The 72,089-nt window shown below is 42.9% G+C and overlaps 1 protein-coding gene across 1 annotated transcript; it reads left to right on the forward strand.

Annotated features, from left to right (window-relative positions):
• Positions 1–6,080: 6,080 nt before the first annotated feature.
• HTRA4 (HtrA serine peptidase 4) lies at positions 6,081–59,184 on the forward strand. The gene is made up of 9 exons (XM_029603954.1): positions 6,081–7,010; positions 26,540–26,639; positions 27,295–27,499; positions 38,171–38,365; positions 40,115–40,147; positions 47,668–47,782; positions 47,920–47,977; positions 51,444–51,539; positions 58,785–59,184. Exons 1-9 carry the CDS (start codon positions 6,575–6,577, stop codon positions 58,948–58,950), a joined length of 1,404 nt encoding a protein of 467 aa, XP_029459814.1. The 5' UTR covers positions 6,081–6,574; the 3' UTR covers positions 58,951–59,184.
• The last annotated feature ends 12,905 nt before the right edge of the window (positions 59,185–72,089 follow it).

The following is a 72,089-nucleotide window of genomic DNA, read 5'->3' on the forward strand; positions in this document are numbered from 1 at the left end:
AACTTAAAATAAATAAAATAAATAAATAAAACCATAAGAAGCTTGCTGGGCAGACTGAATGGTCCATTTGGTCCTTTTCTGCCATCATTACTATGTTACTATGCAGAATGTAGTAAACAAATGAGTTAATGGCATGCAAATGCCTTGTGAGTTAAAAAAAAAAAAGCATGCTAAATGGAAAAACTATGGTTTGTTTGTTTTTTACACACAAGCCATTTGCAAGTCATTAAACTGCAAATCTGTGGCCAGCATCCAGAGCCAAAACTCTTAAGACCAAGTCAATGGATATCTCTTTAAAAATTACACATTATTGGGGCACTGCTGCTATTATAAAACTGAAAAATCTGCTTAAACCTTAAAACCTTTTTTAAGCCATCAATACTCTTTCTGTTTCAGTCAAATGTCTATGAGCTATAGAACCTAATAGGACATACTCTGATTGAACTGTTGGTCCTTCTGCTGCTTAATTGGTCTGATGCTGTAGCACAGTGATTTAGATTAGAACTCTGAGCCCTAATAAATTTAGCCATCACTCATTCTACAGTCTGAGCAAACTATTTAATCTGTATCAAAATACAGCCTTCTGTTTTTCAAAGATTTGCTCCCAAAATTCATTTTTCATACTGTTTCCAAAGGGAGAGGCAAGGAAACATTGCTAGAACCTAACTGGATGTGAGGAGCTTGGAGAGGTCCAGTGTTTTATTATGTCATGTGGGCTCAGTAACAGATAATTTCAGGAAGGGACTCAAACTAAAATTCAAAGCAGTACTTTTTTTTTTTTAAACTTTTTATTTAGCAATTGGATGTACAAAAATGCAAAGACAGCAATAATTCACACAAAGGTTAATAATAATACAGAGTCTCCATTAACACACATATATATATATATATATCTTTGTCTCCAGAAACATTTAAGTGAAAATGCCATTTTCCACCCCATAAACCATGCTGTGAAGCGATCAGAAAATATTACAGTATGGGGTAAATTTTAGAGGCTGTGCGCAGGTGCACGCATGTTATAAAATCGGGGGTTGGTGAACACAAGGGGGTGCACACTAATGCATCTTGCACGTGCCGACGCCCGCGGCCTTCACCTGTTCCCTCCCAGGCCGCTCCAATTTAGGAGCGGCCTGGGAGGGAACTTCCCTTCCCCCTACTCTATCCTTCCTACCCCTTCCCCTAACCTTCCCACCCCCCAGCCCTATTCTAACCCCCCCCCCCATTTCTTTAACTTATCGTTTGTCCCTGCCTTGGGGCAGGCGCAGGTTGCGCGCGCCTGCCCCCTGACGGCATGCGATCCCTCGGCACAGCAGCAAATAGCCACTGTGCGGGGACCTCTAGCTCCACCCTGCCCTGCCCCCTCCCCGCTCCTTTCCTGAAGCCCCGGGTCTTAGACGTGTCCCGGGGCTCTACGCGCCTCGCCGGGCCTTTGAAAATCCGAGCCAAGGTGAATATAGTATGCCAAAGATTCCTTTTCAACTCAATGCTCATCTCTAAGGTCTGAAAAGGATTTAAAATGTACTAATCCAGCGAACTCTAGTAGAGATAGGAGGCTGTAACATTACATTCACCAAATCTAGCCCCTCCGCCAGCTGCCTTTCTAACATATACCAGGGAACCTGGGTGCATCCTAGCCGCTCAGTAATAAATTTGCAAATTAGGAAAATCCATTCCCCCATCTCCTTTGCCTGCCAAAGAGTTCTCATCTTAATACACGGTGGTTTATTATGCCAAACAAACTTAGAAAGCATGCTGCTAAGATTAATAAAAAAAACTGGCAAGTATCATAGAACACGCTGAAACATGTAAATCAAGCGAGGTAAGTTATTCATTTTCAGGATAGCAATTCTACCTGCCCATGACACAAAATGAATGTTCCATTACCCCAAATCCCTCTGCAGTTTACTACTACCGGGGCCACATTGGTTTTATACAGATCCTTATCCCCAGGTATGTAATACTATTAATTTCTTTCTTAACTTGAGAAAAACAAGCTGGTATATCCTGCACATTAGCCACTCCTATGGAAAATATTTCTGATTCACTAAGATTAATTTTATACCCAGATATCCCACCATACTCTGAAAATACAGAGAAGGAATGGGCCTGATGACCTAGGATTTGGGAGAAATAAAAGCACATCAGCCACGTACAATGAAATAAAATGATGGCGAAATCCAGCCTTGAACCCCGTAATGGGCAGACATTCTCTGAACTTTTGTACTAAAGTCGAACAACAGTGGCAACAACAGGCATCCCTTTTGTGTGCCTCATAATATAGAGAAAGGTGCGGACCTAGCTGTAGGGCGATAATAAAGAGCCCTAATCTAACTGAGAAAGCTTTCAGGAATTTCAAACTTCTTCAAAACTGAAAATAGAAAGAGCCAAGCTAGCCTGTCAAAGACTTTTTCAGCAGTTACTGCAACCAATAGCCCAGGTACCTTATCTCTCTTGGCCACAGTCATAATATTAAATAGCCAGCGAGTGTTAGTCGTGGAGAGTCGACCCTTAACAAAGCCAGTTTGGTCAGGGTTAATCAAGTACTCCAGGGCAGATTCCAACCTCACCTGAAGCACCTTCGCCAGAATTTTAACATTAATGTTTAGTAAAGAAATGGGCCGGTAAGAACACGGATCTCATTTCTCTTTGCCTTTTTTTTAAATCAATACTATGTCAGCATCTAACAATGAGCTCTCTGTCTTGGGGATCTGCTGCAAGTGACCAAACAATGCCAGTAACCCAGGACCCAGTTCGCCAGTGAACCTTTTGTAAAAATCTATTGCGTAGAAACCATTGTTCTGAGGGGCAGCACATAAGAAACAGTCTATGCGGCTCTATGGAATAAGACATGTAATCCCTACTAGTTGCGTACTAGATTCTCCAAACCTCAATAAGACCCAGATTTAGCATAAGGTGCTGCACACCCAGTGTCTGGCCCCCATCCCTTCTACCACTGGATGTGCTATCCATCACTGGATCCAGACATACGTCCCAATCCATCCCCCCCCACCCCCCAACAATAAAGGGGGTAGAGGAGAGCTCTTCCACTTTCCTGGCCAGTTGTCTAAAATAATCCTATTGTCCATCGTATGGCCCTTAGACATTAACCAAAGCAAAATGCTTATTGAGAGAGCACTCAATAGCTATAAAATGTCCCTCTGAGTCAGACAAAGACTTAGTTTATATGCAGTGGACAACTTTTATGTACAAGAATACATACTCCCCTGTTTTTGGTGTTAAAAGAGGAAAGGAACACTTGTCCTACCCACTCCCTTAGCAACTCGTTATGTTTTAGGTCAGAAAGGTGCATTTCCTGCAATAAGGCAATCATGGCTCCAAGTCTCTTCAGGGAATTTAAAATTCTTTTGCGCTTCATTGGGGTACCAACACTGCGTACATTAAGGGAGACAATATTTAACGGATTACTCATCTATTTCCTGGAAAATCATTAATTTGTCCACCATCCTGCAATGTTGCACTCCCGCGTTTATATTAACAAACAACAAAACTTAAACCATAATTACCCAACTCCCCTCAGCCCAGAACACCCTCCCCTTCCCAGACCAATCCATGAAAACATGCAGCTTCAGAAAGATGGGGTGCAAACCCCCTCCCCAACTTTGACTCCTCAACGCCCCTGCCTCCAAAGCTGCTCCAACCCCCCAGTGCTGTGACGTTGGCAGAGGATTTCCTGAAGCCCATGTGCCTTAGCATCCTGTACAACTAACCCCCCCCCCCAAACCTCCTTTTCACCACTTCCCCCCTCCCTCCTTTCGAGGCCTCCTTCACTCTCACAAATCTCTTCAGCTCCCAATCTCCCCTCCCTTCTGCATCATCCCAGTCCATATTTATTTATTTTTAACTTTTATATACTGATGTTCCTGTATAGTATAAATATCGCACCGGTTTACCGGTTCCATAGCTGACAACATCCCGATCCAAACGCAGATAACTAGCAACTGTTCCTGTTTCCTGTGCCAGTCCATCTCCCATTGTATGTTATTCTCTCAGACAGCTGCATCTACTACCGTTCTTTCGCAAAGCTCGTTGATTCAGTGTGCAAAACGCCATCACAGTAGCGCTCCTTCCCATCCCCTTCCACATGGTCTCTCCCTTTCTCAGCATGGGCAGTCCATCCAAGGTGTTGGGCTCTGCCCATCCAGGGGTGATTCTATCATGAGGCAGGGTGAAGTGGCAGCCTCAGGTGGCAACATTTTAGTCTGGCAAAATGTGCCCCTCAAAATGCACCTGTGGCAGGCGCCTCACTCTGCATCCACATCCACACAGAAAAAAAAAAACGCCATCCGCCCCAAATAATGACGTGCCCATGGGGATCCTGGTCCCCACAGGCAAAAAGTCATTAAACGACAGTGGCATAGGATGATGACGTTCCCGACGATATCACAGGCCCGGGGGCAGGAAGACACCCCCCAAGCCAGCGACACAGAATTATGACGTGCCTGTGAGGATTCCAAGCCCCGCGGACAGGAGGAAAGAGACTCAGTGATTGAGGTGAAAAGGAAGAGGTAGGATATGAGCGGGGGAGGACTGAGTGAGAGAGAATGGCATGGGGGGAGGGGATTCAGTGAATGATATGGGATGGAAGGGAAGTAAAGGAGGCTGAATGAGTGAGAGGGGAAGAAAGGAAAAGTGGGATAAGTGAATGAGGAGGAAAGAGAAAGGTTGAGTGAGGGATAGAAGGGAAGACAGAACAAGAGGGAGCATGTGAATGATTGCATATGTGTGTGAGCATGTGAGAAAGTGTGAGGAAGAATGTGTGTGAGCATGTGAGAAAGTGTGAGGAAGAATGTGTGTGAGCATGTGAAAAAGTTGGAGTGTGTGTGTGTGTGTGTGGTTATGAACATATGAAGCAGTGTGAGCGAGCATGTGATAGTGTGAGTATGTGTATGTGGCTGAGTGCATGTGTATATGTATGCATGTGAGTGTATGTTTTGAAAATAAGCATAAGTTTGTTAGAAAGTGTGTGTCTATGAGAGAGAGTGGACACATTCTTGTGGATAGCTCCCCTTCCTACAGTAATCCAGGAAAATTTGTCCAAACTAGTCATGGATCCCAAAATCTGCTCTCACATCAGCGTCAAATGTTTTTCTCCTGCTCTGATCCAGGAGTTAAATTTCCCACAATAAAACAATTTGTGCTAAACTTTCCTTTAGCGTGCCTCCCTGCATTGTAGGGTAATAGCTAATAAGCTCAATACCTTGTAATTTGCAGGGAGACCTGCGAATCCTAGCACCAGTTTTGTTTTTTCACTGCATGTTTTTTCCACAGCTAAAAACCTATTACAGAAGACTGGGAGTTGTGTTAGCCCTGAAAAATGTCTGCAAAAACAGGAGTTAAAAGGCACCCTGGGGTCAGCCTGGCTGACTACAAGTGCCCCTTTGTATCTTTAAGCGAGCCACTTTACCCTGTCTTGCCTCAGGTGCCAAATTGAATTGTAAGCCCTCTAGGGCAGGGACCTACTTACTGCAGCTGAATTGTAACTCCTCTCCTACAAGGGATTGGAAAGGCAGTAATTACTAATTAAATCCAAAATCCATGTGTGCAGACAGGGGGAGAATATCACCCTGTTGCTTGTTTCCAAAACCTAAAGGTAGGTTTTATTATGTGATACAGCCCAGTACAGAAGATGTTTACCTAAAGAGCCTTGTCAGCAGAGATACAGGACGTTGGACAGAAACAATGATATTTGATTTTGAGAGGCATTTTAGGTGGTGAGAAAGAGGAACATGATAAACTTGCATTAAAAGCCATGAAAATTTGAGCAGGATACCTGAAATAGAATTTCCCTGTTCCTAATGGGGCAGAGATGGTGCACTTCCAGCTGGCCGGACGAGCATCGTGCAGCAGGGATGAGGCTTAGGCAGGCAGTAGTATGGATGCAGAGGTGAGATCTGCGCCTCATCCAGCTGCAGGCCTCCCTTCCTGAAAAGAACTGCTGTGGCTGCAGGCCCCAAAGGGCAGGTGCAGGGTGATGGAGCGGGGGAGGGCAGCGCTGACACTTCCCAAAAAGCAAAACTTGGCTTTGCTATCCCGCCCAGCTCTTTCCAGCAGCACTTTAGGGAAAGTGGGCTGCAGAGAGAGCCACATTTCAGTTTGCTCTTGGAAACTGAGAAATACCAAGATTTATTTATTTTTCCCCCCGTCACTAGAAACTTGAAATCATCCTAGAGCGTGGAGGTGACCGACCCGGTGTAAGGCACCCGTAGTAAACTTTAGAGGGACTTCTTAGCCCTCGCTTCCTTCTGCTGCAGAGGGACAGGATCCGGAGCCTCCCGGGGCTGCAGATTCTTCTCTCCCTTAACTGCTTATTTGTTACCGGGCTCGGCAGCCGGAGCAGACTCGCGGCAGCATGGATTGAAGGAGGAAGCCTTGGAGAGGGAGAGAGGCTCCCGGGATCGGATCGACCGCTCTCCCGGGGTTAGGCACAGGTTTCTCCAGGGGACAGGATCGTTTTGTTTTTTTTCCCCTGGGCTGAGATTTCCCTGTCTTCCTGGGCCCGAGAGAGGATCTCCCACACCCATATCCCCGGAGCCTGGAGGGGGAGCTGCCGGCAATGCCCCTGTGGCGGCTCCTGCTGCCCTGCCTCTGGCTCTCCGGCCTGGGGGAGCCGCAGCTGCTGTGGCGGCGGCAGAGCCTGGGCTGCCCGGAGCGCTGCGAGACCGAGCGCTGCCCCCGCCTGCCGCAGCCCTGCCTGGCCGGGGAGGTGCGAGACCTGTGCGGCTGCTGCCTGCTCTGCGCAGCCGCGGAGGGCGAGGCTTGCGGCGGGGGCCCCCGGGGGTCCCCGCTCTGCGGCGAGGGCCTGCGGTGCTCGGGGGCCGGCGGCCGGGGGAAAGCGCCCGGCACCTGCCTCTGCGCCTCCGCCGAGCCCGTGTGCGGCAGCGACGGCCACTCGTACGCCAACCTGTGCCGGCTGAGAGCCGAGAGCCGCCGGGCACAACGAAGCCAGGGGCCCCCGGTCATCCACATCCAGAATGGGCCCTGCGACTCCGGTAAGAGGCAGCCCCGGGCCCCCCCCCCTGCCCACTTCTCACGCCTGCTCTTCTATTCTCTCTTTCTTCTCGCCCTCTCTTTGTTTCTTCCGTTACTTTTCTCATATTCCAACCCTTCCTACACTCTTCTTATCCTCTTACACCTTTTTCTTCTCTTATTCTTTCAGTCTTCCCTTATTCTATCCATCTTTTTCCCTTCTTCCAGTCGTTTACTCTTTATCTGCTTTGTTCCTTCATTCATTTACTCATTTTTCCTTCTTGCCATCTTTCAGCTTTCTCTTACTTTTGATTCTCTCTCCTTCTCCCCTTTCTTAATCTTCTCTTACTTTTCTTTATTCCTTCTCGCCTTCTTGTAGTCTTCTTACTCCTTCATTCTTCCGTCTCCTTTTTCTTTCTCTCTCTTTAATCTTTATTTTTCTTCTTTCTCCCTTCCTATATTCTTATTTTTTCTCTTCTATAATCTCTTATCTGTTTATTCCTTTTCCCTTCTCTCTTTTCCCTTCTTATATTCCTTTTTCTTATTATTACTACTTCCCTTTATCCCTTCTTCCTTTTCTCCTTTCTCTCTTCTTTTATTTTTACATTCCATTTTTTTTCATTCTTTCCTTACTTTCTTTTCTTTTGGGCCTTTTCATATATTCTTTCTTTTCCTTAGTCTTTTTATAGTTCTAGTATTAATTTAATTCCTTTCTTGGTTCCCTTTCCTCTCCTTCCTTATTTTTCTTTATTTTATTTTTTTATCCTTTCTCCTTCATTTTCCTTGTTCTCAGTATTCCTTCTTTCATTTATTCATTTTCTACTTTCATATCATTTTCTTTTATTTCTTCTTCCACTGGCTTTCTTTTGCTGCTTTGATTTTGCTATTCATTTATATATGTTTTATTCATTCATTTGCAGTTTCTATTTTCTTTCTTACTGCTTTTCATTTTTTTTCTTTGCTATTCTTCATTAGTTCTCTCTCTTTTCATATTTTTCTTCCCCCTTGTGTTTTTCCTTGGTCTCTCTTTTGTTTCCCTGTTTTGTATTTTTTTTTCTCTGTATTTCTCTTTTCGTTCAGTTTTGTCTCTCTCTGTTCATATTTTTTTTTCTGTTTCCCCCTTTATCCTTTCCCTTTTCATTTTTCCTTGATGAAATTTTGAATTTCCGGCTTCTGTTTTCCTGTTACAATGTTTATAGCCGTCACCCTGCTGCTTAATTTAATTTCCCTCAGAACTCTAGCATTGAAACTGTCGCACATTTCAGCTTTATTATTTTGAAGCACTTAAAGCTGAAAATTCATTCCATTTGCATTATTTTAAACCAAAAGGGGATCCACTGTGGTAAATAGTCATTTTGCAATATAAATCACCTTTTGGATGTATTTTATATTTTTAAGGGAGGGGGCTTGGATAGCAGATTATACATAAGAAAGAACTCGAAAAAAAAACTTTTACAGTTACTAGGATGGGTGAATTATCTTCCCTTTCTGCAGCTGATCTCTCCCTTAAGGCCTGCTCCAGTGGAGATGAGGGTCTACCGTATAAGCCTAGTTAAAACCCTTCTTTAGCCTTACCTGTTCAGTTTAATATCCTCCTGTCTCTTTACATGTGATTGAAAGGCATTTCAGCAGCACAGAGTTCTGCAAGAAATAAACTGGTAGTTTATGGTTGTAGGTACTCAGAAAACTCATCCTCTCCTCCCTTCTTGCTTTTGTTTTTATTTTTTAACTTTAAGGTTTCCTAGGGGAGGGACAGCCCCCACCACCAGCTAAGGCTTGTCTTAGTTAAGGCTACATAAAACTAAGCTAATTAAGAAAAATGGGTTTTGTTCCTAGTTTAACAGAAATTAACCAAAGGTTAGAAATATTTGCCAGTCCTGTGTTTGCTTCACATTTAGGGGCCCCTAGTGAGCTCTGTATGCCAAGATCTTTGGATAATTCTGCTGGTTTAATGAAAAGCTGTCTCAACCTGCCAAGACTCCAGTTTTCCCCAGGATCGGTATGGCTGACAGGTTTTGCTGCTAGTTGTGCATCCAGATAAAATATATTTAAGAAGCTCTGTAATGAATTAGACCATATTTTGGATCGGCTAGCGTTACACTAGAGTACAAATAATCATAACCGGCACCTCAGGCAAGGGGTCTGGCTTCCTTTCACACGTATCGGTGTTACCCCCAGAGACCCCTGGTCTCAACACTGTGTGAAGAACGATTGCCTCCAATGAATGAGGAGGCAACCCATCCTGCAAACCTGGGCTGGGTCTGCCTGTGTTCTGTAGCGCTATAAAAATGTTAAATAGTAATAGTAAGCTAAATGTTAAATGTTAAATAGTAATAGTAAGCTAAATGTTAAATAGTAATAGTAAGCTTCTTTTTAACCGTTTACTGCAGATTGTTACTGGTTGCATCGGAGCTAGGATCAAACTTTTTTTTTCAGTAAAAAGGGTCTCTTCTTCTGGTCCAGCTTTTCATGCTTTCCCAGAGACTTGTAATTAAAGTACTGGAATTCCTTTTAGTAGGTCAAGTCAGGAAAATCACTGGAGAGCAATGCTGCTTTGTACGTGCAGGGTAATCTGTTTAGGTACATTTTTGAAACCCCCTTTTTTAAAAAAAGAACCACTATCCTAAAACACATGAATTACCCACCTCATTGAAATTTAAGTAATTATTCAAACTTATAATGCCTTACAGCTGTTTGTCTTTCCCTGACAGATGTGAAATGCAATGTATAAAGGCTGTTCACGCTGTCAGTAGTATATGCATTGCTGTAAACAGTGTCACTGCTTTCCTAGAGACTTGTGCTAAATGCTTTGGTTGGAGGGTGAGCTGTTCCACGTGCAAAAAAACCCGGGAAAGAAAATGACTGGGGCTCCAATCCAAAAACATTCACTGTTTGTATTCTTGACTCGTGATTTAAAAAAAAACAAAAACTTGCATGTTTTTTCAGAATTATTTTTTTTTTTTGCAGGCTAGAAATGTTTCCTCACAGTATTTGAAGACTTTTTGTGTCTCTTAATATAATGCTCAGGCACTTTTCTGTCTACTCACAGACAAGTGGATGCAATAAGGTGCGCTCCAACTTTACTGCTCATGCAGTCAGGTGTCGTGCACACAAAAAATGTGTATCCTCTCATGCAAATCCCATGCTAATGAAGGCATTAGCTCTCAATGCAGAAAGGTGCGCAGGCTGACCTCATGTTTTCTTAGGGGTCAATGCAATAAACTGCATCCATTCTAGCGCACAGGTTGATGAGTGGTTGGACATGTGGTTTGGGCACGCTAGACTAGCATCCGATGCAATAAGGAGATTAGCACATCCAAAATGCATGCTCAGACAAATGCATAGCAGATAGTGCTCATCACATGTAAATTCCATGTAGATAAGGCTATTACCCCAATGCAAACAATCACTGGGCAACCAATGCACACTTTTTTACACAGCAAATTTAACTCCAGCACTGGGGGTAGCATTAAGTCAATCCATGAGTCAAGGGCTCATGAAAAATTTAAAAATAATATCATTGCAACATTGAAATCTACTGGTTGTGGGGTTTAAAAATAAAGGTATAATGTAATTGCTTGATGTAAACAAAATAATTCAGGACTTACACTTTACACACACAATATACACGCAAAATATCAAGGGGTGAAATCAGCCTGAAGTGGGATAAATTGGAAACGCACCCATTGCAATTGTGGGTGTTTGATGCATTTGCACATTAGGGACTCAAAATTGTTCCTTAGCACATGCTTTTATATGCATTCCCTCATTTACATATTGCATCAGGCATCCAGAGGATGTGGCTGTGTGTGTGTTAGGAAAATGGGCGCTCAATATGTGCACTTGTTTTAACACGCATTTTATTGAATTGGACTATTAGTGAACATAAGAACATAAGAAATTGCCATACTGGGTCAGGCCAAGAGTCCATCAAGCCCAGCATCCTGTTTCCAACAGTGGCCAATCCAGCTACAAGTACCTGACAAGTGACAGTAGATGCCATGCTACTGATGTCAGTAATACCAGTGGCTATTCTCTAAGACAACTTGATTAATAGCAGTTAATGGACTTCTCCTCCAAAAACTTTTTTTTTTATTTTTATTTTTTATTTATACATTTAACAAACATTTACAAGAATATTTCTTGACAAGAAAACCAAGGAATTTTCCCAATATCACATCAAACATATTCATTATTATCAAATAATTCCTTAATATAAATTCCTGACTATAGCCCTCTGTGGGGCGGATACAATCCTCAACCTAAGGAAATTATTTTTAACAAAAAGTAATATTGTAGTCATTATAACAGCAGTATATTCAACTTACTTTGAACTACCCATAAGCTTACGACTGTGTAGTGTGAGAAGCAATAGTAACTGGTGTTTTCCCTACTAAGAATTGAGTCAACTGTGGAGGGTCATAAAAAACATAAGAATTTTCTTGATATTTTACCATACACTTGCATGGAAATTTAAGTAAAAATAGATCCCCCCAGTTGTGAACTTGTGTTATCATCATCAGAAATTGTTTTCTTTTCTTCTGAGTACTCACGCAAACATCAGGGAATACTCTCACTTTTTGACTTAAGAACTGTTCATTTCTATGGCCAAAAAACAGTCTCAATAGCCAATCTTTATCTGGCTCAAGAGTTAAGGTTACAACCAATGTAGCTGGGACCGCCACTTCCGAATCTGATGTTTCAAGGAGCGTGGAGACATCAATACTTCTATCCCTGATAGGAACTGATATCTCTGGCCCTTCTCTCTGTACTGGCTCAGAGATTTTTTTTTAACTGAGGTACATAATAAACTTTAGATACTGGCGGTATTGCATTCTCTGGGATTTTAAACACTTCAAGGAGATATCTTTTAAACATTTCTCTTGGTGATATTAAAGGTATCCGAGGGAAATTTATAAATCTTAAATTTCTGTTCCTCACAGCATTCTCCAAGTTTTCAATCCTTGTTGTCAAATTAGTATTTTCCTTCATCTGTGCCTGTTGAATTTGTTGAACAGAGCTCATATGTATCCTCAGTGACATTATTTGCTGTTCCACTTCTTGGGAAGCATTAGTTAAAGTAGATATCCTTTCTTCCATCGCGTTATATTTTACTATTAAAGGAGAAATTTGCTGAGCTATTACAGTTCTCAATTCCACAATCGCCTCCCAAATAATTTCCAGCGTAATAGTTGAAGGTTTCTGCATTGAGACTTGAAATTCAGAAGTAAAATGTTGAGAAAACACAGTACCTTTCTTACTTCTGACACTATCTCCCAGTCTGGCTTCACGGTTCTTTTCCTCTCGGTATGGCCCTTCGCTATAATCTGAGCTCACATCTGCAGCCTCTGTTTCTCTGGTCCCCACTAGGATTAGACTCACAGCTGGTATTTCTGTAGGTATTACCTCCGGTTTCTCAGCGGGCCTCACAATTGCTGGATTCATGGGAGGAGTTCCTTCGGCTGGGCTAAGAGGTGACAAGGAGCCTGGAAGGGAGGGGAGCTCCCCTTCTCCTCCCTCTCCCTCTAACGGCTGTTGCACCAGCAAGGGACTGCTGCGAAACCCAAGTGCGTCCATTGGTCCGGTTAACAGAGGCGTTGGAGAAGCCGCGGGGAAAGGCGCTGACCTCGGCTTCCGTTTCCTTCCCATCAGAAAAGTATTAGCAAGTTAACTAAATTTTTAGGAAACTTGACGGAGAGAACGCCGGCGTTACTGACTACACATCGGCTATCTTGGATCCACCCCCCTTCAAGAACTTATCCAAACCTTTCTTAAACACAAGTGCAGTGGAGGAGTAGCCTAGTGGTTAGAGCAGTGGGCTATGAACCAGGAGACCAGGGTTGAAGTCCCACTGTCACTCCTTGTGACCTTGGGCAAGTCACTTTATCCTCCATTGCCTCAGGTACAAACTTAGGCCTGGATTTATCAAAATGCGATAGCTAAAGGGGTGTATTTTATGCAAATAGACAGTTTATTGCAATTTGCGCTAATACCTATGCGAAGAGCTAAGTTAGTGCAAATTGCAATAACCTTTTCACACTTTGCGATATGTGCCAGACCTGTTGTATTTCCTGCATACAACCACTGGGGGACCATTTTTAATGGGGAGGAAGGAGAAGGGGGGAGAGAGAGAGAAAGAAAAGCCATAATGTCCTCTCCCTAGATAGGTATTTGTATCCCTATGGGAGGCCCACCTAGTAACTCAAGGTCAGGTTTAGGTATTAGTGTAGGGAGTTAGGTACCACTTTGACATTCAACGTGAGATGTACGAACAGAACAGTGGTCTCTTGTGAAGATTTGATGACCTTCGGAGTGAGGAAACTCACCCAAAGATGAGATTTGTGCAGTGTTTTCTCCACCTAGCTTGATGTTACCCAGGTAGAGAGTCCATCAAGCTAGGTGCAGAGAACATTGCACAAATCTCATCTTTGGGTGAGTTTCCTCACTCCGAAGGTCATCAAATCTTCACAAGAGACCACTGTTCTGTTCGTAGGTCTGACGTTGAATGTCAAAGTGGCCTCTAACCCCCTACACTAATACCTAAACCTCACCTCTAGTTACTAGGTGGGCCTCCCATAGGGATAGAAATACCTAGCTAGGGAGAGGGCATTATGGCTAGTCTCTCTCTCTCTCTCTCTCATTCTCTCTCTCTCTCCTTCCTCTTCCTCTTCCTCCCCCTTCCCCCCCATTAAAAATGGTCCCCCAGTGGTTGTATGCAGGAAATACAACAGGTCTGGCACATATCACAAAGTGTGAAAATGTTATTGCAATTTGCACTAGTGTCACATTTTGATAAATACAGGCCTTAGATTGTAAGCTGTCTGGGGATAGGGAAATACTTACAGTACCTGAATGTAATATACTTTAAAGTGCCAAAAGCAGAATATAAATTAGAAAAAAATACAATAACTGCACTAACCACATTCTCTAGCAACAAATTCCAGAGCTTAATTGTGCATTGAGTAAAAAATAATTTTCTCCAATTAGTTTTAAATGTGCTACTTGTTAGCTTCATGGAGTGCCCCCTAGTCCTTCTATTATCCAAAAGAGTAAATAACCAATTCACATCTACCCATTCTAGACCTCTCATGATTTTAAATACCTCTATCATATCTCCCCTCAGCCATCTCTTCTCCAAGCTGGTCAGCCGTAACCTCTTTAGCCTTTCCTCATAGGGGAGCTGTTCCATTCCCTTTATCATTTTGGACGCCCTTCTCTGTACCTTCTCTATTGCAAATATATCTTTTTTGAGATGCAACCACCAGAATTGTATACAGTACTGAAGGTGCGGTCTCACCATTGAGTGATAGAGGCATTATGACATTTTCCATTTATTCACCATTCCCTGCCTAATAATTCCTAACATTTATTTTTTTGACTGCCGCAGCACACTGAGACAACAATTTCACTGTATTATGTACTATGACACATAGATCTTTTTCCTGGGTGGTAGCTCCTAATATGGAGCCTAATATCATGTAACTACAGTATGGATTATTTTTCCCTATATGCATCAACTTGCACTTGTACACATTAAATTTCACCTGCCATTTGGATGCCCAATCTTCAAGCCTCGCAAGGTTCTCCTGCAATTTATCACAATCCACTTGTGATTTAACTACTCCCAATAATTTTGTATCATCTGCAAATTTGATTACCTCACTTGTTCCAGATCATTTAGAAATATATTGATAAGCACCGGTCCAAGTACAGATCCCTGAGGCACTCCACTGTTTACCCTTTTCCACTGAGAAAATTGACCATTTAATCCTACTCTCTGTTTCCTGTCTTTTAACCAGTTTGTAATCCATTAAAGGACACTGCCTCCTATCCTATGACTTTTTAGTTTCTTTAAAAGCCTCTCATGAGGAACTTTGTCAAATGCCTTCTAAAAAATCCAAATACACTACATCTACTGGCTCACCTTTATCCTCATATTTATTAACCCCTTCAAAAAAAATGAAGCAGATTTGTGAGGCAAGACTTGCCTTGGGTAAATCCATGCTGACTGTGTTCCATTAAATCATGTCTTTCTATATGCACTGCGATTTTGATCTTTAGAATAGTTTCCACTATTTTTCCTGGCACTGAAGTCAGGCTCACTGGTCTATAGTTTCCTGGATCGCCCGTGGAGCCCTTTTTAAATATTGGGGTTACATTGGCCACCCTCATCTTCAGATACAATGGATGATTTTAGTGATAGGTTAAACATTTTAACTAATAGATCTGAAATTTCATTTTTCAGTTCCTTCAGAACCCTGGGGTGCATACCATATTGTCCAGGTGATTTGCTACTCTTTAATTTGGCCTACTACATCTTCCAGGTTCACAGTGATTTGGTTCAGTTCATCTGAATCATCAACCTTGAAAACCATCTCTGGAACCACCAGTATCTCTCCAACATCCTCATTAGTAAAAACAGAATCAAATAATTCATTTAGTCTTTCTACAATGGCCTTATCTTCCCTAAGAGCCCTTTTAAACCCTTGGTCATCTAACGGTCCAACTGACTCCCTCACTGGTTTTTTGCTTCGGATATATTTTTTAAAGTTTTTATTATGAGCTTTTGCATTCAAATTCTCTCTTAGCCTGCCTTATCAATGTTTTACATTTAACTTGATAATGCTTATGCTTTTTCCTATTTTCTTCAGATTGATCCTTCTTCCAATTTTTGAAGGATTTCTTTTGGCTAAAATAGCCTCTTTCACCTCACCTTTTAACCAGGACGGTAATCGTTTTGCCTTCCTCCCACCTTTCTTAATGCATGAAATACATCTGGACTGCACTTCTAAGATTGTATTTTTAATAAATATCCACACCTGTTGTATACTTTTAACCTTTGCAGCTGCACCTTTCAGTTTTTTCTATTTTTCTCATTTTATCAAAGTTTCCCTTTTGAAAATTAAGTGTTAGAGCTGTAGATTTACATATTGTCCCTCTTTCAGTCATTAGTTCAAAACTGTCTGATCATATTATGATTACTATTGCCAAGCGGCCCACCACCATTACCTCTCTCACCAATTCCTGCCACTAAGATTTAGATCTAAAATAGCTCCCTCTCTTGTCAGTTCCTGAACGAATTGCTCCATGAAGCTGTCGTTTATTCCATACAGGAATTTTATGTCTCTAGCATGTCCTGATGTTATAATTACCCAATCAATATTGGGGTAATTGAAATTTTCCATTATTACTGCACTGCCAAATTAGTTAGCTTCCCTGATGTCTCTTAGCATTTCATCATCTGTCTGATCATTTTCGCCAGGTGAACGATAGTATACTCCTATCACTATACTCTTACCCAACACACATGGGATTTCTACCCATATAGATTCTACTGAGCATTTAGTTTCTTGTATGATCCGTATCCTGTTGGACTCTATACCCTCCCGGTCATAAAGTGTTACACCCCCACCAAGTTGAATCTCTCTATTATTGCAGTAGAATTTGTACCCTGATATAGCACGGTCCCATTGGTTATCCTCCTTCCACCTGGTCTCTGAGATGCCAATTATATCTCTCTCATCATTCACTGCTTTACATTCTAACTCTCTCATCTTACTTCTTAGACTTCTGGCATTGGTATACAGACATTTCAAAGTGCATTTTTTGTTTGTGTTAAGTACAACCTGCTTTTCAGTTCATAGGAATAATTTGGAATTCTTTTGCTCATGTTATTCTTTACTTATAGGCACATGGGCTACTTTTGCATTTATTGGAACCTCTCTGTTGGGATTCCCTAACGCTCCTGTTTCATTAGTATCCTTCAAAGATACATTCCTCTGAACCGTGCACTGATGAGTGACTGTCGGCTTTCCCCTTGTGCTGGAAACTTAACTCCTTCTCCAAGATGAACTAAAGGTTCCAAGGCTAATGTTAGTCCATGGGTGAAACCTGGAGTTTCGGTGCTGGAAACTATAGACAGGATTTTATGCACAGAAAACATGTTTTGTGCACATTTTTTCTGGTTTGTGCACATTTTTTAACTCTTGATACACTTAACACACAAGTACATTACCTTGTGTGTTAAGAAACTGTGCACTGAATTTCAGTATTATGATTTGTGGGTATGTGGGCCCTTGGCCCAAGATGCAAGTTGTTACTACCTGTGGGAAGGACCCCCACAGGTCTGCATGGTCGGAGAGCTCTGGGTGAGGCAATGGAAAGGTTCCCTGGCACCAGGAAAGGGCCCCCGTGGAGAGTAGACTGGAGGCCATACCTGGGCAGGGACCCCGAGGGTAGGAGTGCCAGACAGGCCGTAGAGCGGGGGATGCGAGGCTTGGCTAATCAGGAGGTACTCAGAGGGCAACCCCAAGGGGAGGAGCTGCACAGCGTAGGATGATGATGTAACGCCGTAGGTCAACCCACAGGACAGGGAAGCCCAAGCTGAGCCTCTGTTGGTGATGTAGCACCGCTCCGAGGAGCAGGAAAATGTTGGCAGTCTCAATATAGTATGTAGGGGCAACCCCAAGGGGCGGGGAAGCGTGTAAAGTCCCAGAGAAGCCGGATGGCGCTACCCTGAGGAGCGGGGAAGCTCTGGTAGTCACTGTAAAATGTAAGTGCAGTCCCGAGGAGCGGGAAACGTGGACAGTCTTGTTCAGATTGTGGGCGCATCCCCCCTGTAGAACTCACAGATAGCTGAGGTGTCCCAGAGGTAGTCCCGAGGAACGGAAGGCCTTGCAGGTTAGAACCCAGGAGACACAGAGCCAGCCTGAGGAGTGGGGTAGGCGAGGGGAGCGAGTCCCCAATGTGTGCTCTGGCCCCCGAGGAGCGGGTACCAGATAGGGTCCAAGTCCAAGCCATGAAGTGAAGTCTCAGGAACAAGTAGGCAGTACTCAAAGACATACGGAACTTGTTGCCAAGTCGGCTAGCTGAGGGCGAAGGTGGAGTTTAAATACACTGGTCTGATGATGTCATCAACCGGAGACGCCCCGAGGTTCCCGCTTCAAAGGAGGGTCCGGTGGCATGCGCACCTATGAATGACCGAAGTCGAGGAAGATGGCGGCAGCGGCCAGGCCGCCATGAGGAGTCCCGGGGAACGCGGCGGTGAAAGCTGGCCCGAGCCACGAGCAGCCCCGGGGAGGGCAGGAGAGCAGTGCAGGAAGTGAGTACATGCGGTTGCAGTCATCTGCGACTGACAGGCATAACATTCAGCACAGTTTTAATGCTCAGCTATTTGCATTGGCCCCAGTATTAGGAATTTAAATATTCTGCCTTCTTTTGATGCACATATTAGAGTTTTTGTTTTGCTTTGTAATTCTGCTGAATTAAAGAGACATTGTTTCGGGGGGGGGGGGGGGGGGGGTGACAAACCCGGAATCTTGAAAATCTCAGACCGAAAAACATGTCAAGGTGTTTCTTGCTACCTAGTGTTTATTTATTTAATTCTGTATTCCACTTTTTTTCAAGCACTTCAAAGTGGATTTAGTGTTCAGTGGTTCCTAACAATTCTGTTGGCCTTCAGGATGTGTTTCTAAATCTTTTAACAAATAAAAATGTGAAGGTCTTAGGGCTATGCCACAATATCTTTACAGTTCTGGTTCAGCAGCTGAGATATACAAATGAAAGCACCAGAGAGTGGGCTGCAGCTCCCCCTGGACTGACAGCAGGGCGCGGCCAATCCTGGGAGGATCTCACTGTTAAGAACATTCTTTTTTTTTTTAAAGAAATAATAAATGTTTTCATGATATTTGGACTTCTCTCTCTGTAATTCTCTCTCCCCCCCCCCCCCTTGTTCCTGCAAAGGTGCAGCTAGGCTAGAGGAATTGTGAAGTTGCGCTTTTACGAGTCTGAGCCTCAACTTTCAACATCTGACCTCACATAGGAGTCAGATATAGTTCCAGCAGGATTCCTGCCAGCTTCCAGTCCTGGAACATGCTTTTATCATCACTGAGTGAAATGTGACTGCTGAAACCTACATTTCCATCATCTTGGAGAGGACATGGCAACTTAAAGAAAAAATACAAGCACAAGTTTACTTCTTAAGTGGCTGCTAAAACTCATTTTAACCAATTAGAATGAAAAAGCAAATTTAGATTTCCCTGTATGAAATTTTTCCCTTATTGGATAATTAGGGATCTGGAAATACAGGTGGAAGAGAAGAAGCCCCAAGAGCAGGGCTGGTGCAGGGCTATCAGGCACCTTAGATCTCTGTTCAATCCCATACCCACTCTTCCCTTTACATCCTTGGATATCAGTCTCAGCTCTGGCACAGCATCCTCCTCTCTCACCCTACTCAGTATCTATCTCTCACCCTCTGCCAAGTCCTTCTCTCTGTTCCCCTGGCCAGCAGCATCCTCATCTTTCTCACTTTCACTCCCTGCTCATCTCAGCAGCATTCCTCCAATCTCTTTGCCCCCTTTTTGCAGTGTCTAGCATCTTCTGTCTCCACCGCCATCAGACCAGAATCCCCCCCCCCCCCTCTATATATATCCACTCCACCTGCCGAGCACACTCTCTCCACAATGCCCCATCCACCCAGTTTCTTCTCTGTCTCCATCCTTCATGTCTACCCGTCATCCATTCCCTTTTCTCTTGTGACTCCATGCTTTATAAATGAGTAGGAAGCAACTAGAGGTTTCTTGAAGCCCCCCTCCAAAATAAGGTTGGCACTTTAGGCAACCATCTAGTTTGCCTATTGGAAGAACCAGCCCTGCCAGAGAAAGCCAAAAATAGACATGAATCAATACCATTTACAGCATATTCAAGCCCATGGCTAGAGTGGATTGGCCTATCGAGGCTTTAGGCATGCCCCCGTGGGCCAGTCGGGCCAATAGCATGATTGCAGCAGCTCTCATGCCTGTGGAGCCACTGTGACCACCACCAGCCCTGCAGCAACTTTTTATTTTTCACGGCAGGATCCTCCCCCAAGGTTCTTACTTACTTTTGCCTAATTGTACCCACAGTGGTAGTAGCAGCTTTATGGACCTGCTTCCTGGCTCAGATCCCCGCCCCCCCCCATCACCACAGTAGCATTGGGGAAACACTTCCTCTGCCTCCCCTTACACTGGGACTGCCCCCTGCTGCCTCACCATGGGCTCAATGCCTCCCAGCTCCCTCTGTTTTCCTGTATCACCAGCTCCCCCATTTTCCATCTATTACAAAAAATAATTTTTAAAAAGTATCGGGACTTTCTAGCCTGTGAATCTTCTCAGACCAAAAGGGCTACCTCCTCATGCAAAAGCCTGCCCAGACCCTGCTCTCCAAGAGTCCAGATTGGATTTACACTGATTACTAATGTAAATACATACAGGTGGAGGGGGAGAAGAGTGAGCATATGTGTGAGCATGAGACTGAGTGCATTGGGGAGCATGTGCATATGTGTGAGTGCATCAGGGAGCATGTGTGTGTGTGTGTGTGCTGGGGAGCATGAATGTGAATGCATCATTGAGCATGAGTGTGAATATGGCTGAAAGTCTTTGAGTGTGTATGTAAGCTTGACTGAAAACATGAGTGAGGGGACAGAATGAATGAGTCTGCATGTGTAAGTCAGTGAGCAAGTGTTTGAAAAAGCATGTGAGTGCATCATCAAGCAAGTGTGTGAGAGGGACAGTATATATGAGCATGCGAAAGAATGTGCGATAATGAAAATGTTGTGTTAGAGACTGTGTATATGAGAGAGAAAGAAGAAAGATTATATATACCTCCTACCCCGACTAATTTATGACAATCAAAAATTCCCAGGTATAAAGAGCAGAGAAATTTTATAATCCAATTTTAAATATTGGGGGGTATTTGTTGTGTCTGCTCTATCGAAATATTTTATTGGTGTTGGAAAATTTGAAAAAATATTTTATGATTTTTTAAATTATTGGATGTTCTATTAATCAGTTGTTTTGAAATTCTTTTTATTTTAGCAGTATGGTTTTACTATTGATTTATATTTCTTGATTTTATTGTTTGAGTTTTTTTATGAGACATGGTGATGTTTCTGTTTTCCATTGGTGCACTATATACAGAGTCTGGCTTGTTGTGGTTTCCAGTTCAGTTTGTGTCAGCAGATTTCTATTTATATTTCATGGTCTTTATATTCTGTATTTGGTGAGGGTCTTTATATGTTCTGCATGTGTGACCAAGATGAGGTACTCTGTTAGTGTGTAGTTTCTGTGTAGTGATCTACAGAAGCCTAGCCTGTTCTATTTTCATAATAGATGGTGTATTGGTGTTTTAAGACCTGGTGTAATATATGCAGTGTTACCTTCTCACTGGTAAGATTCTTAGTGTTTGAATACTGGAAGTCAGTGCTGTATTGATATGGGAGGATTACTATATTATAATTATAATTCAGTTTACTCATGAATTTCTGAGAGCCAAGCCCCTACCCAACACATGTTACAATAGGCCAAGTATCTTTTTTAATATTATTTTTGTAATTATTTGGATTTGGCTCACACCTTGTTATTGGTAGCTCAAGGCAAATTATATTTGAGTACAATAGGTATTTATCTGTCCCCAGAGGGCTTACAATCTAATTACTAAAGATTTGTTCCCATTTTGTGTCTATGGGAAAAATGCTTAGTAAATAGGACCCTAATTTTATACCTGAGGCAATGGAGGGTGAAGAAACTTGCCAAAGTCACAAAGAGTATCAGTGGGATTTAAACCCTGACTTTTCCAGTTTGCACCCTGCTGCTCTAACCACATGTTGTTGTAAATGTATTTATTTTTTATTTAAGACTTTTTATATACCGTCTTTAGCAAATAAATTTGAACAAAAACTGTTTACAACATTGAACATAAAAATAATAAATACTAAACTTTCATAAAGTGAAAGTAAAAATAAATAATAATAAAAGTATGAATACAAATACATAGTAACATATCAATATCAATATTATTAATATCCTTATACCTAAAATATTAAAATAAACTTAAGTTAACTTTACATTTAACAAACATAAAAGATAGAAAAAAACAGGAAGAATAAAAGTCATTATAAGCACAGAATAATAGAACAAGGAAAGCTGCCTGGTCTCTTAGTCAGTGGCTCTGAATGTTTCTCTAAAGAGAGATGTTTTTAATGATTTTTTGAAATCCTTACTATTTGAGATTTGGCGTAGGGCATTAGGTAAAGCATTCCAATGTATAGGCCCTGCTACAGAAAAAGCTCTTTGACGGGTAATGTTTAGTCTTGCTAATCTGACAGAAGGAATGTCCAAAAGGCTCATATTTGAGGATTGAAGCTCTCTAGAGGGTTTGTATATTCAAGATAGAGCAAAGCCAGGAGGAGTTAGGGTTATTTAATAATGAGTGAATTATGGTCAGTATTTTGTACAAAATTCGATATGTGATAGGCAGCCAATGCAGTTTACATACAATCTGAGTAATGTGCTGTTTTAAAGGCGTACCTGTAAGAATACGAGCATTATTTTGTATTAACTGTAGCGATTTAATTGTTGACTTTGGTAAACCTAAATACAAACCGTTATAGTAATCAAGACCTGGAAATACTAATGACTGAAGGACCAGATGAAAATCTTGAGCATACAGTAATGGTTTTAAACATTTTAGTAAGTGTAGTTTATAAAAATCATTTTTAACAGTTTTAGAAATGTATTTATTTATTTTATTTATTTAAAGGCTTTTATATACCGGAGTTCATGCACTAGTGCATACCACTTCGGTTTACACAGAACAAGGAACAGAAAATTACATCAAACAGATTGAACAATTAAACAAATATACAATTACATCCAACGATTGGGTATAAATAACATGGCTAACTTAGTAGGAACTTAGTTTGAGGTAAAGGAGAGAAATAGTACCAAGTGGTAACAGAACAATGTTAATAGCTAAATAATAAATATAAATAGTAAATACAAATTCTTATAATAAATACAGGTGCTTACAGATTACAGTCTTCATGAAAAGTTGTGACAAGACATGTGACAAGACAGAGAGACAAGACATGTGACAAGACAGAGAGAGGTTTGAATCCAATGTGTCTCCCTAACTACGTGCTTGCTTAGTGCTAAAGAACTACATAGATCTTCTCTAGAAATCACATGATCTTTGGCAGTCTATTATCTTTGGCAGTCTATTATCAAAACCCAACCTCTAGCCTATATTAGGCACCGCTCATGTTAATTATGTTATTACCCCCATATATCTTAATCCAAGTTAATTCGACCTGTTCATTGTAAGACATTTACTTGTCATTGTTGTTATTGTTTAAAATGTAAACCGAATTGATCAATAATTTTGTTATTGGAAAGTCGGTATAGAAAAATGCTAAATAAATAAATAAATATGTTCATTATCTATCATAATATGCAACGGTGGACTATTGATTGGGTTCTCAACGAAGCTTAGAAGTACAACTTCTATTTTTTCGCATTTAGTTTTAGACTGCTATGAGCCATCCATTTTTCTATAGTTTTGATGTAGATTTGCACAATAGAAAGTGTTTCATCTCAGGAGGATTTGTATGGGACAAAAAGTTGTATATCGTCCGCCTATATTTTGAAATGGACATTTCATGCAGACAGAATATTACATAAAGGTAGTAAGTAGATGTTGAACAATATTGGGGAAAGTGATGAGCCTTGGGGACCCCTGCTGGCCTTGGATACGAGAACGATTATATTTTTACCTCAGAAGGCTATACTTTGAATGTCCTTTCTCATGTAAAATATGTTATTATAAATGCATAATTTTTGTGTGTTGAGAGGGCTAGGCTGTGAAGATGCAAGGGTGTTAGGGTTTGCTTCTGGTGGCTAATACCTTTGCACTAGCCCTGGCTGCACTGGCTCCACGTGGGAAAGCAAGATTCTGCCTTGAGCTGTGGTGTTTTGGGTGAGTGGCTCTCCCTAGGCCAGAGCTTACTTTACTTTTCTTTTTTTTTTTTTTAAACCTTAGAGGAACAGCATGGATCACTTCTGGTACCCCTCCACCTGGACTAGGTAGGCAGAGCAGAGCCTGGGGAACCATAAATTCAGCAGACTCTGTATAGCCCAGTCATTGAGAATGTGCTAGAGAGGCATCAACAGCAGTGGGGAAGTAGAGACAAGCTACAGTCACAGAAAGAGAGGGGGTAAGCAAAGAGGATGTGCCTGTGCAGTGTTGGTGAGTAGGGATGTGCATTCGTCTAGGACGAATTAAACAATTTCAACAAAATTGTCTAATTCATCATGTTTCGGCCAACCTGAAAAATGAAGGACATTTTCCCGAAATTTCGGGAAATTTCGTTTTTCGGGGTTACCGTGTGCTAACTCCCCTTAGTGCGCGCTTACATTGAAATGTTAGTGCGTGCTAACCCAAAATTCTGTTGCTGGAAGAAAAAAAAAACAGGAAATACAAAATTTCCCTCAGTTCCCCGATAAGGAAACCCGAAACGATCGGGCCATCCGATTCACATCTCTATTGGTGAGGCTTCTTTCTGAAGTGACTGGGCTGAGTTCTGAGAGGAGCAGCAGGCTGTGGAACCAGTGAGTCTCCTGGAGAATGAGGGTGCTAAGAATGGAAGGGGGACTGGAGAAGGGCTGGTGGCTAGCATGAATTTTATATATTGATACGGCAGTGCTGGGGTTGGGACACTCACTATGTGAGCACAAGAACAGCAGAATGTGTATGTCTGAGAAAGAGAGTAAATAAGTGTATCTTTGTGTCAAAGAGAAAGACACCCGACCACACACACTCTGATGTAAAGTGTGTGGGGAGTGCCTTTCTCTCTGATGTAAAATGTGTGTGGGGGGGGTGCTTTTCTCTCTGATGTAAAGTGTGTGTGTGGGGGTGGTACCTTTCTCTCTGATGTAAAGTGTGTGTGTGGGGGTGGTACCTTTCTCTCTGATGTAAAGTGTGTGTGTGGGGGTGGTACCTTTCTCTCTGATGTAAAGTGTGTGTGGGGGTGGTACCTTTCTCTCTGATGTAAAGTGTGTGTGGGAGTGCCTTTCTCTCTGATGCAAAGACACACACACACTATCGCTCAAGGACACAAAGTTACATCCAGAGAGAGAGTGTGACAGAGGAGTATGTGTGTCTGAGATGTTGTCTCATTACTTGGAAGTTGGTTTAAGAGCTGATTGGTTGGCAAAAAACTTTAAGACCAGACCAGGAATCTAGAAATCTGGAATAAACAAACTTGTGGGAGCCTCAATAGATTGCATGGATGGAAAAGGGACTGCAACTCAGTTTGCTCACTTCTGATCTAGGGTATGATCTACTTCTTAGTTATTTAGGAAAAATGTGTAATTTATGTTGGAGATCTTTTGCTTATTTGTGCAAAGATAGTACACGAGAGAGTCGGTCAGATAAACATTGGGCTGGTTTTTATTTAAAAAAAAATCCCCCTAGTCGATATTTTCCTTCAATCCACCCCTGATTATGGCTCGTGCAAGAGAAGCGTGCTTGACTGGTTAGCCTGGCAGAGGCTGACTAGGACAGTGGACCTCACATGAGAGGAAAAGAGTTGGAGAAGAAATGATAATTAAGAACTTGCAAGGGGTTAAAAGTATAGAGGTCTTGAGGGGAGACGTGGTGCCACCAGCATATTTGTACTGCTTATATTCAGTGATTGATTTTTCTATATAACTTGACAGGATGTATTGTGTGTCTGCAGGGGAAATACCTGAGTGTTTCAGGGACTGGTGCATGTGTGGGCTTGTGACCTGATCATACCAGTCATTGCAAGACCTTTCCCAGTAAAAGTGCTTAGAAAACCATTGCCACACACTCGTGCTGGTACATTAAAAAAAAAAATTCCCTTTTTCTCGGATCCTATTTCTCTTTGTATGTAGGGGGCTTTCTTCACCCTGAGGGAAATCACCAGCATGCACGCACATACACAAACATCTGTGCATTATGGTTAAGATAACCAGATAGCACCACAGCATGAGGCACAGGCTTTGTTTCACCCCACTGTATCTTGGAACTACAAGTCCAGAAATTCTGTGAGGTAAAATCAGGACTGGCTTAGCCTCTCCCTCATGACATGGAGTTATGTGGGCACCTTATGTCCAAAAATGGGGTTGAATTCCTTCCAATCCTGCTATAAACTTTTTTTAAAATCAAATTTCTCTGTTCATTATGAGATAGTTTATAATCTCCCATGGAATTTCTGCTGGCACTAGCTACAGAGAATTATATTACCTGTAGCCGAAAGATTACTTGTTACTAAACTGCAGTGAATTGATCCCTGCCTTCACGCACTGAATTAAAATGAAGCTTGAAACCAGTTATTTCAGTGATGGAATATGATGTGTGTGAGTCTCATGCTTGGACATTCGGCAATCAGTTAAAAACAGTAGTAGAGGTTCTTAGCATGAAACATATTGGCAAATGCAAGGCTTCTTTAATGCTGGAAAAAGATTATTTAGGACCTGATTCAAGATCTTTCCCCATAGACAAAGGATGGAAGAAAAACCTTAAGTGATTCAGGCTGTACAGTATGTGAAGCTGCAGGAGAGGCTGACATGGATTGTAAAGTACAATTTATTTACCACTTTGATTGTAAAAAATAAATAAAATAAAGTATATACTGCTTTCTGTCACAGTCCTGAGGCATGTAACAGGAACAAGATACTACAGAGCTGGCAGTAACAAGCGTAATTTCTTCCAGGCTCCCATCACCCTGATAGCTTGAGGTACAAGTTTAATTTTATTGCCGATGTGGTGGACAAGATTGCCCCTGCAGTGGTGCATCTGGAGCTCTTCCGCAGGTAAAGAGATGCATGAGTTGTTTCAGCTGCTCCCTTTCAAAATGCCATGGAGGTTTCCCCAAGTATGTCTCATGCCACAATATAGTGCGACATGCCCTTCAAAGCAGAAAACACATTTTAAGTGTAGTGGTGGTGACTTAATTTGCATACTCAACTGCCCTCTGATATCTTCTCTGGAGGCTAGCAGGGAGCTGTTACAGGAGCGGGGAGCATTGCTGGGTGGGGAAAAGCTCTTAGACTGAAGAGAGAGACAGAGAATAACTTTTAATATGAAAGTGATTTTCTCTGATTGAATGCATTGCAACCCTGCATGTTATATTTTAGTACCATATGTGCTATATCATGTATATTATTCCTGTACATCCTCTGGGAAAATTCCATCTGTAGCAAAACTGAGTTTCTGAGGTTGGAAAGCTTCTATAAATATGTTTTAAAACTCATGGAATTTTTTTTTTTTTTTTTTTTTGCTAAGGTACAATGCTTATTTTTTATTTTAAAATTCTTTGCTTTTTTTTAAACCAGGGTTGTCCTTAATACATAGCATAGCTCATTACACATGAAATTAGAAAAGGGGGTAAACTCAGTGTGCTGGAATGTCTGGTTAGTGTGGCCCTTTGGGGCTGAGTTAAGGACTCCTGTGTCTTCTCTTGGACAGGCTGTCCTTCATTGGTCAGGATATTGCAGTGTCCAGCGGCTCTGGCTTCATCGTGTCAGAGGATGGGCTAATTGTCACTAACGCACATGTCCTCACCAACAAACAGAGGATCAAAGTGGAAGTCAAGGATGGAACTCGTTATGACGCAAAGGTCAAGGACATTGACCAGAAGCTGGACATTGCCCTTATTAAGATAGAACCCGAGGTATGTATTAGTCCTAATTAGGAATATGGTGTTTGAATTTGTATCTTATAAGCTTTCAGTGCTGCTTGTGCCTAGCTAGTAAGAGCCTCACTAATAATACCATTTAATAAATAAAACTGTACAGATAGAAATTAATAATATGCTATACAAAGTCATCAAGTATTTATGGAAAGAGCTCAGTCTTCCATCCTGGCTGGAAGAAAAACAAATCAGGGCAAAATCTTAAGACTTTAGGGGAGAAGTTATCATTAAAATATATATATTATAGAGATGTGAATCGTGTCCTCGATCGTCTTAACGATCGATTTCGGCTGGGAGGGGGAGGGAATCGTATTGTTGCCGTTTGTGTGTGTAAAGTATCGTCATAATCGTTAAAATCGTGAGCCGGCACACTAAAACCCCCTAAAACCCACCCCCGACCCTTTAAATTAAATCCCCCCCCCCCCAAATGCCTTAAATTACCTGGGAGTCCTCCGTAGCGGCGGTCCGTGGCTAAATCGGGGGAAGGGGGAGAGCACGAAAACCGGCACACTAGATCGTGAGGTCTTCAGCAGGCGCCATTTTTCAAAATGGTGGCGGCCATAGACGAAAACGATTCGACGCAAGAGGTCGTTCCGGACCCCCGCTGGACTTTTGGCAAGTCTTGTGGGGGTCAGGAGGCCCCCCCCAAGCTGGCCAAAAGTTCCTGGGGGTCCAGCGGGGGTCAAGGAGCGATTTCCTGCCGCGAATCGTTTTCCATACGGAAAATGGCGCCGGCAGGAGATCGACTGCAGGAGGTCGTTCAGCGAGGTCCGGAACCCTCGCGAGATTTCCGGACCTCGCTGAACGACCTCCTGCAGTCGATCTCCTGCCGGCGCCATTTTCCGTATGGAAAACAATTCGCGGCAGGAAATCGCTCCTTGACCCACGCTGGACCCCCAGGAACTTTTGGCCAGCTTGGGGGGGCCTCCTGACCCCCACAAGACTTGCCAAAAGTCCAGCGGGGGTCCGGAACGACCTCTTGCGTCGAATCGTTTTCGTCTATGGCCGCCGCCATTTTGCGGCGGCCATTTTGAAAAATGGTGCCAGCTGAAGACCTCACGATCTAGTGTGCCGGTTTTCGTGCTCTCCCCCTTCCCCCGATTTAGCCACGGACCGCCGCTACGGAGGACTCCCAGGTAATTTAATGCATTTGGGGGGGGGGGGTTCGGGAGGGTGGGGGATTTAATTTAAAGGGTCGGGGGTGGGTTTTAGGGGGTTTTAGTGTGCCGGTTTTCCTGCCCTCCCCCTTCCCCCGATTTACGATTTTTTGACGATAAATCGGGGGAATTGGTATTGTATCGTGGCCCTAACGATTTTTGACGATTTAAAATATATCGGACGATATTTTAAATCGTCAAAAAACGATTCACATCCCTAATATATTATTGAAAAGTAAGTCTTCATATTCTTTGCACCAGAGATATCCTGCAACATAGGCCATCCCGGAAGAATAATCATGAGTTCTGTTTGGGTTATTTTTAGTAAGTCTGTTAAAGTTAATTTGTATATCTGGTTATCTGTCTCATCTGACTTGTTTGAAGCCTTGACTATAAATTGCTCATGTTTAGGTAGTCCCAGGGGCAGATTGGCCTATCAGGGGATCGGGCATCCCCCGGTGGGCCGGTCGCTCATCATGTGGTCTGCCGAGCGCAACCATGACAGAGCCGCACTCGGCAGACCACGGGGTATCAACTGGGCCAGCCTGGGCAGCAAATCCCCGGGGCCGATCTTCATCCAGAATCCGCCCCTGGGTAGACCAGAGGTTTCTCAGGATCCATGTAATTTCTCTTCAAGACTCACCCCTCCAGATAAAGCATAGCTCATGGAATTCCCCAAATATTGGGCACACTATTACAATAAGTAGGTATACTGGCACAACATTAAGGACTCTGCGTTTGCACTACTAACCATGATCAGATAGGCTTTGCCTTATGCTTGTTTGTATAGTTTCTGTAATTTCTATTTGAACACTTTTTATGTATTTAACATCTGTAAACCACTGTGAACTTCTACAGAAATGTATAGGTTAAACATTTTTTAACTAAATAAATAAACAATACTCTCACCCTTTGTGTGGTGCATACCAGATGTACGCAGCATTATACAGATACACATAGTGGACAGTCCCTACCCTTGGCGTTTACAGTCTAGTCAAGGCAGACAGGATGCACAATTAAAAAAAAAAATACAAATGAGAGTCTTTGAGTTAAAACAGCAAGGCAAGAAGGCCATAAGTGAGGATTAAAGACAGCTGAGGTTAAACTGTGGAGAGGCAACTTTTAATTGAGTATTATCAGATCAGACATTTGGGGTCTGTCATTGATAATCCACAATGAATGTGCTTTCATAATCCCAAGATTTGATCCTTTGCCCTATGTTTCTGCTTTTTGCATTGTCCTCCAAAAAAAAAAAAATGCAAAATCTGATAGATTGGATTGACCAGTTTCTATCCTGAACAGCCTGCACCGGTTATCACCATGAAGATTGTGGAGGGGAAGCGTACCGAGGCGTTTCTTCTTAGCAGTTACATCCTTCAGCTTGTGCTGGACTTATTCAAACCACATTTTTTTTTTTTTTTTAAATCTCAGCAAAGCAGGACATGCCTCGTGCTTTGTGCCAGCTCCTGGATAATTGATCCAGAGGGGACAATTGAAATGAATAGGAGTTTTGTTGTTGATGTTTTCATTCAGCAAGAGGAAGAGCCACCTGCAGTGAGCAGCCAGCCCAAGTCTCTGCCTCAGTTACTCCGCAGACCCACCGAGGACTCCCCCCCCCCCCCCTCCCTCCCTCCAGCAAAGGGTGATGGATGGCTGTGGAAGAATGTTTTCCTCATCATTTCTTTGTTTATCTGGACCTGAAAAATTACTGCTTAAACTGTCCTTCAAGCTGCTCAGTCTTCGTAGTACAAGTGCTTGCTGAGCAATGGAGCATGCTTGCCTTGTCAATTCACTTGGACACAGAAAAATAACATAGAAATGACGGCAGAAAAAGACCAATCGGCCCATCCAGTCTGCCCAGCAAGCTCCCACATATTTTCCCATACTTAGCTGTTTCACCGACCACCAAGTTCAGGGCCCTTGTTGGTAACTGTTTGATTCAAATTTCCTGCCACCCCCTGCCATTGATGCAGAGAGTAACGTTGGAGTTGCACAAACAAGTGGTAGGAGAGACCTTTTATTGGATTAGCTTAATCCTTGCAAATTATGAGCAGGAGGATCAATTATCAAGGCCTCATGCATAGCTGGTGGCTTTAACTAGCAGGCCTCTTGGTAAAGTTCATGTGCGCTTTTAACAGGTGCACTCTGGAGCTATTTTTCAGAGAAATTACATGGGTATGTGAGAAGGCAGCCAAGAGGGGGTAAAATAGCATAAATGTATGTATGCCGTTTATCTTCACTGACAAACACACCTTTGGGAATGCCTCTTTTTAAAGTGGCTACAAGCCCACTTCCTCTTTGTGGTTAGATCACCTCATTACTCTTGGGATTTCCTCATCCTCAGCTGCGGGGGAAACAGAGGACACACCCTTTCCATGACCTCACTCCTGGTCCTAGGCCTTTGCCAGCAGTATCTGTCTCCTGCAGCTCCCAGAGTAAGGGTGCAGTCCTTACCTTGTAGAGCATTTTGAGCTCCCGGAGCCACAACTTTGCGGGGTTGCTTCCCCTGGTCACAGGCTCCTATGGGTGGCTTCCCAGATTCCAAGGGGCCAAGGATCCCCCCCCAGGGGGAGCCCTCATTCCCTAGGGAGTAGAGGATCCTAGAGGACCTGGCCATAAAAAAGAAAAAAAAAAAAGGCCTGAGGTCTCTCTCTCTCCCTCCCCTTTTTGTCAGCCCTTCTTCTGCAGGGTCTCAGCTCCTCTGTCTACCCCAGAGGTGGTGTTCAGCAAAGCTTGCAAAATAAAAAAATAAAAACTAAGGCAAGTGCTGGAGAGAGGAGCCTAAAGCCGTGACTGCGCCAGGCAGCACTAACCCAGCAAACAGCCTACTGTGTTCCAGAGAATCGGGAAGGGGGACAGAACCGCCCTATCATGCTGCTCTTTAGGAAGAGACTAGATCATGGGATCCACGACAACATTTAAAAACAAACACACCAGCGGCAGTGTAGCTTGCAGTTGAGTAACTCAGCCAGACAGCCCACACAAATAAGAGTTAGAAATGATCCTAGGATGCAGATACTGCTCCTGAGGGGCATAGAAGGTGCCCAGCATGGCTGGCTCCATCTGTCCCACTTGTGATAGTGGCCCAGGGGTGGTATCTCTGGAAGGGCCCAGTGTCCTCCCCATGTGGAGGAAGGATCGCTGGATGGCCAGAAGCTGATGTTCCTCCCCTCACTATAGGGGAAGAGGAGGTATTCCACCCAGGACAACCAGGCCCAGTAGTTTCCTTGATAGAAAGAGGTGTTGGAGAGGGCCTGGGGGTAATGAGGTAAGCCAGGAGCAGGGTCTTGGCCTGAGACCCAGCAAAGGTTCACGTTATGGGGTTTTTTCCCTGGATTTTGCACTTGTGATGCATCAGGTTTTCTGTATATTGCAGACGCCCAGCTACCTAGGGGATGTAAAGTCCCTCAACTAGGATTTGGAAGACAAAGAGGCAATGCTTAAATGCCTGTGGGATATGACAGGACTCAAGGCTTCTCCTGTGATGACTGCCACATCGGATTCAACTGAGAAGGCCTGGTTGTTTATGAGTCAGGGCCAAGTGCACTTCTAACCTCCCAGGAGGAAGGGGAGTGTTAGCAGAGGAGGAGGATTCCTCGATAGTCAGATTGTTCCTGGAAGAGGAGCTTGCAGTCCTCTTTTCTAGTGTACAGATATCTTTACAAATTTCAAGCTCTAAGGCAGATGACTTAATGGAAGGGGACCCCATCCTTCAAGGAATTAGGAAGCTATCAAGATCCATTCCATTGTATAAGGCTCTAAAATGGATGATTCTAGCAGAATGGGACTCCCCTAAAGAGGTTAACAAGTGACAGAGTGCTGAGGAAATTGTACCCCCTCCCTGCAGAGGAAAGGAACAAGCTGTTGTGGGTACCTAAGGTGGATGAACTGGTAATTGGAAGTGGCTTATAGAACTACCAACCCAGTAAAGGGAGGTACAGCGTTAGTGGACCCTCAGGATGGAAAGCAGTCCTTAAACAGGCCTTCTCCACAGGGACCATGGCAATTCAGGCCTCACCTTGAGGTGGCTATGTGACATGAACAGCCTTACGTTGGGTGCAGCAGTTGCCCGAGAGGAAACTGCACATCTGGGATCGGTAGTAGATATTTTGTATGGATTGATTAGGCTCACCTTGAAGACAGTCACTTCCAGAGTGACAACCAGGAGCCTGCTCTGGCTCCATAACTGGGCAGCGGACTCAGCATTCAAGTCACACCTGTGTAAGCTCCTCATTAGGGTGGGGGGGGGGAACTCCTATGTGGGGAAGACTTGGAGAAACTCCGATCCTATGTGGGGAAGACTTGGAGAAACTCCGATACAGGAGTTAGGTGAAACCAAGTCCCAAAGACTCCTGGAGGACAAAAGGTGCCCAAGGAGACGTGGCTTTAGAAAACAGCAGCTTAAATACCAATGCAAGGATAAAGTGCCGGGCATGGCAGCAGCATACACATCAAAAAGTAAATCCCAATCCTTTTGCGGGGTCAAGAGGCCAAGAACAGACTTGCTTACAGTTGCAGGCAGGTGTTGTTCTCTACAATGATGTTAGCCAGGTGCCTGGTGCAGTATTAAATAGAGTGGGCCCAGATTACGACAGACCTGTGGGTCCTGGATAAAATCTCAAAGGGGTACACAGCTGAGTGCATCTCCCAGTACCAAACATATTTATGATTTCTCCCTGCATATCATAAATCAAAAGACTACAGCAGTGTTTCCCAATCCTCTCCTGGAGGCATACCTAACCCGGCAGGTTTTCAGGATTACCACAATGAATGTACATGAGATAATTTGCATACTTACGGTCGCCAATGTATGCAAATCTATCTCATGCATGTTTATTATGGATATCCTGATTGGTTAGATGTCTCCAGGACAGGACTGGGAAACACTGAGTTGTGGGACTTGGAAGCTGAAGTCCCAGGCCCACCCCAGGAAAAGGAACAAGGGACATATTCAATTTATTTTATAGTACCAAAGGATGGTACCTTTCAGCCCATCCTGGACCAAAAAGGGGTCAACGGGTGTTTAAGGGTACCCCATTTCAAGATGAAGACCCTCCACTTGGTCATGGTGGCAGTAAGAAAAGGAGAATTTCTGGCATCATTGGATCTGGCAGAGGACTATCTTCAAATCCCCATGAGACCTTTGTTTTAAGGTCTCCGCTTTTGTGTTTTAGGCCAGTCCAGTGCTGAGGACCTTCACCAAAGTAATAAAGGTGAAAGCAGCAGCCCTATGCATGCAAGAGATAATAGTTCATCCCGCTTTGGATAACTGGCTCATCAGAGTGAAATCTACCCAGGAAGGCTGGCAGGCTTCTGCCATACTAGTTCAGCACCGAGAAAGGCTTGGCTGGGTAGTGAGCTATGCAAAGAACAGCTTGGAATCTTCCCAGTTGCTAGAGTTTCTAGGTGCGCTCTTTGAGACAAGAGAAGGGCGAGTGTACCTGCCACCTAAAAGAATTTCCAAAATAATGGAACAAGTAAAGATGTTTCGTGCCCTAGAGGCTCCCAGGGTATTCAGCTACCTCTAGCTACAAGGGTTAATGACAGCCACGATAAATTTAGTTCCCTGGGCCAAGGCACATATGTGTCTGTTTGTCTGTTGCAACAGGCTATACTGTCCCACTGGTCATCAGCCTCCCAGATTTACAACTGCCACCTATGGATGCCCCAAGCTGCGGAAGAGAGTTTGGAATCTCAAAACCTCATAAAAGGAGTACACTTAGAACCACCTGTCTGGATTATGCCAACAACAGATGCCAGCATGGTCAGGCGGAGAGAGCATATTGCTAGGGTCAGATGTCTTGAGGGAAGAGGAAGTGCTATGTCCAATAAACAGACTGGAGTTGAGAGCCATCAGGTTGGCACTTCAGGTCTTCATACCTAGGCAAGAATGAAAAGCAGCTAGAATCCTCTCAGATAGTGCCATGGTGGTGGCATAAGTGAACAAGCAGATGGGCACATGTAGTCCCAAGCTTGTTGTGGAGGAAGTAAGCAACATTCACATTTGGGCAGAGAAAAACCTGACCCAGTTGTCAGCATTTCACATAGCAGAAAGGGAAAATGTGCGAGCAGACTTTCTCAGCAGGAACAATCTGGACTTAGGAAAATGGGAGCTCAGCCGAGAGGTATTCCAGATGATAGTGTAACAATGGAGGCTACCAGCGATGGGCTTAATGTTGACTCAAGCTAATACCAAGGCAGACTCGTTCTTCTGTCAATGGTAGGAGGCAGGATCCAGCTTTGGCCTAAAGGCAGTCTTCTGTATACATCCCGCCTTGGCCATTGATAGGCAAAGTGATAAAGATGGTGGAAAATCACCCCTCAGAGGCAATACTGGTGGCCCCACATTGACTAAGGAGACCATGTTGTGTGAATCAAATAAAGCTGCTTTTAGGGACACTACCGCAGCTTCCTAGAGACATGGGGTTGGTCTGGCAAGCTTACAGACTCGTTGAAAGAGTTCAGCTGCAAAGCAGAGGATACTCACAGGCAGTAGTGGCAACTATGCTGAAATCTCATAAGAACCCAACCTTGTTAGCCGATATTAGGGTTTGGAGACTGTTTTAGTCCTACTGCCAGGAAAATGGAACTTCTCCATCGAAGTCAAATTTCTCACAAATCCTAGATTTTCTACAAAAAGGTCTGCACAAGGCTTAGTTCTTGATTCTTTGAGGGTGAAGGTGGAAGACTTATCCTGCTACAGGGGCTACACATTCAGATGTGATGTGCTTTCTGAGAGGGACGAAGCGGAAATGACCACCCTTCAAGGCAGATCGTTCCTCAATGGGACCTTAGAAACAGAAACGTGATGGCAGAAAAAGACCATATGGCACATCTAGTCTGCCCATCTGCCCAATTAATTTAGCTTTATAATTCCCATCATTCCCTTAGAGATCCCCTTTATTTATCACATTCTTTCCTAAATTCAGATACTATTTTTTTTTTCAACCACCTTCACTGGGAGGCCGGTTGCATGCATCTACCACCCTTAACTTGGTCCATGGAGCATTGTGAAGAGAGCTCTTTGGCCCTTGAAGCAAGTATCCATCAAGGATCTGTCATTAAAGGTTACCTTCCTGGTATCAATATGCTTGGCCAGATTCATCTTGGAGTTGCATGCCTGCTCATGTAGAGAGCTCTACTTAGTAATATCCCCACATTCAGTTATCTTTAAGCCAGGATCCTCATTCCTTCCAAACGTAGGTTCTCCCTTCCATCTGAATCAGACAGTGATGCTGCCAGTTTTCAGGAGGAGGGAATGTAAATGAGAGGAGAGTAGTCTTCAGCTATTGGATGCATGCCGGGTGATATTAAGGTACTTAAATGTGACAAAGTCCATTAGGAATTCCAAAAGGCTGTTCGTGTTTTTCAGCAGACCATGAAAGGGAGAAGCAGCTTCCAAGGCCTCAATAGCGAGGTGGATCAAAGATACCATCTCTTCGGCTTATATACTCAATAAAGGCAAGTGCCGGTGGTGCTCCATGCTCACTCTACTTGAGCGCAGGTGTCAGACTGGGCAGAAGCATCATCGGTTCCTCCAGGTGAAATCTGCAGGGTTGCCACTTGGTCATCCCTGCACTCATTCTCCAAGCTCTACAGGCTGGATGTTCAGGTGAAGGAGGCATTGGCCTTTGAGATCAGGATCTGGAACAGCCCTTTCTTCCTTCCGCCCGACCTAGTCGGTAGCTTTTGTATCTCCCAAAAGTAATGGACCTGTCTAGCAGATGAAATTAATAAAGTAAAATTGCTCTTACCTGATAATTTTATTTCCTTGAGTCTTGCTTGACCAATCCAGGCCCTATCCAGGAATACAGAGACCATAAGCAGAATCACACAGGGTAACACACACTCTCTCTCTCTCTTTCTTCTTCCTCTTTGCCTTCCTCTCTTTGTGCCTGCCACACCCAGAGATAGGATGACCTTGAGGGACCAAAAAAAAGAGGAGAGAATTAAGGCAAAGAAGGGGGGGTCCTTGTCTGTTTCTTTCACAGGAGGCTATCGGCAAGGGCCTAGGACTACTCTCTTTTTTTATGACGAGGAGTGAGGTCATGGAAAAGAGAGAGTGTGCCCTCTGTCAGCTAAGGAATGGGGAAATCCTAAGAGTAATGGATGGGTCTAGCAGAACTCAAGGAAAGAAAATTATCAGATAAGAACAATTTTACCATTTTATGGAAGCCTGTGTAGACATTTGACCAGGCAAAGGAGGGTCATTTTCAAACAGGCCAATTTACTCAGGTAAATCGTGTTTACCTAGATAAGTGGCTTTGAAAATTGTACTCCACCTTGTGCATTTGCAGATCTTTCCTAAATAATTTAACTTCAATTACCCTGGGAAAAAAAAATAAAAATCTTTGATTCACACACCTCATGCTAGGATTGGTAAAAGGGGCTGGAGAATGTTAATTTTAGGATTTGAAAAGCTATCAATAGGGAAGAGACAGGGGGAGGGGCATGGAGAGAGATTTGGGGGATAATGAATGAAGAAACCAATGTCCTTATTAAGTTCCTTTGTGATCAACTTAATTTCAAATGTCTTAGATTCCCGGGTAGTTTTGAAGTTCTCATTTAGCAGCCTGATAATAAGGCCATTGATCCAATAGTCTTGCCTGAAAAAATGTTCCTCCACAGGAGTGTCACCCTGTTTATCTTTATGTTGTACCTGGGGTTTTCCTCGCTTTGTATTATACTGTAGTAGGTTATACCTGGGTCTTTTAAGTGAAAATGCAATTTAGAGATGATTTCAGGGTTCTAGCCATTTTGTCTGAAAGAGTCAGTACTTTAAGATGTTTCTCCCTGTCTTTTATATCATAGCATATATGATAGTATTGTATGGCTTGGCTGTGTATAATAGACTATTTTATATGTGTAGGGTTTGAAACTAGAGCTGTGAAGGTAACTGCATTTGTCGGTTGGTTTTCTATGTATAGATGTTTGTAAATGTTCATTGTTGATTTAAAACTATAAGAGGACAAATCTCAAACCACCTATCTCTTAAAAGCAAGAGACATTGTATTGCAAAGAGTTATTATTGTAGAACTGATATGTTGTATTCATAAAAGCATCTACAAGCATTGACTTATAGGACAATACTATTTATGCAGCTTAAAATGGAAAGGTAAACAAGGAGGTGCATTAAGGGGAAATTGCCCCACAATGCACTGAGCCCAACGAAGAGTAGGGAAGCCTCAGATGGTATTGCAAAAAAAAAAAAAAAATCTGAACAAAAAATTAAAGCGCGCGCACACACACACATACAGACATAAGTGTTATGGGATAATATTTCATAGTGCTGCAGTAACATACTTCCATCCTAGCATGATGCAATTTAAAGAAAAACAGCACTGCATTTATCAGAATATACTGGGAATGCTAACAGAATGTCTTGAACTGGGCCGATGCCTCTGCTACTGACTGTAGTAAGATGGCAAGCAAATATTATGAAGATTGTAGGGCCTGTCTGAGAGGGAGCTGACATTTTCCATCTCTCACATAGACTTCGCTTCCAGTGCTATTGCTGGGCAGATCCTCAGATCTGAGGCCAGGGGAGTTTGTGGTGGCTCTGGGGAGCCCCTTCTCCTTACAGAACACAGTGACAACAGGAATCATCAGCACCACCCAGAGAGGAGGCAAGGAGCTAGGAATGAAGGACTCAGACATGGACTACATTCAAACAGATGCAATCATTAATGTAAGCGTGTCCTTCTCTAATGTGCATGACAACTACGTTACTGGATATATATTTAAATGTATGTTTACATATCTGTAACAGTCCCCTGTCATCCATTCGTCTTGCTTATGAGTAATATCTTTCAGAACAAACCAGGTTCTTATGATTTCTTGGTTCATATCATATAGTGTATAGTGTTACAGTTCTTGCAGTTTTTCAAGAATATGAAATGTTCAGTTCATTAATATGGTAACTGGGTTAGGCCCTAATCAAACCATTTCCCCCCAGTTTATGCACAGGGCAGAACCCCTTAGGGTTCCTTGTGATGTCATCTGCAGAAGACTTTAGCAGACCTTACTACAGATCACTCTTGAAGGAGGGGGAAACCTATGGGGATTGACTGGGTGACTGTGAACTACCATTATTTAGGAGTGTTGAGTGGGCTATTTTAGTATTCAATGGAGATTTTGTTAGCTGGATTATGGCTCAGCCTCCCTACTGACATAGGTTTGGTTTATGTTTCCACCTTGTGACACCATTCCCCAGAATTATGCCCCTCACAACTACCAGGAACAGAGACCTTTGCAGGCTCTGCCCCACTGTCTGGCACTCCCTACTCCCATACATTAGGTAATGCCCTAGGCCTTCTAACATTTAGGAAATTATTGCAAACTTGGTACTTCAAAGTAGCTTTCGGCACTTGCCAACTTTTAACTCATTAAAATCACATATAGATCTCTAATATCTTGTACAATTTAGACCACCAATGACCCTCAGCAGATACTGAACAAATTGGACCACTAAACTACCTAGTCCTTGAGTTCTTATGGGGTTCTCTTTCCCTCAACCTACCAGTGTATCAATGCTGAAATGCTCTCTGGAGCAATGTCAAGTGAAAGCCCAAAGCCACTACTGATATTACTGTAACTAAACTTTAATTGTTCATTATAACTGGACCAGATTACTGATTTCATTGTTGTAACTCGCTTTGAACTCTTTTTGTTGGAAAAAGCGAGTCCTAAATTAACAGTGATGATGATGTATTAGTTTCTTGCTGTATTAGATTAGTGATATATTGATGTATGTTTATTATTATTGTACTGGTTTTTTTTCTTTGTAAACCACTTTAGGTTGTACTTTGATAGAAGGAAAGTGGTCTAGAAATGTAAATTAATATAACACCCCAACATACAATCCATCAAGGCCACAGGAACATAGGTGGCTGCATTTCATAGCAACAGCCTTGCTGATTTTGGGCAACAGTCACACTCATTTTGATAGCTGTTTGGATTATTACAAAGCTTTGTGGTAAAATGTTGAGGAAGAAGCACCTGGGTGCTCAATTAAGTATGGGAATGTGTATACTCATCTACTCGGGATGGTGGAGAACAAATGAGATAGATGAGAGAAACTGACTTGGATGAGGAGCAATATCCTATAAGTGGTTGGGCTACTTTGGTTGGCCCAACCAACCAGAATAACTGGGCAGACTTGATAGGCCAATTGTTCTATCTTCTATTATTTACTATATTACTATGAATCTCCTGAACTATGGGAAAATATGAACTGGAAAAAGCTGATTTGTCCAGTCAGAAATTACCACTGTTCCTACCCTGAGGGCTGTGAATGTTGCCTCCAGCCATCCCAGGGAGCAGAAGACCCAACTCGGAAAGTGAACCTGGGGTCCTTTTGCATGGGAGTTCCCAGTACTGCCTCTGAGGTGTTGGGCAGGCTCTTTGTCATTTCACACACATTTCTTTCTGTTTGCAGTATGGGAATTCTGGAGGGCCCTTAGTGAACCTGGTAAGTTTTAATCTTGCACTATTCTTCTCTCCCCCTTTATATCAATGTTTTAAAAAATGTTATGAAGCTTCTGGTCTCTGAGATAGCATGCTCCAGAGGCTAATGATGTGTTCAGCAGCTTCTCAGCTGCAGCAAGTTGGAAACAGAAGGTACTGGGCTTTTCCTTCGCAAGCTGAGCGCAGAAGGCTACCCTTTGTGATGAGGTGATTCACAATGACTGCAGAGGATTGTAACACAGGGCAAACTCTGGCTGGCTGGAAATTAGAGGGGGGAACAATGAGAATTGGTCCTGAATCAGTCTATGATAAATAGACTCCAGGTTGCGTACCAGAATTGGTGGCCACTGTTCTAGACAGATACATTAGTCTTGAAGCTGTGAGGCCATTCTTTACATAAGATTTCTTCTTGTTTTTGAATTGCATTATGCTTTGTGGCTTGTCTTCCAAAGTAGCACAGGTAAGGAATGGGGTTGTGTTGATTTTAACAAGATTGAGTGCTGCAGTGGATAAAACCAGTTTCAGCAGCTCTGCCTCAGTCTTTCATTCACGAGGAATCACCTCTCTCCCTTTTCTGCTTATATCTCCTTGGCAATAGCTGGTAAAATCCTGCAGATTTTTAAAAAAAATGCCCTCTGCCAAGAATGAACAACAAAAAAAGATGTCAAGGAAGCCTTTGCTTCTGATGTTGGGCAACTCACATCTGTTGCTATTTCCAATACCTGCTGTGCCATTGGCTTTGACTAAAATTTCACAACTGGCTTACCTTACACATGGGTGGGCACAAGATAGGAAAATATGGGAAAGGCTCATTCAGAGCTCCTGGAAAGTATTGTGGCACTCTCTCCTCTGTGTGTGTGTAAGAATGAGTACCCAAGGCAGGATTCTGGGTTTCTCAATACAACCCCCCCTAAAAAAGAAAACAGACGCCCTCTGAAAAGAGACCCAGTATTCCAGTTATAAAGGACTGAAGGCAGAGAGAGACACTTCAATGCCTACAGTTTCTGATATTATCATTATAAAGCCTGAATGACTGATTACCCTTTTTGCATTAAAAGGGAGAAACAGTGCTGGTGAGAAGGCCTGCTAGAATCTGGATGTCCTTCTGACCTTTTCCACTTAGTAAGTTTTCTCCAGATGAGAAATACATATGGGTCAAAAGAATTTAAGGCACAATGGGCCAGATGTTCTAAAGGGTTTATCCCACTTTGCATCTCTGGAGAAAAAGCTTAGTGTGTCTGGCTAGATATGATTTTAACTCATAAATCTTACAAATGTTGCATGAGAGCAGCACAGAGACCTTTCTCCTCTGGCTAAGGAGTCAAATCAAATCTGAACTTGAGCAAAATAAATAATGACCAAAACTTTAACTTTTCCTGAATCAGATCTATTATTTGAAAGTCTCTGTTAAACCTGAACCAAAACAAATCTGCAAAAAAATAAAATAAAATATAAAAATCAGGTTACTAGTTGAGAATAAGTGTTTGACAATGTATCCGTCCCATTCCCCCCCCCCAAGTGTGGTTCACTCGTTGACACCAGAACCAGAATGAAGAATGAATCAGAATAAACACATAGACCCAGAATCTGAGAGGATTCACATTTGGGGCTTGACAATAAAAATAAAAGTAACATTTCACATTTATTAAGTATTTAGATTTTAGTTTTTTCTTTCATGCATGCTTTTACATCATCTACTGCTTCCCACACACCACAGTTTTATTTAATACTTTTTATTTAATTTTATTCATTACTTTTTTTTTTAAGCAAATTTCTTCTTTTTATGCTTAAAACCCTCTAAATTGAAATGTATTCACTTCAAAGATTTTTACTTTACAGAATCTTAATCTTCTACTTTGCCTGCTGCGTTTTTTTCACTAAACACAGCCGACATTGACAATGTTTCCATATAGTCTTATGCCTTCCTTCAGGGGATACAACTTTCTCTATAATTAAAAGAACACATCAAACTCACCAACATTTCTTAAACATTTAAACAGGCACCACAGTCAAACTCACCCTTTTCTCATAGCCACCTCGGCTTCACCTCGCAGCTCACACATAATGGTGAAAAACGCTCAAACACCCACACCGGAAGTACGAGTTTTAAAGAACGGCACCACCTCTTTATGAACCAATCAAACCATTTCCACTGGACCTATCTAAATACTGACCAATCTACCTCTTTATTCAGGCCGGCTGGATGTACAGTTCCTAATTTAAAGATCCAACGCTGTTCACTCTGGAGTAATTGCAGATTTACATCACCACCTCTCACTCCATATCTCATCACTTCTAAAACTATAGAACGCAACTCTTCAAATTCATGCCCCTCATTTAAGCAATATTGCACCAAAGGTGCTTCTACTTTTTTGCACTTTTGTGCTCAATAAGATGTGTTTTCAATTGCCTCATGGTTTTACCTATGTATAGCAACTCACACGGGCACCAAACTACATATACTAGTTTACTTGACAGGCACGTTGTTTTTACTTTTGATTTATAGTCTAGTAGTTTGTGGGGTTTTTTTTAAGGACAATCCGCTATTAGAATGTGCTTGTGCACAAACTGAGCACGAATTACAGGGATAATGTCCAACCTGCTCAACCACCTCGGTGACCTCCTCTTTGTAAAATGACCGAACTACTTGAACTTTTATATTACTGCCTCGCTGGAAGACTACCATTGGTTTCTCCTTAAAAACCGAATACAGCTGCAATACATGCCAATGTCTTTTAATGCTCCTTACTACTTCCTGAATGGCCGGGGAGTATGGTAATACACAAGCAAGGTTCTGTTGGTTCTCCTTCTGCACCGGATTCAATAACAAATCCCTGTTATTCCAACAAGCTCTTTTCATGGCTCTATTAACCACCTTTAAAGAGTAACCCCTCTGTATAAATTTCAACATCATATCTTTTGCCCTTGCCTTATACTCCTGTGTAGTGGAACATAATCGTCTTAACCGCAAGAATTGTCCAAATGGAATGCTGTCTTTTAGACACAGAGGATAACAGCTGTCATAATTCAATAAAGTATTTCGGTCTGTCGGTTTATGAATAATTGTAAAAAAGAACTGATTCTCATATAGAGATATTTGTATATCCAGAGGCAAGCTCTGAAGAGTGATCACAGAAAAAGAATATCATTTTTTTGAAGGTGGATTACCCAAAACTCCAGTATTCTATCAGTTGTATCCCCTGAAGAAGACATACGACTATGCCAAAACATTGTCAATGTTTGGTGTATTTAGTGAAGAAAACACAGCGGGCAAAGTAGAAGATTAAGATTCTGTAAAGTAAAAATCTTCGAAGTGAAAGATAAGTACATTTCAATTTGGAAGTTTAATTAAAGGGTTTTAAGCATAAAAAGAAGAAATTTACTTCAAAAAAAGAAGTAATGAATAAAATTAAATAAAAAGTATTAAATAAAACTTAAATAAAATGGTGTGTGGGAAGCAGTAGATGATGTAAAATCTAGTGCTCATTGATACTGGTTGAAGCCCATTGCGGGCAAGAGCCTGGAGACTGAAAGAGCACAACTATCTCTGATACTGATTCCCTTTATATATATAAAATACATGGATAAGAATATGAAGTATTCCCCATGGGGCAGATTTTAAATGCCCTGCATGCGTAAATCCGGCCGGATTTATGCGCGCCGGCGCACCTATTTTGCATAGGCCGCCAGCGCACGCAGAGCCCCGGGACACACGTAAGTCCCAGGGCTTTGTAAAAGGGGCATGTCGGGGGCATGATGCAGCGTTTCGGGGGCGGCGACGCGGGCGTGGTTTCGGCCCGGGGGTGTTCCGGGGGCGTGGCCTCGTCCTCCGGACCAGCCCCTGGGACCGGAACACGGAGCGGGGCAGCCGGCCGGCGCGTACAAAGGTAGGGGGGGGGGGTTTAGATAGGGCCGGGAGGGTGGGTTAGGTAGGGGAAGGGAGGGGAAGGTGGGGGGAGGGCAAAGGAAAGTTCCCTCTGAGGCCGCTCCGAAATCGGAGCGGCCTCGGAGGGAACAGGCAGTGCACGCTGGGCTCGGCGTGCGCAGGTTGCACAAATGTGCACCCCCTTGCATGCGCCAACCCCAGATTTTATAAGATACACGCGGCTACGTGCGTATCTTATAAAATCCAGCGTACTTTTGTTCGCACCTGGTGCGCGAACAAAAGTATGCGATCGCGCACATTTTTAAAATCTACCCCCATGAGTGGTGTGGTGATTTTTTAAATGTTATATTTACATGCCATGCTGTGGTGCCAACCAGAAAACCCTGCAAAAAAGCAAAACAAACACTTGGAACTACTATAACACGGCATAGGCTTGGCCCTCTGAAAGCTACAAGAAAACAGAATTACAATACAATACACTTTTTATATCAAAACAGCACTAACTGCCAGCACTCAAGCAGCAACAACCCTATCTATGAAAAGGTAACAATGCAAACCTTACGACAGGCACTAAAATACTAAAACACCCCCTATTAGGAAAACAGAACAAGCCAAGCTGCTATAGATCTCTACACAGAAACTATACACTAGCAGAATACCTCCCCTTGGACACACAAGCAAAATACAGACAGACCCTCACCAAAAACAGAATAAACAGACCATAAAATATAAATGGAAAAGTGCAGACAAAAACTGAACTGGAAATCGCAAGAGGAAGGAAGTTTGTAGCACACAAATTTTCTGCTCTCTTGCACACACACATGCTCTTCCATTGGTGAATGCTGCTCTTAGAGAATATTTCCAAATGAACAAACACACAGTTAATTCAGCAGGTACCCTATGGGAATGTCCCAAAGTACTTATGGAGGCCAATTCATAGCACAAGTAACTACCTTAAAAAAAAAAAAAAGGAAAGAAAGGCGTAAGTCTGAATTGCTGTGAGATATAAGCCACCTGTTGCAGATTCATACCACCACACTGGTCAGCACAGTATTTAAGAAACTTAGTGCTGCACACAGTGAACTTAATATTTTAGAATCAACCCAGATAGTGCATGCACTTGAACGTACGAAACAAAAGGTTTTTTGAAGGGAATAACAAAGTGAGTAGAGTGCTAGCTAGGAAGTTAAAGATTTTGTCCACACAGAATAATATAGCCAAAATTAGGGATAATAAGGGTAATATCTTAACATCTACCCCAGATATACGGGATTGTTTTACTAAATTTTACTCTTCATTATATAGCAAGGATGGGTCTATCACATTAGATACTATAACCACATACCTGCAATCAGTCTCCTTGCCAACTCTTCTTATGTTTAGATGCACCAATTAGTACAATTGAAGTAATAGCAGCCATCAAATCTCTGAAATCTGAAAGTCACCAGGTCTAGATGGCTTCACAGGCTGCTATTACAAAAAATGTTGCCCTTTGCTAGTGGGACCCCTCACAGACTTTTTTTTAATAGAATTTGAGAGAGAGCTTCCATACCTGCCCATTCCAACATTGCTGGAATAACAATCATAGTGAAGCCGGGGAGAGACCCCACTCAATGTAGGTCCTACCATCCCATGTCCTTAATTAATGTGGACCTAAAAATTTTAGCTAAAGTACTAGTGGGATGCTTAAGCATGATTCATCTAGTTCATTGGGATCAGGTGGGATTCATTCCTCGAAGAATGGCAGCAGATAATGTCCATAAAGTAACAGACATAGTATGGTGGGGCTAAAAAGGAGAATATAACCTTCATATTACTATCTATAGATGCTGAAAAAGCAATAGACATGGTCCACTGGGAATTTTTATTCACACCCCTGGAAAGAATGAAGTTTGGTTCTTTTTTCATGACCTGGGTGAAACAACCATATTTATTTATTTATTTTATTTATCGAGTTTTATATACCGTCGTTCGGTTTCGCCATCACAACGGTTTACAAAGTTTCGATGTTTAACAGAGTGTTCAAAAATTCATAAGCTTGTTAACATAGTTATCTTATTTGTTATAAACATAGTTTGGTTGTAAATTGTACATGTTAAATTACGTGTTTTGGATTGGATCTGCATGTTTGTATGGGCCAATAGGGAGGGAAGTTGTAGCATAGATTCATAGAGTGTTTTGGGAGGCTTTGGAGAACATCCATGTTTTTAGTTCTTTTTTGAAGGTTTTTAGATTTTCTTGTGTTCTCAGTTCGGTTGGGAGTTCCATAGTTCGGGGCTTCCTAGGGATATGGCTCTCTTCTGAGTTGAGGTAAGTTTGTGTCGAGCAGGTGGAATTTTTAATAGACCTTTGTTAGCTGAACGGAGATTTTGGTTTGGTGAGTGGAGTTTTATGGATGCACTTAGCCAATTTATTTGTTTTTCATATATTATTTTGTGTATTATTGATAGTATGTTATAGTCAATCCTGTATTTTATTGGAAGCCAGTATAGTGAAATGAGTGTTGCAGCGATGTGATCATATTTTTTCATTCCTGTGAGTATTCTGGCGGCTGTGTTTTGAAGGATTTGGAGCGGTCAGATGAGAGGTAAGTTGAAAAGCAGGGAGTTGCAGACTCGATAGCTAGAGTCAAGGTAAATGGAGGATATGGAAATCCTTTTTCAGTACAAAAGAGGGACACGTCAGGGGTGTCCGTTGTCCCCTTTGTTATTTGCACTCTTTCTTGAGCTGCTCACTACAAGAATAAGGGAATCTGTAGGCATTTATATGGTACAGAAGGGAAATTTAAATATTTATCTATTTTTGGATGATATCTTGTTAACCTTATCTAACCCAGTCCGATCTCTATAGAAGGTCACTGCTGAACTGCAAGCTTTTAGCGCAGTCTCTGGATTTAAGACAACAGTCCAGCTCAGAACTTGCTTATGTATTTTTTCTGAAGATTTGCTTTTCTGCTCAAGAGATAACTCTGCATGCAGATGTCATTTAGAGCAATGCACTGCAAGTCTTTTGCCCATCTTTCAAGAGTCTGTGTCAGATTTTATGTTCCCATCTAGCAGCTGATGTTTGGTTGATGGGTGATTGATAATGGCTGAGACATGCCATGCCTGTTTAATGTGAGCTCCCACAAGGTCATCAGTGGAAAACAAACCACTTTGATCAGGAAAGGATTGCTTTAAACCCAATGTGGCAAATGCTTCAGTGCGTCCGCCGCAGCAGCGACCTAGGCTGTTTTGATAGCGCTTTATGACATCAAAGTGCAACTCTTCCCCCACAGTGGGATTCCAGAGCTAATGCAATAATGGGACCTTTTGTGGGGGTGGAATTCTGTTTTCAAAGCAAACAAATTGTACTTTGTATCCATCACTGGTGGTAGCTCCTTAGGAACAGAATTGATTGTTTGGTGGCCGAGTAAAACAACATATTGCAGAAGCAAAAGAAGAAAGAAAAGACCATGGCAGTCAAGGTTAGAGAATATTTAGGGTTAGTCTACATCTGTAATGTTTCTCAATGGATTGTGAAACAGAGAAATATAGAACATGATGGCAAATAAGGCCAGTGGGGCCTATCTAATCTGCCCTAATCTGCCTATGGGCCTTTTACTGATGGCCTGCTTCAGTCTGTGTTTCTCATGACAGGATGGAGAGGTGATCGGCATAAACACCTTGAAGGTAACTGCTGGCATATCCTTTGCAATCCCTTCTGACCGAATCCGGCAGTTTCTAGCAGAGTCTCACGATCGCCAGTTAAAAGGTAGGGGAGCATGCTAGTCAATAGGGGCAGTGCTAGTGTCATGCCTCTTCGTTAGTTCTTTTGTTTCAGAAGGTGTGTGCTGGCTCTACAGCTGTAGAGTGGTACGATTTCATTCATATGTTTCTCCTGTTTTCCAGGAAAGACCCTTCCGAAAAAGAAGTACATGGGGGTCCGAATGCTTCAGCTGTCTTCAAAGTAAGAAACATACACAGACTTATAGAGACTGCCAGTTTCATACCATCATGGAAAAATATTGACCAACTAATAGCCTCTTGCTGAACATTTCATCTCTGATCTCGGCTTTTCCATCGTTCTCCTCACTGAGGAAGATATTGAGCTGCTGTGTGGCTTGGCTAGTTAGGTGGATCAGTATATACAGCTAACTAGATTCACCATTCTATCACAGAATGGTGAATCCAGTGAAAACGGGGGCGGGCCTGCGAAAGCCGGCAGCCATTGCACCATTGCAGTGTTTTCGCTGCCGGCTTTTGCACCCAATAGCACCACCGTGAAAGGTGGCACTATTGGACGTACTACTGGCGACGATAATATTACTAACCGTATCGCCGCCAGCGAAGACACCGCCGAGTCCGCCTCCTCGCCACCCCGACTCTGCCCCCAGCATACTATTGCAGGCAATAAGCCTTTGAAAATGACTCCCTTAGCCCTTATATTCAGTAGTGTGGCTGCGCTGCTAAATACATCTGGCTATCTTAGAGTTAGCCAGATAAGTTTATCCAGCTAACATTAGGACAGCTCTATGGGCTGATCACACTTAGCCAGATAAATTTTCCGGATAACTCTGAATATCCGAGTTAACTGGATAACCTTTCTGGCTCCTCCTCAGAATGCCCTTGCCCTGGCTATTTAACTGGATAATTAAGCATCTGGCTAAGTAGTGGCTGTTTAATGGAGCTGAATATTCAGTCACCACTAGTTAGCTGGATAAGTCCTAACTTATCCGGTTAAGTAATGCTGAATATTCCCCTCAATGTATTTTGTATTTGATCAACTGTATCTATATATTTGCTTACTAGGGATGTGCTTTCATTGAAAACAAAATTAAAAAAAAGTCAGACATTTCCTATTTTAATTCATTTTCTAAATGAAATGGAAAAAAAATCCCAAATTTATTTTTTGTTTCTATCTGGCTTAAACCATCAATTAAAACTTTTTAGAGAACCCCTCCTCCCCCATGCAGTGGCGTAGCCAGAACTGATTTTTTGTGTGGACACAAGGTTAACATGGGTGGGCTGTAGGCATGCAGGTGTGAGACCTACTAGTTGTGTTCTTATTGATAAATAATGCCATATACTCACTCTACATTGGCTTTCTAAGTAGTTTGCAACAGCCATTATATACATCGTGCATGAAACTTTAAAATATTTTGCCTCAATTATTTCAAACACTTACCAGTATTAAAAATTCCTTATTAATCTGTATTAAATGTATTTTATATTTATTGCAGTTTATAAATGCATAAATATATCATGTAAAAAGCAAAGAAAAACAATCAGATCCAATCATGCAATAAATAAAAAATGAATGTATTCTTTCATGAATCCTCTTTGCAGAAAACCAGAAATCTTCATAACTACAATAAAATATCATTAATCATAAGAATAGGTGCAGAGCAGAGCTAGGACAATTCACATTACAACTAACATGAAAAAAAAAATTCAAATTCTGGTGTCACCTCAGCAAAAAATATCCCGCTACTGCTATTTTGTGAAGTAACACAAACTCCTGCAAAGAAAGAGACAACTAGAACCTTGCCATACCAAACAGTCACAGAACTGACTCTCAGGATTCAAATAACAGCAACCTTATGAAAAAGCAGCAATGCAAATACTACACCAGGCTCTAGAACATTAATACATCACCTACTGGAATAACAGAATAAGCTGGACTACTACAGAGAAACTACATGTGAGCAGAAATACTGCACTTCAGTCACATACACACATGCAAATCAGAGACAGACCTTTACCTAATACAGAAATAAGAGACTACAAATCAGAAACAGAAATATGCAGATAAAACCAAAATAGAAAGCCCGAGAAACTAGACTCTGAACAGTGGAATACTGAAGAGCAAGCAAAATACAAAAATATAAGAAATGCACATTCCCAAAGATGGCATATTCAAACTGCTAAAATCGCAAAATAATTTTTTTTTTACCTTTGTTGTCTGATTTTTGTATTTTTCTAATCAGTTGGTCCTGGTCTCTTTTTCTCATTTTTCCCTTGTTGCTCATTTCCTAATTCCTTTTCAGTGTCTCTCTTCTCTTACTTTTGTCCCCTCACACACACACACACACACACGCTCTCACAGACTCCTTCACACATACAAGCTCTCACTCTCATATGCTCTCCTCCCCCCCCCCCCCCCAACTCACATTCTCCGCACACACCCATTCTCACCCACATACATGCAGGGCCTTTGCATTAGGCACAGCCAAACTCTTACTTCTACAGTCTTGGGGATGGGATCCCGCAGCAGCCTTTCTTCTGAGGCTCCCTCCTCTTCGCCATCGCGGGAATGGGACCCACAATGGCCTTGTAGATCCGGCCATCCTCTTCACCATTGCGGGGATGGGATCCCATGATGGCATTGCTCCAACAGGCCTCTTCTGGTTGGGTGGGCCACTGCCCCCATGAATTTGCCTTCCATCCATTCTGCTCCATATTATATCCCATCCATGGGTCCCTATGCGACAGGAGCGATCCCCAGTTGCTTTTGCCTCTCTGGTGCCATACTTCAAAATGGTGCTAGCCTCAGTTTGGCTGATACTATTTTGAAGTTTGGAATCAGCGGAGCAGGAATAACTGGGTATCACACTTGCCCCCTTTGGATCAATGGATGGGATAAGATGCAGGGGGAGAGATGGAAGGGAGGGGGTTTGGGAGTGGGGAATACAAATGAAGCCCAGTGGGGCTCGTCTACAAGATTTTAATCATGGGGCTATAAGGCTTAAATGTTTTAGTGTGCACTATTGTAAAATAATGTAAAGTAAAATATAACAACAAAAAGTTAAACAAAACAAAAAAATCCCCCTGTATGCTGCTAATGGTAACTAAGCACATAGCACCAATGAGAACCTTTTCCTTTCATCAATACCCTTTGAATTCTTCCCATAGTCACGTACATGTGTACTTGATAGTCTTATAAAGCATAGGAAGCTTGTGCGGGGCTATAGTATTCAAGATAACTTTCAAGGGGGTAATTTTGTAACATTATGCATAAATTAGCTGGCAAACCTCTGTATAAGTTACACCACTTTTCAAAGTGGACTTATGGACACAAGTCCGCTTTGAAAATGATTCCACCACATCTACCCTGCATATACTTACACTTGTTTAGTGTGCAAGAGTTTTGGGGAAAATTGATGGGCCTGTGTTTGAATTTTCAAATGTATTTGAATAAGTGCAAATCCCACCCTACCTCCACCCACAGGATCGCCTCATCTTAGTCCAGGTAAGCATACATACTTACTTTCATCCACATATTGGGCAGGCAATGTAAAGAAAAAAAGCCCATTTCTGTGGTAAAACTTGCCCTGTAAATGATCCCTGCAGAGCCCATAGGCAGACACTAATGAAATGATCTAAAGGATCCTACATCAGTCTAACAGCTCTCATGCTCCATTTGTTTTGTTTAGTCTCATCCGTGAGCTGAAAGTGCGTGACAGAGACTTCCCTGATGTGACCTCTGGTGTTTATGTATTTGAAGTGATAGCTGGGACAGCAGCTGCAAGGTAAGGCCTGGGAGATGCTGGGACTTCAACTATTCAGGGATTCTTGTGTAAACGGGTTCACAATTACAACACAACTTGTGTGCTGCAAGCAGAATGAGACTTCTTTTTGGCCAGATCTTCAGGTTTGGGTTTAAAGTTATTATCTATCAACACTGGAATAATTGGAATATTTCATTTTCAACATAACACAAAAATCCCTTCCAAAACTGCACCATCCACGGATGTTGAGTACGCAGACTGAAATGAGGCTGTATTGTAACTCTGGCAAGGGTGACTGGGGGAAGGAGCAGGGATTTAGAAGGCAATGGAAAATACTGGGGACCACAAGGCATGACTCCGGAAGTATCTTAGCCTTTTCCCACAAGCAGTTACTAGGGATGTGAAACGTTTTTGAACGATTAAAATTATCGTCAGATAATTTTAAAATCGTCCAAAATCGTTAGAGTGCACGATACAATACAAATGCCCCCGATTTATCGTCAGGGGCATTTTTATTGTATCGTTAAATAGGGCACGGGAATTATTTGGGGGAGGGTGGGAAAACCGGCACACCAAAACAACCCCTAAACCCACCCCGACCCTTTAAAACCAATTCCTTACCCTCCCCCAACCTCCCGAACCCCCCCAAAATGTTAAGTTACCTGATGGTCCAGTGGGGGGGGGGGGGGTGTCCCGGCGCGATCTCCCGCTCTCGGGCCATCGGCGCCATTTTGGCTGCCACTAATTAAAATGGCGCCGATGGCCCGATAAAAAAAAACAACCCACCCCCTCCCGACCCCCCCCCCAAAACCTTTTAAAATTACCTGATGGTCCAGGGGGGCCTCGGGGAGAGATTTCGCGGCATCAGCTGTTCTAAAAAAAAAATATGGCGCCGATGCCCCTTTGCCCTTACCATGTGACAGGGTATCTGTGCCATTGGCCAGCCCCTGTCACATGGTAGGAGCACTGGATGGCCAGAGCCATCTAAAAAAAAAAAAAATGGCGCCGATGCCCCTTTGCCCTTACCATGTGACAGTGTATCCGTGCCATTGGCCGGCCCCTGTCACATGGTAGGAGCACTGGATGGCCGGAGCCATCTTAAAAAAAAAAAAATGGCACAGATGCCCCTTTGCCCTTACCATGTGACAGGGTATCCGTGCCATTGGCCGGCCCCTGTCACATGGTAGGAGCACTGGATGGCCGGAGCCATCTTAAAAAAAAAAAAATGGCACAGATGCCCCTTTGCCCTTACCATGTGACAGGGTATCCGTGCCATTGGCCGGCCCCTGTCACATGGTAGGAGCACTGGATGGCCGGAGCCATCTAAAAAAAAAAAAAAAAATTGGCACCGATGCCCCTTTGCCCTTACCATGTGACAGGGTATCCGTGCCATTGGCCGGCCCCTGTCACATGGTAGGAGCACTGGATGGCCGGCGCCAGATGGCACCGGCCATCCAGTGCTCCTACCATGTGACAGGGGCCGGCCAATGGCACAGATACCCTGTCACATGGTAAGGGCAAAGGGGCATCGGCGCCATTTTTTTTTTTTTTTTTTTTTTAGAACAGCTGATGCCGCGAAATCTCTCCCCGAGGCCCCCCTGGATCTCTCCCCGAGGCCCCCCTGGACCACCAGGTAATCTTAAAAGGTTTTGGGGGGGGGTCGATTTAAAGGGTCGGGTGGTTTGTTTTTTTTAGCGGCACGGGCCTCCCTAGCGATGTGAATTGGAATCGGACACGATTCCAATTCACATATCTTAACGATCAGATTCCCCCCCTCCCCCAGCCGAATCTGATCGTTAAGACGATCTAGCACACGATTCACATCTCTAGCAGTTACCCTTGTTGGCGCACATCTCTTCCTGTCCTAGGGACAGTGGATGTGGAGTAAAATTCATTATGAGCTGGATGGGAAGGGGCATGAAAATTATTTTTGGAAAGGAAAAAATAAATTGGATATTTCTCCATCAGCTGACTTTACATTGTCTTTTACCTGCATTTCCTTGGGTTACAATTTTTATCAGGATTTGTCCATACAACAGCAGTTATGCTTTATGCAGCCTCCTCGTTACAATGAAGGCCATTGTAGTTGGTGATTCGATTATTAGGAAGGTAGATAACTGAGTGGCTGGGGGGATGTGAGGATCACTTGGTAACTTGCCTGCTTGGTGTGAAGATGGCGGACCTCACACTTCACATAAGATAGAATTTTAGATAGTCCTGGGGAGGGGTGTATTACCATCCGCCTGGCCCGAGTGAACAAACAGAGAATGAAATGCTAAAAGAAAATAGGGAAGCTAACAAAATCAGCAGCACAGTAACAATGGACGATTTCAGTTATCCTAGTACTGACTGGGTGAATGTTACATCAGGACATGCTAGAGAGGTAAAGATCCTAGATGAAATAAATGACTGCTTCATGGAGCAGCTGGTACAAAAACCAACAAGAGAAGAAATTATTTTAGACCTAGTCTTTAGTGGAACAAAGGACGTTGTGTAACAATGTAGGAGTCAGTTGGCAATAGTGATCACATGATGAAATTTGACTTAATAACTGGAGGGAGGAAACTAAATAAATCTACTGTGGCAGCATTTAACTTTCAGAAGGGTGACTATGAGAAAATGAGAAAAATGGTTAGGAAAAAACTTAAAGGAGCAGCTTTAAAAGTTAAGAGCTTACATCAGGCACGGACATTGTTCAAAAATACCATCTTGGAAGCCCTTAACAGATGTATTCCATGCATTAGAAAAGGTGGGAGGAAGGCTAAATGACTACCAACATGGTTAAAAGGTGAGATGAGAGTGACTATAATATCTAAAAGAACATCTTTCAAGAAATAGAAAAGGGATCCGAATGAAGAAAACCGGAAACAGCACTGGGAAGTTAGATGCAAAGTATTTATAAGGAAGGCAAAGAGAGAATTTAAAAAAGAAGCTTGCCATGGAAGCAAAAAAAAAAAAAACCAAACTCATAATAAAAACTTTTTCAGGTACATTCAAAGTCAAAAGCCAGTGCGGGAGTCAACTGGACCATTGGATGGTTAAGGGATAAAAGGGGTACTTAGGGATGACATTGCTATAAATTAATTCTTTGCTTCTGTCTCCTGAGAAAAAGGATACAGTTTAGTAAACATCTGCACTCCCCATTCTGACAGCACCATGTCTTCCACCTCTGAACGAAGAGGAAAGGTTTTAGAGGACCTCTAGTAATGGGATCCCAGGTGTTGCAATCTCCGCCTTATGAAATACACAAATAATGGAATCTTTTTTTTTTTTTGTCAGAGGGAAGTTCCTCTTCCGAGGCACAGCTAGCCGATTCTGGCAGACCCTCCAGGTCCTCCTGCACCTCCTCTGGGACCAAAACGAGTAACCTTGCTGCTTCTTACTGGGGATCTGGTCCCCAGGGTACAACTGAGAGGCAGACTCCAAAACCTCTTAACAGCTTGCTCCTGCTCCCGGGCTTCTATGCTGCACAGAAAGCCTTGAGTAGGAAGCAAAAAAAATTCAGGAGAAACCTTTCCACAAGAAGCCTCCTAAAGGATATTCTCCCCAAAGCCGCTTGCAGCATCAGAAGGGAGCTGCATGTGAGAATGATTGGGGTTTTGAGCCACTGATGCAGGAGGTGGTGGGTTGGAGGTCTGCACAGAGAGCTATTCTACCTGTGGAAAACTGGGGAAGCAGAAGCATTGTTACTTTCCTAGGTATTGTGGGCAGGATTGAACCCTCCCGCACTCATTGGCTACAAGGTAGACCCAGCTGTTCTAAGTGCTTGCCAGCAGGGAGTTCTCTGCTGGCAAGTCTGTCGAGTGTTTAAGGCTAGGTCTGTACGGGGGATGCACTGGATCACATTGAACTGTATTGGATCTCTTCCCTTGGTTGCCCGGTAATGGAAATCTCATTTGTTTTATTACCTTGGTTGTTCCCATGGTCGATCTCCCCAAGGCCTTGGCTCCTGCTCCGGACACATGATGCAGTCGCAGCAGCCGTGCTCAGGCTCGTCCATGATCTGGCTCAGCACCTCCCACCAAGCTGCGCAGCAAAAGAGCCTCCAAAATGTTGCAAACTGCACGATCTATAGCACACTTAATCCCCGAAGAGCAAAGCCAAACAGCTTCTCACTTACCTCAGTCCTGCCACTTAGAAGGACTCACTTTCTCTCTCCTTGCTCCCCCCCCCCCCCCCCAACCCTCAGCTCTGGAGCAGAGGGAGGGGGGAGGGGGAGATGCAATCGGAGGAACCATTAGCAGATACACAAAATCAGCTTTTCCTAAGTCCTTATTTTTTTTCTATACTACCAAAGGGAAAAAAAAAACCCAAACCAAAAAACAACTTTTCCCCTCCCCATCTTCTACTTAGTCCCCTCTGGGACTGGGAACCCTCTCTGCAGGCTCACTCTCCTGGGAGTACCAGGGGCCTGCTCCTAAATCTCAGTGGCTTAAAGAAGTCTTGCTGCACCATCAGTCCTACCATCTATTGGAGGCAGAGAAATACTGAGCTGTTCCTATGTTGCACCAGCTCGAAGTAGTGATAACGATGGCACCCAGGAACACTTTTCTTCTCTGCCTCCATCTGCTGGTAGGAGGTCATAACCCACTTGTATCAACTGGACTGGTGTAGCAGGATGAAATGAAATTATATTTTCAAATTCATTTCTTAACAGTGAAAAAAGCTAATTCAATGGGGTGCAGGTACAACAGTTTTGGAGAGTTGAAGGGAATTATCTTTTCATGGCAGCCCTAAGCAGAAATTAAATACTTTTAAGAAAGTTTTCAACTGCAATTGACAGGAGGGGAGATGCACATTTAGATTAAAGATGAAACTGAGATAAGCAACGCAAGCTGTTCTTACTTGTTTACCCTGAAGCATGAACAAAAGTAACAATTTAGGTAATCTACAAAAAATGCAGTTGAAAAAAAAGAAAAAAAGATGAAAATGGAACAGATTTCTCCTGGACATGAGGTGAAGTGTTATTACTCATCCCAGTCAACTGAAAACATTGTAAATGTACCCCAAGGGTGTAAAGCTCTTAATATTTACCGCTAATAGTCACTCTAAAAGAATTAATTTTAAAATACAATTTCTCCAGAGGCCATACAGCCACTTTCCTGTAACCTCCTGCTGTGGGAGAAGGAACCTTCTTCCTCTCCTCTACAGAGGCTCGTCAGTCTGGGTGACCAGTGGCCCACATTGTAGAAATAACAACATTGAGGTCGATATTCAAAAAGTCATTTAGACAGATAACTGAAGAATTATCTGTCTGAATGGCAAAACAGTGATACTGATTGCCATTTACGGCTCCATTCTAGCCACATCAAACCGGGAATGGGTCAAAGGTGGGTGGGAAGCATTTCTGGGAGGAGTGGAGTTAGACACATAACTCAGGTATTCAGAGTTAGCCGCTTAACTTATGCGGCTGTCTTTAAGATAGCTGGGTATCTTCAGTGGAGTAACTAAACGGCTGAATATATCCTGCTAGTTAGCCAGATATGTTGATCCAGGTAACGAGCCGATTTGCAGTGCTTGAAAATGGACCCCATTAAATTTAAAAGGTGTACTCTTTAGAGGATATAGATATCTGTAAAAATGATGTAACTGCTTAAAACAAATTAAATTATTGCTAATAGTATATTCACCTGATGGGATGAAAAAAGCAATTGCACAAAGCAATAGTGTAAATACCTTGCCTTATACATGGCATAAGGCTTTGCAAGCAAATTTAATCACCACCGGCATAAAAAAAATCCCACTGAAATGTTTACAAAGGATGTGCTATTAGAAGCCCAAAAATCAATTACGTGACAGAAGAATTTTATCTTAAATAATGTCCAAAGCGAATTTGTCCCTTAATGCAACCAACATACTCATACTTGTTAAAGCCCCGTTCAGCCTTGAAGTTAGTTGCATAAACCCCTATAAGGGGCTTCCATTTTGCTATATAACTAACTTCATCAAGGGGTAATATCCTTAATCAAAGAGTGCTGAACTTCCTTGATGGTTCACTAACTCATGTTCGGTCGTAGATTAGAAATTATAAGAGAAACTTATCTTTGCATCGATCTGATGGATGTTTGAGAACAGAAAGCGGTTTAGATTGCATTCATCAAATTCAGATTTGCACATCTCAAACTATTTTGGCTAGGAAAATGGTTGGCTCTTTGAACACTGTTTAAGCTAAAATTCTTCTGTCACATACGTAATTTTTGGAGCTTCTAATAGCACATCATTTTTTTTTTTTTTTAAACACTTCAATGGGAATTTTTTTTATGCCAATGTGATTAAATTTGCTTGCAAAAGCTTATGGCGTCTATGCTCTTTTGCTTTGAGCAATGCGTTGGCTTTAATCATCCCATCAGGTGAATATGCTATTAGCTGTTATAAGCAAGCAATTTAGTGGGTTTTTTTCCCCCCATATTTATAATTTAGAACACTATTTCTTAAATTGTTGCCACTTTTTTGTTACATATCTATCCATATAATTTTTTGCATTTCCATTCCCCAGATGCATTTTAATCTCAAGCACCTTTTGAGCTCTCCATGTCAAAATGTCTCCTATGGAAAGGTCCTTGCTCCAGAACTCTGCCCTTTGAAAAGCATTTTCTCCAGTTATGAAACCAGTCTCCTAGAATTTCCTTCATCCCTCTTGTATTGCATGTTGCTTTACAAGACTTCTAAAGCTCCTGCTTAGGAGAGCATCATGGGCTGGCCTGGTCACAGTGCTGCACACTGCCATGTGGGGGAGGGTTCGGGGTTCAATTCCTGCCTCGGATTTTCTGCTCCTTATGTCAGCTGGGCCTGGAGATAACGCAAGGAAGGCCCAGGCATCATGCAATGGTAACACCCAGGGTCCAGGATTGCAAGCCTCTGGAAAGAGCCCTGCTATCTGGCCCCCATTTGAGGAATGGTGCTGCAATGACTGAACTAACGTAAGTTGGGAGCAGATATAAAATAGGGGAAAAATCCACCGGTAGTTCTGAGTGAAGGCTCATGGTACCAGATCCCAGTCTTAGTTCTGATTAAGCTGGAAGTACAAAGGTGCAGGGGGAAAACAGCCAGATCATAAAAAAAAAAAAAAGTCAGTCTTCTAAGATTAGGAGTATAGTTGGGCATATTAAAATGCTGGAAGTACTTTTTAAAACAACTACATAACTACAGACCATGAATTTGCCAACTTTGGCTGTCAGATTTAGTGTTCCATACATAATTCCTGTTCTCAACCTTTGGCATGAGCTGCAATTGCTGCACGGCTCACACCCTGCTTCTTTCTTGCAGCTCTGGCATGAGGGACCACGATGTGATTATTAGCATCAACGGTAAAACAGTGACCTCCACAGAAGATGTGAGCGATGCTGTGAAAAGCAGCCAGGCCCTTTCTATTGTGGTACGCCGAGGGAATGAAGATGTCATCTTGAACGTTGTCCCAGATGAAGTTGACTGAACTTAACCAATGGCACTAAGAACCTCTTCTCCTGAATCCCGGCAGCTGAGAAGGACTAGGCCCAGCTTCCAAGAAGGCTCACATCATATTAGTTGTTGTTCCCCTTTGTTTTGTGTTGTCCCTTGACAGAAGAATCTGATGTTGTAACCAAATAGTACAGTAACCTAAAGCCTGGCATAACACCCTCCTGGAGACCAGCCGTGAGACCCCTACAAATAAAGCCATCCGACCTTTTCAGTATTACTTTTATAAAGTCGAAGTAAAACGCCGACTGCAATGTGATAACAAAGAAACTGAGATCTTAGCAATATTTAGAAGGGCAAATATTTATGGTAATTTTCTGTAGTTAATGGAGGAATCATGTTGGTGTTCTTTACTCTTCTTCTCATGAACAGGGGGTTGAACCTAAAGGAATCTCGGGTCCCAGGGTGTTCTCAGGAGGAGGTGCTTAGCTCTCTTACTTCCTTTTATGAGCCCAAGCAATGCAAACTACTCAGACGTTCTCTAATTTGGCTGGGCTAAAATTAGAAAGCTGGAATAGCAGAAGATTGGGTTTTAGCTTTAATAGCCAGGAAAGCGAAAGATAAAGGGCCTTAGTCAATAAAGATTTTTTTTTTCCTAAGCACAGAATAGGGAAAAGTCTCTTTGGAATAATATCCACAATGTCCAAAGCTCACAGCCTAGGCAGCCCTGCATTCACTGCTCTAATCTCATTTACTAATACTGGGGAGAATTCCCTACTTCTTTCTTTTCTAGGTAAGGTCTGATCATATTTATGTAGTTGGTCAGGCTAGAAGGAAAGCTAAGTTCTATCGAGTCCCATCTTCTTCTGATTTATGCGACAGCAACTTCCCAACAACAAAAAAGTAACTTCATAGATGACAGCAGAAAAAGACCACGTGGTCCATCCAGTCTGCTGTTATTCCTGTTCATACCGACAAGGATCTATCCAAGTGGCAGTTATAGAGCATGACCACTTGTAACTTCTCTCTCCTTCTACAAGACAGGTTTGTGTTTTTTTTTTTTAGTATCTTCTGCCTTTGTCCTTCACCTTCTTTGGGTGATGAGCTGCTTGCAAGATTCCCTCTTAAGTTCACAGCTAAAACATCTCCAACATCTAACCACTTTCTAGATGTTTTAGTCCTTCTCTAATGTGTTTCACCATCCTGCCGCTAATTTAAAGGGCTACTTTAAAGTGTGCACAGCTAGTCTTCTGGTTAATGCTTCACAATGGTAACAGTGGAAAGCTTCCACTCATCATTTGGTAATTGTGCAAAGAATAGTGTTCAGTTCAACAACATTTAGTGCATGCCAGTGTGTACAACTGCAATGCAATACCTGGGTGGTAGCAAATTACAGTTTAAGAAAAACACTGGGACAGTGGAAATTCATGCCCAGGGGAGGCATGCGATTAAATACAAGTGCTTGTGTTTTTGTTTCTAAAATCATCCTCCGATCTTGTTCAAGCATGACAATAACTAAACTCACTTTCGCTAAGTTATTACTAACTGCCGATGGTGCAGTTTTTATGAAAGGTTAGTGGGGCAAACAGCACCTTGCCACCGAAGCATCAGTTTTCTGACCCAGACTGGTCCAGCTGCTCAGGATTGCTTACAACTGCGAAACTTTTGAATGTATGGGCCACAGTACATTTTCAGGGCCAATCTGTTACAGACAGGGCCCATGACTGGGATATAGCTTCTTGCTCTGGGTAGGTTTTCAGCATTATTTAGCTGTGCATTGCTGCTCCTATTATAATTTTTGAGGCATACAGAGAATGTTTACATCCTCTTCTAGCAGTGCTAGAAATTGTGCAACCAAAGACAGTACACACATTTATGCATCTCCTCCTTTATATACAGAATCTGTCACCTTCTATGCCTGTGAGCTTTTTTTTTTTTACTTTAATTACGCTACTAATGGATTTCTGCTGTTTACCTTCTATTTAATTTACAGTGTATTGAGGTTTTTGGATTTTTTTAAATGGTTTAGAATTGCTCAGTCTTACTGTATTTGCCATATTGTATCAGTTTTCATGGCACTTAAGATAGGGGAAGGCAATTTTCAGAGGCTTTTGCTGGTAAACACAAGTTTACTCACATAAAAACAAACAGTTTCCAAATGCCCTCCCCCCTCACCACTGATGAAAGTAGCGCTCCTGTTCCCAGTGCGTGCATTTAACCCTGCTGGCTCAGTGGCGGGGTTAGGCTAGGGAGGGAAGACACAAAGTATTTTCACACGCACACTTTGCACCTGCTTCAAAAATAGGGTGCAGAGTACCTACCTGCTGCTGCCCGTCTGCCTTTTAAAATGGGAAATGCTACAGGGAGGTTCCCTTTGAAAATAAGCTTGCAGTCTCTAAGCTACAATGGAGCCAGGCATTTGCAAGCCCTGCATGCCGTTTGAAAATTGCCCCCAACAGGACTTGAATATATTAGAACATGAATTCTGGTTTGGTCAGATTTTCCCTGAGGGTTGGGGTTTTGACTTTTGCTGGCTTCATCAGTCGGAACTTCACAAAACAAGAGAGTGGATTGCACTGTACTCGACAGCTACCTAAATGGAAAAGTGCATGATAAAAATTATGCAAGACAAACAGAATACACATTTCATGGTCCTGATTCACAAATAACTTAACTTTTGTAATCTTAAACACTAATAAAATTCTCTCTCTCTGGCTGTGCTGTATTTTACTATATTTCATGATTTTAATAGAAGTCAATATGATCCTAGAGAAAAAGCAGACATTCAGGAGCCTAAGAGCATTTGCATATGTCATAGTTTAAAGCCAGGTATAATGAGTCCAAAAACAGGAAAGAATAATGACCAAGAGAAAAATCCACCCTATATGTTAACAAATAGAGCAAGACTAAAACTTGCATTTAATCAATGAATCATGGGACAAATGTGTAATGATGCTAACAGGATTTTTTAATTAACCTTACTGCAACTGTGCAATCATAGTAGACACTGGACCCCACAGAAGAATCCTTGGGTTGGGCCTGGAGGTTCAAGGTGGCCAGCAATTCTCTGGCAGTGTGCATGGCAGGCTGTGGTCAGGGCAGGCAGTGTCAGGTCAATTTCTAAGCAGAGGTCAGGGCAGGCTGAGATCAGCAAAACAAAGGCAGAAATCAGTCCAAGGCAGCAACAGATCAGTCTGAGAGAAGCTGACTAGGAGATAAGGTAAAGCAGGACAGGGATACAGAGCAGGGGAGGAGCATGGATTGACAAGGCAGGAACAGGGTAAAACAAGGGCTAAACTGGAACAGGGGTGCAAGGCAGACTAGATAGGCCACTGGGAGGCTTGGAAAAGTCAAGAGCAAGACTGGGACCACAGAGACAGGATAGACCACAAGAAGGCCTAAACAAGACACAGGTTCAAGGCACAGACAGACTAGGCCACTGAAAGACCTAGACAGGACATAGGACCCTTGGGAGACCTGCAAGAACAAGAGGGCCACTGAGAGACCAACAGGAAAACCAGACAAACAAACAGACAAGGAACCCAGGAACAAAAAGAATAAGACAAGAAAACCAAAACAGGACCAGGCAGTAAGATAAAAGCCTGAGGCAGATTTCATGCAGCCCTTCTCTCCTTTTCTTGCCTGCTCCCCTCGCCCCACCCCCCGTTAAATGTAATTTTCCTTTCTTTGAGTTAATTGTAAACCGGCATGATGTGTTCTACGAATGTCGGTATATTAAAAGTTCATAAATAAATAAAAATAAATAAAATAAATGCAGAGACAAAACCCGAGAGACCCACTTTAAGTGATGGGAAGACCTTAATGGGAATATGGACAAGGCAGAGTTATACAGGCAGGCTATGCCACCCCAAGATCTAGACTCACTGGAAGATCCAAAGGAAACAGAAGAGCCACAGGGAGGCCCAGACAGGATAGGACAAGACAAGACAAGACGAGGAGAGGACAGGAACACAAGAATAGGGCAAGGTATACACAAACACAGGCAAACAGGAGCCAATGATAAGATAAAGAGGGCCACTGAAGGCCCAGACAGATACTAGGGAAATGAACAAACAGGTACAAGACAAATCCAAACAGGAAGGCTTAAACAGGACTCATGGAAACACGGTAAGGCAAGAAGGCTGCTAATGTCACACAGAAATAAGGCAAAGCGAGAAGGCCACTAAGGCCTCACAGTAACAAGGAAGGCAAGATTGGCCAAAGCAAGGAGCTGAGGTGATTCAATGATGAGGCCTCAAGCAAACTGTGAGGGAGGCTGATATAGGGCGGGTCTTACTGTTTTATAAAAGGGATGGAACAGCTCCGCTATGAGGAAAGGCTGAAGAGGTTAGGGCTGTTCAGCTTGGAGAAGAGACGGCTGAGGGGGGATATGATAGAGATCTTTAAGATCATGAGAGGTCTTGAACGAGTAGATGTGACTCGGTTATTTATACTTTCGAATAATAGAAGGACTAGGGGGCATTCCATGAAGTTAGCAAGTAGCACATTTAAGACTAAATCGGAGAAAATTCTTTTTCACTCAACGCACAATAAAGCTCTGGCATTTGTTGCCAGAGGATGTGGTTAGTGCAGTTAGTGTAGCTGGGTTCAAAAAAGGTTTGGATAAGTTCTTGGAGAAGTCCATTAATGGCTATTAATCAAGTTTACTTAGGGAATAGCCACTGCTATAAATTGCATCAGTAGCATGGGATCTTCTTAGTGTTTGGGTAATTGCCAGGTTCTTGAGGCCTGGTTTGGCCTCTGTTGGAAACAGGATGCTGGGCTTGATGGACCCTTGGTCTGATCCAGTATGGCAATTACTTATGTTCTTATGTTCATGCAGCCTTCAAGGCAGCAGCTACAGCACGGCGGTGTAAGGCAGGGGCAGCAGCCAAAATTGTGACGTCTCCTTCCTCTTCATCGCATCAAATCAGACCAAACAAATGGGATGTAGCCAAGCTACTCCTGTCTAAAGTGAGAACTGCCAATACACTTGCAACACCTCAGAGGTGAAAAGATCTCCTTTCTGATGCTCACAACCAAAGGAGCATAAGGAAAACCAAAACCCCGAAGGAATCAACCACCTCTGTGCTTGCACTCGAATGAGCTCTCATGCACAACCCTAATAAAGGTTCAACCTCCTGAGGACTTTTATAACCTTGAGGAGATGAGGAACTCTGACAGCCAAACTGATGAGCTAGTGTACCATCAGCAATCGAAAAGACTAAAGAAGGCAATGAACAGCCTAATTCCAACCCACAACTGGAAGAAGAAAGCCGCACAAATCTTAATCAAAACCTTTGCTAGTCTCAGCAAGGGTTCTACACAAGGCACTAGCATCTCCAATACTCTTGCACTAAAACAACAGACACTAGGAAAAACGCTTCCAATTAAAACAGCTCCAGAAAAGTTCTCAAACAGGTTAAACCGTGACCCAGAAAAGGGAACACCTCAAAAGAAACCTTTTCTGGAGACTGAGTCTGACATCCTACATATAACAGAATGTAAGCGATGCTATCTGCATCACCAAGAAAACTAGGGCTAATCGTAAGAAAACCTTCCTGTGAAGATTCAAGAATTTCTGGCATCGACACCTTCCAGAAAACGGTTGCCTACTGACTTTTTTTTTTTTTTTATTATCTTCGAGGATCAGACAGTAAGATAAAGCCTGAGGCAGATTTTACACAGAGACAAAACCTAAGAGACCCACTTTAAGTGATGGGAAGACGTTAATGGTCTTCCGCAAACCTCCTCTGGAAGTCTAGAATCTTGGCCTCATCCCAGACCTTGGGCACCTTCTCCAACTCCGTTAAGGAGAGGTTTAGTAAGGTTCTTCTTAAAATAGAGTCTGCAGACCAGTTACAAAGCCAGAGGTGGCTCCTTTCTGCCACTAATTGTTACCATTCTCCTGGCCACAATTCACACCAAATCAAAGGAAGCATCTGTGAGGCATGCTATTCTTGGTTCCAGCTGAAGAGCCTCATCCAACAAACACTCCCGAGTCAGTCCAGAACTTATCACAATACATGTGCAGACCACCATCTGCAAAGGCCTAGAGGCTGCTTCAAGACACACTTGTCTTGTCTTGTACAACTTTCAAGGCCACTCTTCCTATTCTACAAAACAGAACAAAAACAGAATGCATCCTCATTGAAAGAAACAACTCAGATCAAATAACCCCAATGCCTTCCTTACAAATTGACACTAACATCCAAATGAAGAATAATGCAAAGGACCTCGGTATTTGGATCGACAACGAACTGAACTACAAAAAGAACATCGCAACGAAAACGAACGAAGGCTTTCACAAACTTCACATACTCAAACACCTTAAACTGCTTCTACACCAACAAGAATTCAGAACCGTCCTGCAATCACTCATTTTCTCCAGCCTCGATTACTGCAACTCGCTCCTGATTGGCCTTCCAAAATCTACCTTAAAACCACTCCAATTGTTACAGAATGCTGCAGCCAGAGTACTTACCGGCAAGAAGAAATCAGACCACATCACCCCTGTTCTGAAGAGTCTTCATTGGCTACTGTCGAACAAAGAATCCAATACAAAACTTTAACAATCTTACATAACGCAATCTACAAAGCAGATAACACCGCCCTCGATAACATGATTCAAAAACACAAATCACAACGCACGACAAGAACCACCAAGCAAACTGCACCTAGTCATACCCTCTCTTCCTTCAGCTAAACTGTCCAACATTAGGAACAGAGCCTTCTCAATTGCAGGACCGAAAGTATGGAACTCTTTACCAGACTACCTAAGCACAATCAGTGACATCAACTCGTTCAAAAAGGAACTCAAAACATGGATATTTAGACAAACATTCACAGATGGCATTGGATAAGCTAAACGCATCTTCTCCGGCACATTTTCCCTCCCAGCTTTGCTCAAACTAATTTCTTGTGTGAACTCCTCCCATGACATTCCTCACTTACCCACTGACTATTAATTTGTGTCCTTTGATTAATTTTAGTTTGTCTCTCACTGACTCCCGAGAATCCATCCTCCCTCTCAACCCCTATCTTACCTATTCAAGAGAATTATAAACACACCAGTTGCTCTGATACATTTACGTTACTACGTTATATGTTTATCTATATCTGTCTTTACACTGTTTATATACAGTAAATCCCATTTATATGGTTGTACACTAAAAGACCTGCTTGTACACTATTGCTTTGTGCTTTAACTGTAATAAGTTGTTTGTTCACGGTTACATTATGCTTTATCTGTAACAAGTTGTTAAAACTGTAAACCGGAGTGAAGGCAGCTTGCTATACTTCGATATATAAAAGAGTCCAAATAAATAAAAATAAATAAATAAAAATACCTTCTATTGGGACAGTAGTTCACCATGTGACCTTACAAACTAATGTGTCAACCTTTGGAGGTCAAAGCTTGTCCCACTCTTGTGAGGCCAGAGGATACATCTAGTCAAGAAGCAGCATCTTTACAGTTGTCTTCTGGATAAGCCCACTCCAGTTCCACTAGATCCCTAACCATCTGATGCAAGAGGAAAACCTCCCTGGAGAGTTTCCTAAGACTGACTGTAATGGGATCCTTTGATGAACTGGGAGTCTCCTTCTTCTTAACTTTTGCCTTACTCAGCATGGTCAAGGAGCATCCAATTCCTGTTCCATAAATGTTACCAGAACATGGTGGTGGAATTCTCACCCACAGAAGGAATTTCCATTTCTTCCAGGTCGTCTGTGGAAAATCACATCCAGCATGGTTTAGAAAGCCTCCACTATTTCAAACTGGTCCATGCCATCCTTGTCATTGTAAACCAAAAGGAATAATTCTAAGACTGTGGATCCCATCTGGACAGCAGGGTTCTCTGCAGTGGCCTCAGTTCCTTGGGCAAGGGCTCACATAATCGCCAATGCTACCGCCTTGGAGTTGAGAAGCTGAAGATAGTTTCACGCTTGTCAGCCTCTGTGCAGATAGCAATGACAGAATCAACTGCTGTAACTTTTGAATCCTTAACCTTCTTGTCGAAAATAAAAATGCTTCCAGATATTCCAAAGTCTGGGAAGGAATTAAACTGCTCTTGGAAAATTGACTAAGTGACCCAGTTCCTGCAAGAACTATAACTCTCTATCAGGCCGATACAGTACAGTGCACTCCGGTGGAGCGCACGGGAATACCTAATAGGGCCATCATCATGCATTTGCATGTTGCAGGCACTATTAGGTACGGGGGGGGGGGGGGTTGGATTTGCGTTTGACACGCTAGCTTTACCCCTTACTTAATAGTGCGTCGAAAACGCGCGTCCAACCCCCCCCCCCAAACCAAATAGCGCCCGCAACATGCAAATGCATGATGATGGCCCTATTAGTTATTCCCGTGCAATACAGTAAGTAAAATTTGCAGCCAAGCCGCACATTTTACTTTAAGAAATTAGCACCTACCCAAAGGTAGGCGTTAATTTCTGCCGGCGCTGGGGAAGTGCACAGAAAAGCAGTAAAAACTGCTTTTCTGTGCACCCTCCGACTTAATATCATGGCGATATTAAGTCGGAGGCCCCAAAAGTTAAAAAAAGTAAAAAAATTTAAAAAAAAAAAATTTTTTTAAATTTAAAATGGGCCCGCAGCTCGAAAACTGGACGCTCAATTTTGGCGGCGTCCGGTTTCCAAATCCACGGTTGTCAGCGGGCTCAAGAACCGACGCCGGCAAAATTGAGCATCGGCTGTCAAACTCGCTGACAGCTGCCAGTCCTGTCCAAAAAGAGGCGCTAGGGATGCGCTAGTGTCCCTAGTGTCTCTTTTTGCCGCGGACCCTAAATAAATTAATTTACTGTATCGCGCGCACCGGGAGAACGGGCGCTCGCCCACTCTCCTGCAATTTTTACTGTATCGGCCCATATGTAATAACACTCTTTGCTTCAAACTTCGCCTTTAACAGCCAATTACCCAGGTAAGAAGAGACCAAGCTACCTTCCACAACACTACTGCTACCACCATAACCATCACTTTGGAGCGGTGGTAAACTCAAAGGAAAGAGCCTAAAAATGCTCCCCCAGCACTACCAAATGAAGGAATTGCTAGTTGTTCCCTTTAATGGATATATGGTGATAATCTGAACTGGTGCATCATGCTCCCTTCTCTTGCCATGTTTAAATCCCACCTAGAGACCCATCTTTTTTAAACCACTTTTAAATCTTATGCCTGATTGCCTGCTTTTAGTTTTAACTTTCTTTTCAACCCTCGTCTTGGTTTATGAAATACCCCAAGTCTCTTGTCCTGTTTGTCTTATTAGATTGTAAGCTCTATTGGGAAGGGACTGTCTTTTTGTATGTTTGTACAGTGCTGCGTATGTTGTGAAGCGCTATAGAAATGTTTAGTAGTAATAGTAATCTACCATCAGATACAGGGAGGTAAGAGACTCCCCTTACCTTATCGCCACCACGATGGACTTCAAAGTCTCCATTAGAAACAAGACCTGCTTCATATTCAAATGGAATAGAAGGCTCCAACCTTCTTGGTCCCACGAAACAGACTGAAACACCCCCGACCCCATTGGTCCTTGGGAACTAGAATCACATCCTCCAAGGAGAGAAGACCTCCAGCATACATTGAACAGATATAATTTGGGCAGTGAGGGAACGTCCAAGGGAGCCCATTAAGCCATCAGATATTGGATAGGAAACTCCAGGACATAACTGTCTCTCAAAATCCCCGAGAGGTACATTGCATTGTGCAGCACTCCTTGTCTGTAGCATTTGTTGCTATAGACAAGGCCCTGCTCAACCAAAGGAGGGAGAGCTGGTTTTTCACCTAAAGAGCTGCCGCCCAATTTTTTATTTGTTTATTTATTTTTTTAACTGGAATACTCTCAAGTTCATCAATACTCAATGTAGAGAAAAGCTTGGATATAAGGATGCAGATTCTCCATTATGGCAGAGGTATTTAAAACATCTTACCTCCCTATTTCCCACACCCTGTCAGGAACAACAGGGATTGAATCTTTACATGCAGCATCTTCCTATAGGGACTGTAACTGACCAAAGCATCCACCGCTGGAAAACAAAAATTAGTATCTCCTTCCCGAGGAATAACTCAGCCAGTGAGTAGCCACACTTACGTTCTATCTCAATTAATGCCTTTCACTGACCTATGAAGAGAGAAGTACTTGGAAGGCTCTCCCATAAGGTAGAATTAGAAGGTCTTCTCCTTATTCTCTGCACCATCCAAGCACACCAGGACTGGAAAAATGAGAGCTATGCCAAAGGCACCATATGGACGGCCATCCACTCCCAGATGATTCCTCACTTATTTATTTATTTACGGTTTTTATCTACCGACATCCGAAGGTACATCATGCTGGTTTACATAGAACAGTGTTAACAGGAAAAAGAGTTCCTTTTCCTGGGTAGCACCAGGGAAGGTAGTTCATTTAATAACTGACAGGCCGATACAGTACAGTGCGCTTCGGCAGAGCGCACCGTTAACCTGCGATTGGACGCGCGTTTTCCACGCACTAGCTTTACCTCTCCGAACCTATTGCATGTTGATGGCCCTATTAGGTATTCCCACGCGATACACTAAGTAAAATGTGCAGCCAAGTCGCACATTTCACTTTAAGAAATTAGCGCCTACCCAAAGGTAGGCGCTAATTTCTCCGGGCACCGGGAAAGTGCACAGAAAAGCAGTAAAAACTGCTTTTCTGTGCACCCTCCGACTTAATATCATGGCGATATTAAGTCGGAGGCCCCCCAAAGTTAAAAAAAAAATAATTTTTGAAATAGGCCAGTGGCTTGAAAACCGGACACTCAATTTTGCCAGCATCCGGTTTCCGAACCCGTGGCTGTCAGCAGGCTTGAGAACAGATGCCGGCAAAATTGAGTGTCGGCTGTCAAACCTGCTGACAGCGGCCGCTCCTGTCCAAAAAGAGGCGCTAGGGACGCGCTAGTATCCCTAGCGCCTTTTTGCCGCGGGCCCTAATTTAAATAAATTTGGTGAATCGTGTGCACAGGAGAGTGCCCTCTGCGCGTGCCAGGGACTTTTACTGTCGGCCCGTGAACTAGAGCAACCACTTTGATTACATTTTTTTCCCAGTCCCAAGGGGTATAGCTAAGAGAACGATCCCCTTAAAACCACCTCCTACTTACTGCAGTGGAAAGGACTACAATGACTCTGGTTCTGATAGGTTAATCATAATGGGCCCCTCTATAATCTCCTGAGCAACATCCATCTGAGGGAAGACAGCTCCTCTTTATGAAAAGAAACATATAGAAACATAGAAATGATGGCAGAAGAAGACCAAACGGCCCATCCAGTCTGCCCAGCAAGTTTTGCACTTTTTTCTTCTTCTCTCATACTTATCTGTTACTCATGGCTCTTAGTAACCTTTTAGTTCTATTTTCCTTCCACCCCCACCATTAATGTAGAGAGCAGCGATGGAGCTGCATCTAAGTGAAATATCTAGCTTAATTAGTTAGGGGTAGTAACTGCCACAATAAGCAAGCTACATCCATGCTTATTTGTTTACCCAGACTATGTAATTCAGTCCTTGTTGGTTGTTGTCTGTATATAGATCCACTTTTCTTCATTCCCCCTGCCGTTGAAGCAGAGTTATGCTGGATATGCGTGGAGTATCAGACTTCTCCCCTGCCATTGAAGCAGAGAGCTAATCGTACAAATCGTAGTCAGTTATCGGAGGGTATTTGCCTTCTACCAAGTCACCCTCACTGCTCCTTGGGACCCAAAAATCCTCCGAGTTAATATCTTCCTCAATCAGGTCCCAATTCACCCCCCATTCCTGAATCTCTTCCTACTCCCTGAAATAGCAGGGAAGGTAGGAAGATCTGGGGTGGATTAAAGGACTAAAGTCTATCCCATGCCAAAAGCATTGTGCAGACAACGGACAATTCCTTGGACATCGAGGCCCAAGCAGAGGAGGAGCAAACCAGGAGGAAAGAAAAGAAGCTGCTCTGAGCCAAGGTCTGAAAATGAAAACATTCTCCTTCTGCCCTGGCTCCCCGAGCACCTAAAATAGCAGACGCCACTGCTGCCGTGGGACCCAATGACTTTAGCCTGCCCCGCTGGTCCTGCTGGCTCAATTTCTTCTGACTCCTTTACTAACGAGTTCTAGTATTCCTCCCTCCCCCAGGCGTTATGCTTGTGATCTGCTGATCCTGTAGCTTCTGCAGTGTGCAGCCGATTTCCTGCGCTCTTCCACGGCAATCATGTCTCCCCAATAGCGAATTCACCATCACTGCCTGGGAGAATTGGCCACTCACCTCCAAGTATACAATGCCCTGCTCTACCCTCAGGCTGCACGGTTGCCAGTACTCCGAACTCCTGTTAGCACCACTGCCCCTCTTTCACCACTAAGGCCCCTATTTTTTTTAATTTAAACTTTATCAGCGTGAGCAGAAAAGTCCATTAATTCTCCTTTCCCTAATTTTTTTTTCCAAATCCGAGGAAGAGGATAAGGGGAGAAGAGATAGAGAACACGAGTCCCCTTAGCCCAGTCCTATACAAAAGGTACTGGAAAGCCCCCTGGTCCCAGCTCTACAGTATAAAAGGAGGGAAAATGCTTTCACCTTGGGAGCCGCTGTCCGATCAAAGGACTTTTCATTCTGGGCTCTACTCGACTAGGGGAAGGAAGAGCCTTTCACTGCAGGAGCTACCCAATTTTCCTATTCAACCAGCCTAAAGACCCAGCATAGTAAGCTTGCCTACCATCTGCTGGAGACAGAGAATACTGGCAGGCTGAGATCAGCACGGATGCACATAAGGGGCAATGTCAGCAAAGCTGCTGATCTCTGTATCCAGCTGCTGGTAGATGGACATAACCCATTCGGTTGGACTGGTCTGACTGGATGAAGAGGAATAGACTGTGAGAGATCAAAACATGTATGTGCCTGTGATTAGACTGTTAGATCTGAGAACTTTTAAGGATTTTTCTGTTGCTCCAAAGATGGCACAGTTGCAGTAAAGCTACTAAACAAAGCAGCTTCCAACTGGATCATTACACATTTGTACTTTGAGTTATCGATTAAATGCAATTTGTTGCTCTTTATTTAGTACATAGTGTACAAAAAGGCTAGTCAGATCAATAAGAGTCAATGTGGTTTTGTGCCAACCAAAATTCCTACTTTGTTGAGCAGGGGAGGCGTTGCCATCAGTAACACTGCATGCATTTCTTAAATG

Source organism: Rhinatrema bivittatum, chromosome 5 (genome assembly GCF_901001135.1).
Source record: "Rhinatrema bivittatum chromosome 5, aRhiBiv1.1, whole genome shotgun sequence".
Lineage (NCBI taxonomy): Eukaryota > Metazoa > Chordata > Amphibia > Gymnophiona > Rhinatrematidae > Rhinatrema > Rhinatrema bivittatum.

Excerpts from the sequence above, each read along its gene's own strand:
- HTRA4 (XM_029603954.1), top strand. The coding sequence starts at position 6,575 with ATGCCCCTGTGGCGGCTCCTGCTGCCCTGCCTCTGGCTCTCCGGCCTG. Across the intron at positions 47,783-47,919 it reads TCACGATCGCCAGTTAAAAG|GAAAGACCCTTCCGAAAAAG; the intron begins GTAGGGGAGCAT and ends CCTGTTTTCCAG. Across the intron at positions 51,540-58,784 it reads GCTGGGACAGCAGCTGCAAG|CTCTGGCATGAGGGACCACG; the intron begins GTAAGGCCTGGG and ends TCTTTCTTGCAG.